The sequence below is a fragment of the Euprymna scolopes genome, chromosome 11 (genome assembly GCF_053919585.1).
Source record: "Euprymna scolopes isolate OS-2025 chromosome 11, ASM5391958v1, whole genome shotgun sequence".
Classification (NCBI taxonomy): Eukaryota; Metazoa; Mollusca; class Cephalopoda; order Sepiida; family Sepiolidae; genus Euprymna; species Euprymna scolopes.
In genome coordinates this window covers 76,997,756-77,069,844 of record NC_136492.1, presented here as the reverse complement: position 1 = coordinate 77,069,844, position 72,089 = coordinate 76,997,756, and the positions used below count along the sequence as shown (strand labels likewise).

The window sequence follows — 72,089 nt, the reverse complement described above, 5'->3', positions numbered from 1 at the left end:
TAACACTTTCTGTAAAAAAATGTCCGCTCATTATCGACAGTCTGTGTTCCACTTATCTTGCTTGCTAGGACCTATGGCGATGACGTCATTTTTCAGCTGACAGGCCATCTATGACGATGGTCACTGTTTTATTCAGTCACAATGATTTTTGATGGTCTAAGTCCCGTCATCGTTTCTCATCCTTAAAAGGATGGTGGGGTTGGGTCTCTATTTTGCTATCTCGTTGCCTCCACAAGAAATCTACCGATCCATATTCTCGGGGAATCAAAGATAGATTTTTTCTGATCTGCTCCCTCTGACTCCCCGAAACATACTCCCTTCTAACTCGTATCAATCTTGCCCCAAAGTGGCATTCCACGAATCGTTCTATGACGTGGCGATCCACATCACGCAACAATTGCCTGTTCAACTCCTCTTTCTATTTTTGTTATGACACTTTTTATAAACGAACAACTTGCCTGTGTTAATAACTTCTAATCTAAAAACAATGAGCTTCAATTTCTAATCTAATATATAAACGGCTCTATGTCTGTCTGTCTGTCTTCCTATCTGTCTTCATATTTTCAAACTCTATCTCCTCTAAAACTAAAAGCCGCAGGGTGGCGCTAGGGGCCACGAATGATTGGGCTTTTTACGGACCATTCTTTTATGGTTCTTTAGCCGGTTAAAATAGTTTTTAAGGGGTCAAAAGGGGTCAAAAAGGGGTCAAAATTGAAAAAATTGTTATACATTTAGTACATTAACCTTATATATATGATTGTTGAGCTAGATAAATACGAAATAAAATGGAGGTGAAAGGACCTGAATACTCAACGTTTCGCCCGATTTATGAGGGCTTTTTCATTGACGAGAGAGTCGGAAGATTTGGGGCTATATATAATGATGGGGGAGAGCAGCGTTTTTTCCTTATATAAATTAGATGTCTATATACATATATACATTTTATGAGAGAAAATAAATTAGAGTAAACTAGCGTAGTGGATTACGTCTAAAGGTTAAAATATCGTAGAGATTTAAAAGATTGCGTCTGGAAATATAACCGTGATAGATTAAGTAAATAAAATTAAACGAAAAGGTTTTTTCCACATTGCGCCCTATCTGTCGAAAATAATTATTAAAGAGAACAATTTAGACACAGGTTAAACTCGATATATATATATATATATATATATATATATATATATATATATATATATATATATATATATAGTCAAATAGTCAACCACCTCAGCAGGAATAACGTTCTTAGTGACACACAATATGGTTTCCGCTCTGCAAGATCTACCGCAGATATGCTGATGGTTATATCCCACAGGATTAGTGAATCTCTTGACAAAGGCTTCCTTTCTAGGGCAATTGACATATCAAAGGCCTTCGACAAGGTATAGCATAAGGGTCTACTTCACAAGATTTCCAGCTACGGTATAACTGGAAATGTTTTCTCAATCATTAAATCATTTCTCTCCGATAGGCTCATAAGAGTAGTGGTAGATGGACAAAAGTCGGAGGCCTGCAATATAAATGCTGGAGTCCCTCAGGGATCAATCCTGAGCCCAACTCTCTTCCTGATCTACATCAATGACCTCCCTAAACACATACTTAAATCATTCGTTGACATCTATGCTGATGACACGAACATCTACGGCAACACATCAAAGGTGACAAAGTTCTCTCTGATTCTCTCTCCTCTGATCTCGAGCGCGTGGTTCAGTGGGGGAAGATGTGGCTGGTTACCTTTAATGCATCCAAAACCAAACTCCTATCCGTACATCATCAACGCTCTGATCCTCATCTGGCATCAATTGTGATGGATGGCTCTCGTCTGGGTGAGGCCCCGTGTTTTGACAAGCTTCTGGGTTTGACCTTTACTCCTGATCTGAAATGGAACACGTACATCAAGTCTGTTGCCAGGGTCGCTGGAAAGATGGTGGGATCCTTCTACCGCTCCAGAAGATATCTCACTACTAATGCAATTCTCTATATAAAATCCAAGTACGTCCAAGGATGGAATACTGTTGCCATATCTGGGCAGGAGCTGCTAAAAACAGCCTATCATGCCTTGACAGAGTACAAAATAGACTTCGTGGCTTAGTGGGGGATGCACTTTTCTCTACCCTGCAACCTCTCTCCCACAGAAGAGACGTTGCGAGCATATCCTTGTTTTATCATTATTTCCATGGCAGGTGCTCATCTGAACTCCAATCTCTGGTCCCCCCTCGCCAATCTTTCACGAAAAACACCCATCTAGCTGAATCCACTGTGAAAAATTTCCCCCACTCTTTATCTGTGCCTAACTCAAAACGTGGATTCCATGAACAAAGCTTCTTTCTTAGAACTGCACGCCTGTGGAACTCTGTTCCGTCTGCCTGCTTCCCACCTGACTACAACTTGGATGTGTTCAAGTCCAACGTTAACAAATTCCTAATGAACCGCCCTCTTAAGTAAACACTTCATCAAATCTCCACACTAACGTAATGTACTTGCAATAACCCTTATCCCTGAGTGGCTTCCGGGCTTTGATAAGTGGTGACCACTGTGTAAAAAAAAATGTGAAATAGATAGAAACGTTATCAAAAGAAATAATGACAATGATCTATATATAATACGTGTGGGTTACGCTCACATCTGGGTCGTTTAATTGTTATGTACCTCCATTTCTTGTAATAAATAAGTTTACCAAGAATTTTTCATAAGTTTTGGATTCGGTTTCGATCATAGCTGATGCCACTTAAGTCATTTAATCTTTTTATAAATAATTTTACCAAGAATTCTTCATAAGTTATGGCTTCGATTTCGATTTCGATTATAGCTAATGGAACTCCAATAATCTATTTTTTTAAAAATAATTTTATCAAGAATTCTTCATAAGTCTTGGTTTCGGTTTCCATTTTAGCTGATAGCACCTTAGTAATCTATTTAAAAAAATAATTTTATCAAGAATTCTTCATAAGTTTTGGATTTCGGTTTCGTTTATAGTTGAAGGCACTAAAGTTTAAATTATCTATCTATCTATATATATATGTTGTTTTTTCAAGCGATACATACGGTTAATATTGGCTCCGCCTCGAAGCTCATTTTTTATTTACTTAGAAAGTCGCCCTTTTAATTTGTTTGGACGTATATAACATTTTTATTTATTTAGTATTTTTAAAACAGTAATCTACGTACACGCGTGTTTCGAGGTCATTACCTCTCGTCAGCGTAGTTCAACTGTTTCTAGGGATATATATATATATATATATATATATATATATATATATATATATAAGAAAGAAAATTAAAACTGTCAATCAAACTTTACAATCAAAATTTATTGTTCAACTGAATACTCCAAAAAAAAAACAAAAAAAACAAACAATTTACAAAGTCCTTATTCCGCAGAGTTTCAAAGAATGCTATTCTTCTTATTCTTCTCGTCAGAGGACATACAGAAATTAGCAAATTATATTTGTAGCAATGCTAGAATTCGCTAGTTATGGCATTAAGTGAAACCGCAATTTATTGTAGTAATAAATTGCCATGAAAAGGAGTGAAAAATGTTGGATATGTAAAAAATATATTTAAAACAAACCGCACATTATATTTCAGCTTGCATGAAAATTCTCTCAAGTTGATCCGAAATGCGAAAATAATTCTTTAGAGAGGATACAGTCCAAAATTAAGTCCAGCGTAACGATGCATATAATCCGATTGGAAAGCTTTCAAAACAGCTGAAATAATGAAAATTGTTTTTTTTTTCGGACATTGCAGTAGTCCAAAGAATAAGGGATAAAGACTTTGTAAATTGTTTTTAGGAGTATTCAGTCGAACAATAACTTTTGATTGTAAATTTGAACTTACAGTTTTAATTTTCTTTCTCTTATAATAAGCTCTACTCTCTATTGAGTATTGAGCTTTTTTATTCAGTTGGGATCAAATTATCTATATATAAATACTGTTATTTATATTAGTTTTAAGTTTACCATTGTGTATATCAGGTAAACACTACATCCCTTTGATTTCATTACTACTCTCTCTCTCTCTCTCTCTCTCTCTCTCTCTCTCTCTATATATATATATATATATATATATATATATATATATGTGTGTGTGTGTGTGTGTGTGTGTGTGTGTGTGTGTGTGTGTGTGTTTGTGTGTATTCTCAATTCGTCTGATATTTCCGATACTTTTATTATTCTGGCTGGTAGACAACTTTTTAATCAGAAAGGTTTGCTGTAGAGTCGGCGAGTTGATATACTGTGTTGGTTTTTCGAGTTGACTTGACGAATATGATATTGTCTTGACGTCAGTATATCGGAAATCCGAATCGTGTGGGGAATTATCGTTTTTTCAGATGTCTGTTCTTTAATGCACTCTTTTGGTTTTGCTGGGCTCGTTGTAAGAGAATAATTCAGATAAATTTCAGAGTTAAACTGTTTGTTCAAGCTTTATCGTAGGATATTTTTTTAAAAAAAAAAACCTTGTGATTGTGATTTGTTAGAATACGGTGGCTTTTCTAAAAATATTCTAATTCGTAACATTTGTTTAAATTTTCTTGTGATGAAATTAAGTGTATCTGTTATGTTCAGCGTTGTTCTTTTTTTTTTTCGCCTCCATGTTCACATAAATGATGTCATGCAATGTTTTCTTTCTTCTTTATGTCTATTTTCACCACGTGTGGAAAAAAATGGCGCTGCACTGAAATTTTTAGTTTTTATTCAATCGTCGACATGTTCACAAAGTAAAACATGTTTCCTTTTTCTTTTGTTTAGTTTTTTGTCAAGGAAAATGCCAATGTTTTTGTTATGTCCACGTGCGCTTTAAGAATGATATCATGTTGAACGTTTTGTTATTAGAATGGTGTCCGAAACTTATGCTGTTTTAAAGTTGGACTTTTGTCTTGAAAGCTGTATTTATTTACGTCCGAAAACGGCGTTTTGTCCAGCTGTTTGCTAAAAACGTTGAATGTTAGAAACGCCTGATTTGAAATCTTGTAGGAAAATGTGCACTTGGACTAAACGTGTGTTTGTGTGCAAACACAAACATTTTTCAGTTGGCTTTGGGTCATGTAGAATCGATTCATAGTTAGGGTGACTCAAACGGTTACCGCCTTAAAAAAAGGGCATCCTTACCACTAAACAGCGCCAACAGATCGAATCGTGGTCCGAGGATGAAAAAAAGTAGATATCAAATATATAAGCCCTGTCGCTTATATACCGGCTCACAAGCTCAGCACGGCCTATTTTTTTCTGATTTAACCAGAAAAACTAATCGTGTAATTCGTTTCTTAATTCCGGAAGTAAATGCACAGATCAAGGTTCATTATTATACCATGAACAATGATTGTCGCGGTGAGCACTTCTGGTTGGCTTATATGATATGAGTTCCATTAAAAAGGTCCACAGTTTATAAAATCGTTGGCGGAGTAGAAAATCTTTTGTAATTTTTTTCTGTTTTTCTTCGCCGTGGGTTTTACTGACTCATTAAGAGAATATAGCGGTAGTAAAACGGGTAAATGCATTTGTCGATGACACTAGAAAAATTTAAATTACGTTCAATTAAACTTGACGCAACCATATTAAGGTTGCGGCGATAGAAGAACGCGAGTGAAAAATCTGTTTAGGTGTTAAAAATAGCTTTATCTCGTTTTCTCGTTATACATTACTAAAGAAGGGATCGTTTCCATTACGAATCCAGTTATTATTATGCACCTAAAATTGAGAAAAGCAGTTTTCACTCGGTTTCGTTTTTAGATAAACACGACACAAAGTAAAAAAAAAAAATATATATATATAAAAATCGTTGGCCATTTTGATTGCTTTGGTTTATTCACATTATGTCAACATTTTTTAAACGTATTTTTCTCAATTTTAGATGCATAATACTAAATGGATTTTTAATGGAAATGATTCCTCATGTACTTATATATAATGAAAACAATAACATAAAAATATGTTAAATGCCTAAACAGATTTATTAGCGTTCTTCCATAGCTTTCACTACATTGACACTCATTTTTCTAGTCCTATCGAACTCGTAGCACCACTATTACTATGTATCCTCGCAGCCTTCACGTGCATCATCCGGCGTGCACCCGATTGCATTAAGTAAAATCAAATGCCAATGGAACAGAAACAAAGAAATAAAAATAAATTGTAATTGCCTTTTTTTATGGAATCATTTTGTAATTCTAATATCGTTTCCTGTTTAAACATGAAAATTATCTTTTTTTTTTTATTTAACGATTTTAAACTTGTTATTATTTTTTTGAAAATATAATTTATAGTCTACATTAAAAAAAAGAAAGAAAGAAAGGAATCGAAACCAATGTAATAACCGTACATGGGGAAATCGAATTTCTGTTTTAATTCTGTTTTTTTTTTCATCATCAAAAACCCAATCGATCATAAGTTTCGAATGAGATATTGTTCTCGGGGTTCATTGATTCTTCTTCCCAACCCAAATTTTACAGAGATCAAAAGCTCGAAGCACCATGGAACTAATTTCTTTCCTGTTTTTTTAAAATTTTGTTTCTCTAAAAGCAAATTCCTTGTGGAAAACCCCTGTTTACAATCTAATAATCGTCGTCCTGATTGTGTAATGATATCATTAAGACTTATAACCAAATTTCCCGGGGAAAATAACGAAAAAATATGAATATTTATTTATTTATTTATTTATTTATTTAGCAAGTGCCTGCCAACTCATCGTACAGTTTTCGGGTTCTGTTTTGTTAATTACATTATTTTTACTAATACCATAGGAGAATGTATGAGTTCAAATCATAGGGGATAAATAGTAGGTCTGACTAGAATCTGAAGCCTGACTAAAGGAATTGGACTAGAAGAGAGTATACTGCAAACGAAGTGCAATTAGGGATTGAGTATCTCTTTTAGAGCGTATCAATTGTCCTCTTGATATAAAATTAAAAAAAAAACAATTATATATATATAATCGCTTTCTCTATCTGTCTGTCTGTCTGTCTGTCTCCCTCTCTCTCTATCTTTCTCTCTCATTATATATATAGTGGGTAGCAAAAGTATTTGGGACATTGGTTTTTTTCATCTTTCTTAAAAAATATCAAGTTAATTTGTATGAAATTTACACCCAATCTTTGAACATATATTATCTATTCAAAAATAAAAAAGGGGAATAAAGATATACTTAGTTGACAAATATTTATCAAAGAAAAATCAAATTACCCACATACAAAATATTTGACACGTTTATTAATATTTAGCTGTATATCCTCTCTTTTGCAGCCTCGAAACGCTGTCCATGACTGCCTACTAGATTTTGTTTTTACAAGCATTTGCTGGTAGTTTCAACCATGCTTCTTCGCAAACTTTCTTCAATTCCTTGATATTTTTTGGATCTCTCGCATGCACCCTTAACTTCAAAGTTTTCCACAGATTTTCGATAGGATTTAAGGCTGGCTAGGCCACAGTAGGACACTAATCCCATTATCCTTAAGCCATTTTATAGTTATTTTAGTCTCCTGCTTGGGATCATTATCTTGCTGGAAGATAAATTCACGGCCCAATTCTAAATCTGCAGCACTCTTGTACAGATGTGTTGAAAAATTTTTAATGTATTTTACTGCATTCATTTCCCTTCTATGATTTACATTTCTCTAACTCTATTTGCAGAAAAGCAGCCCCAAATCATCAAACTTCCACCTCCAAATTTTACAGTGGGAATAGTTTAAATTCTGTGCCATTTTTCCTCCATGCTCGGATACACATGTTTCTTCTAAAAAGCCCAATTTTTGTTTCATCTAACAAAATAACTTTGTTCTAGAATTCATCCGATTCACATTGATATTTATCAGCAAATTTCAAACGATCTTTCACATGTCTAGGATTCAACAGTGAAATCTTTCTCAGTGATCTCGAACACAGGCCTGTATGATTCAATGATCGCTTGATTGTGTCCTTACTTCCTGCAAATCCTTCTGAATTTCTGAACGAGTCAGAAATGGTTCTTTCTTCACGTTACGAACAATGTAACGAGCAGTAACATTATTTTATTTACGTGGCCGACTATTCTTAGAAGATTTTTAGTTGTTTTCCACTCGTTGTTTTCCACTTTCCCACAAGAGCCCCAACTGTACTCACCACCAAATTTATATCTGAAGCTATTTTCCTGTGCCATTTTCCATTTGCCTTGCATATCATTAGTCAATTTTTTTTTGTTTAACCATTTTAAAACAGTAATGAAAGAGACAACCTGCGCAGTATCTAAAAGCGTTTATCAACTGACCTGTAAAGAGCCGGAACCATAGGGTGCCTTCGGATTCGTTGAAATATTGTATCAAGATTAAATGACTGTTTAAGAATAAAATTTCTAATTGGTTGAAATACTGTAGCAAGATTAAATGACTTATTAGAAATGAAATTTGACAGCGTGTTAAATATTTTTACATATGGGTAATTTGATTTTTCTTTGATAAATATTTGTCAACTAAATATATCTTCATTTCTGTTTTATTTTTAAATAGATAATATCTGTTCAAAGATTGAGTGTAGATTTCGTTGAAATTAACTTAATATTTCTTGAGAAATACGAAAAAAGAAACATGTACCAAATACTTTTTTGATATATACAGGGTGTTTCAAAAGTCTTGGGAACATTACAACATATTTAAAATCGTTATGTTCCCAAGACTTTTGAAACACCCTGTATATATATATATATATATATATATATATATATATATATATATATATATATATATATATATATATATATATATATATATACATTTCTGTGTCATATGGTTGACATGAAGTGTATAGTGTGTTGGCAAAGTGTCTGTGTGCTTGTCACCTCTTGCCTCATCCCTCACAGCTTGTTAGCACTGCGGTCTCACAACACCGCGAAAAGGAGTGCCTAGTGTGTAAATCTTTCCCTGCAAGTACATAAACTCTCTGGTAGCAAGCCCTATGTGGTGCTTCCATGTAGCGATACACGGAAACTGCGTCCCTCGCGGCCCCAGGCTGAAACACAAGGGATTCGGAGGTGGCTGGCCCCCGGTCTCACCGGCGTATGGATACACCCTGGTGCCCACGAACCAGCCCCCAGCTATGGGTTTACTAGAAAGAGTAGGTGAAACTCGTCAGCTATGGTCGGTCATTCATCTAAGAGAGGGAAAACTCCAACCCGAAACCCGTCAAGTTCGTGGATATATATATATATATATATATATATATATATATATGTGTGTGTGTGTGTGTGTGTGTGTGTGTGTGCATATGTATATATAAACCAATTAAACCATTAAGCGAGGTGCAGCCTCAGTCATTGTTAAGATATGCATCTGAGAAGAAAAACTCTGATGTAAAACCTGAGGTATATTTTTCACTGTATTTATGGCAAGCATACACCAATACTTTATCATTATTTTCAAAGTGTGGCTGATTGTACAAACGCCTTCCCTACTTAAAACAAATCATTGTGTGGTAGTCTCTCAATATTTTCGATTTCAGTCTTAGCCACATTTGATCAAGCCCACTATCGAGTGAGCAAAGGTGACAGGGACGGGCAAAGGATATTGTTGGAAGTCCCAAGCTGGAACTCTACACGGCGGCGATTACTTGGGTGATGGTCGTTCATGCACAAAACCTTAAGTACTTGTGCTGTTCGTATTCTCCATGAGTGTCAAAGTAGGCCTATTTAGGTACAACTCTGCTTTCCCTGGAAGGGGAAGGGCTGATAAAAGGAACCCTAAAAATTGTCTGAGTTGCAGCTACCTGATTATCCATTTTTTAAGGTACCAAAACGAAGAAACAAATAAAAATAAAACCTACCTCTTGGAATGTCCATACACTCCAAGATAGCAGCTCTGCATTAGAACGCAAGACCGCACTTTTGGCTATGGTTCTACAAAAACATAACATAAATGGTCGGTCATTCATCGAGGAGATGGAAAACTCCAACCTGAAACCCGTCAAGTACTTGAATATATATGTATATATGTGTATGTGTATATGCCTCTGTGTATATGCATGTGTAGGTGTATGTATATGTATATATAAACCATTTAAACCACTAGGACTGATGCAGCCTCAGTCGTTGTTAAGACATGCGCCTAAGGAGAAGAAAAATTTTGATGTAAAACCTGCTGCTCTTAAAGAAACTTGTTTGAAAGGCTCTCGAGAATTTGAAGAAATCACCAGAGGTTTATACATTTTTCCTTAATGATAGGAAGAAGAAGAAAGTCGTACTTCTGGTGTGTTTGTGTGTTCGTATGTCCGCTAAAAACTTTCGTCAGTCACATCAGACCGAGTCGATACTGATACCATTTGAAAGAGAAATCCCTTGGACGCGTAATTTGTAAAAATTAGAAAAAATGATTAACTCTGTGGTGGTCAACTGGAACATTACTTGCAAGAGGTTCACTTTTAGCGACGCCATTTCTGCAAGTCACACACGCGTAGCAAACTGAAAGTATGTTTAAAAACGTTATTTTGCAGGATCGTGATGTCATAAGTTGTCGTGTTCCGATGAGCAGACGCGTTTGCCAGTAACGTTTTCCCCTCTTCTGCGTTTCAGGTTCGAGCTTGCCTACCGCTGCTATTATTATTATTTTCTTTTTTGCAGTTGCACGGGCACTCCCTGCTATTTTGATTGAAAGAAAGGAAATTGTTTGTTCTCCGTATACTCTGATAGGGGTGGGGGTATCGACGTTGCCTACGATAAATTTGACATATAATAACGAAAAACTACTCAATATCCATAGTATAGCAGGTGTGTTGAAACCGAACTTTATGTCCTCCCGGGAAACGCCAGATATCCATGCTAATCTATTATATAAATCTCAAACATCGGTTTGTTTGTGCGTTTGTGTCCTTGTGTGCGCGCATGTTTGTGTGTCCGTATGTCCGCTAAAAACTTTCGTCAGCCGCATCGGACCTGGTCAAAACCGATACTATCTGAAAGAGCGATGTTTCAAACACATAATATCGGCATATTGAAAAAAAAAGATGAATGCAATGGAGGGTCACTTTTCGCGTCGCCATTTTCGCAAATCTCAAACGCGTATCAAACTGAAACTGTTTAAAAACATTATTTTGGAGAGTCGTGACGTCATCAGTCGTCGTTGTCCGATGAGCAAAAGTATTTGCCTGCGACATTTTCTTTTCGTTCGTGTTTCAGGTTCGAGCCTGCCTACCACGACATTTTTTTTTGCGGTCGCACGGGCACTCGCTACTATTTTGATTGAAAGAAAAGTTGTTTTGATTCATTTATTTTTTTTTTTGGCGGGGGAGTTCCAGTGCACGGGCTGCGAAATATCTGGTTGTCACCGAAATATCTGGTTGTCACTGGAGTTCCAGTGCACGGGCTGCCGAAATATCTTGTTGTCACCGAAATATCTGGTTGTCACTGGAGTTGTCACCGACTTCTTCCGTTCTTTTCTGGGGGTTGTTCAATATCCTTAGTATAGCAGCTGTGTCCAAACCGAGCTTCATGTCCACCCGAGCAACGCCGAGTATCTATGCTAGTATATATATATATATATATATATATATATATATATATATATATATATATATATATATATATATATATAAGTGAGAATGTGTGTGCGTGAGGACAATTCTCAACCTATATACTCAACGAATATTTGATTCAGACATGAAATTTGGTATATAGGGTATTCAGATGTGTGGAAAATTTTTAAACCGGTTTCCATCTGGTAAAAAAGTGGTGCTAAAGAGTCATAATTGAAAAATTGGTACGTGAAGGTCATCGGATTTTATCTGTTTTCCAACTGTTTCACGAATGTGCCACGTGAATCGTTCACATGACATATTCCTTATGTAAAGAATAAGTTTTGAAAACACTTGTTAAAGACCGTGTCAAGCTGGTTATCGTACTTGACTTACTATCTTTAGGTTTTGGTTTCGATCTCAGATCGGATATCTTTATTTTACTCATAACAAGTGTTTAAAAAACATAATACTCGCATGTATATGTCTCTTTATGAATTAAAATATAATATTTATGCGTATTTTACGACCAGGAAACGCTGAGCAGTCTGCTAGTATATATACAAAAATATAATTTTGTTTTTTCAATAAATATTACTATAATAATAGTGTTTCATACTTACGCAGTCGTCAGTGCAGGAAGTGATAATTAATGCTTATCACAGGACTCGAACTTAGTTAACAAAGCCAACCTTTGCTTTGCGGGCTAGCTAAACGAAAAAAAAAAAAAAACCCAAGGAGAACAGACGGAAAAATGTCAACGTTTTTGTTTCGATAATAAAAATGACCTCAGATGAAAGACAGAGAGTGTTTGCCTACAAATAGGGTACGCAGCTTATTTGCTGCACAGTATCGTCTTTCGAACAAACTGTCACTTTTTGAATTCTTAGGTGGTGAGACGTGCCCTAGTTCTTCATATTCTGTTGTCTGATTTCTTTATTTATTGATTTGTAACGCCATTTCTCCATATTTACTCCCCCACCGACGGCAGGATGACGTGAACCAAGGGTTTGAAATTGGATAGTAAATTTTGAATCGTGAATCTCTTAGAACTGCACAGGAAAAAATCCATATCTCAATCAAAAAGCGGACAGTCCATCTCAACATCTCAACAATGACCTAGATCTAATGGCTTTGAGGCCGAGTAAAAAAAAAAAAAGACAAAAAAACGAGAACTTGCATCTACATATCTATAAAAGTGAAATTGTCTGTTTGTGTATGTGTGTAAATTTCCCTACCAAACTACTCTTCCAATTTTCAGTCTACAGACTCGTGATTTGACATGAGGGATATTGAGAGTTGAGAAAATCGTTTTAATCAGTTTTCGAACAGAAATTTGGCTGTCACAGGGTCAAAGTTCAACGATTCCACATTTGAAAACTCTACCAAACTCCTCCGCCAATTTTGAGTCTAAACGCTTGAAATTTTAGATGTAGGTAACTTGGACATGAATCAAACTTTTAATGTGATTTGAGCCCAAAACAATAAATGTTAAGGGGTCAAAAAAGTTTTTAAAAAATTGATCTCTGCAGTCTCTACCAAATTACTTGGCTAATTTTTGGTTTAAACATTTGAAATTTTACATAAAGTATATTCAGACATAGGGCAAGCCCTTGTGGCCAAATATTTGGCTGTCAAGGGGTCAAAGTTCAAAAGGTCTCTAGCGAACTATTCAGCCAATTTTGGGTCTAAACATTTTAAATTTTACATAAAGGGTATTCAATTTTGAGTGAAAATTTGGCTGCCAAGAGGTCAAAGTTGAAAGAGTTGACCTTTGCAAATTCTACCAAACTCCTTCGCCAATTTTTGGGCTGCGCACTTGAAATTTTAGATGTTGGTTACCTGGACATGAGTTAAACTTTTTAATATTATACATATGCACATAAAAGTATGAACATTACATAGGGCCCGAGCAAAGACGGGCTGAACTACTAGTATAAAATATATTAGCTTTTCCGTCTCTAAATATTTCGACTAATTAATTATTTAAAGAAACTTATTTCGAATTTCGAAATATTAGTTTTTTATTGAGATTATAAAGGCCAAAAGCAACTATTTATAAAAATTGTTTGAATTCATGGCCGTTAGTTTAATAAACATTCCTTTTTAAACAAAGCGATCCACTTATAGCAAATACTATTTTTAATCGAAATTTATTATTACTACAAAGCAGTTGTCATTATTTGACTTTTAAATATATTTATTTCTTTATTCAATTTCACAAAAAAATGTATATTTACAATCTTCTCTGCTTATCTTAATATTGCTATCATCTTAAAATTTGACCTGATTGTTTTCGAAACACGCGTGATATTATGCCATAAGAGTCAGATGTGATTACGAGACATATTAAGAACATGTTTGTGGCGTTACAGGCGCTTAAGATGAGGCGGTCCCCCTTTTGGCGAACGCGATGCGTAAATTGTCGCTGGTAATGAATCAACCTCTGACCCTTGATACACGTCCGAGATTCATGGACTCAGTGTGCCTATCTCCTCTCGGGTGTAGTTCTTTCGGTGTTTTCTTATGAAGTCAATTTCTGACTTCAGACTTAGCAGCAAGGAACACGCAAACAAAATGGCGGATATTTTCAAGCATCGGATTCAATTATTAGCTTCTCTGCATAAAAGCGAGCCAATGTTTAGAAAAGTTTAAACTTTTTTGTCTTTAGTGATTTATCCATTTTTTATTTATTTTACTCTGTTCAATAAAGTAAAAGGATTTGATTTTATTACAAAACATGAAAGTAGCGAGCAGAAAAGACAATAAATGTCGCGAGTGAAAACGCTGCAGAAGAAAGATAAACTTCAAAGCTACAGTGAATTATTGCGTTGAGTCATAAAGATGGATTAAAGTTGCGTAACCATTAACGATTGTTTATTGATCTACACAGTAATATCAGAAATCCAGCACGAAAATCGATTGTTTGTGCGAGTAAGGGACATGGTTGAATAGAAAACATCACATTTTGATATTTGAATTGGGTCTAAGTCCCTTCTTCGAATATGTGGAGCAGGACGACCTGACCGTCGCTGGAAACATACCCAAGTGTTACATAATGAGTAGTGTATGTTGGATAGCAATTACGTCAGCTTGTGATAATATTTATAAGGTGGAACTAAGTACATATCAAAGTGACACGAAGTTTGGGAAATAAATCAGTTCCCATAAAAAGATAAAACGAAACGGCAAATGTCGTGTTAGGTTAGGTGAGGTAAAATAGGTCAAAGTAGAGTAAAAGAAAACAGAGACGTCAGTCAACATGACGCATTTATTTGACAAAGAAACGAAGTAACATATCGGCAATGATGCTGTAATAACTGAAAGGAAAACTTTGATAATCGCCAAGAGCGAAAATATACTCCAAGGTGTGTGTGTGTGTGTGTGTGTGTGTGTGTGTGTGTGTGTCCGTCCACCCATTAATACTTAATAAGATAATTAAGTAATTAGTTAAGAGAATACTAGTCTCTCGTTCATGTGTGTACTGATTCTTTCCAGAATAAACTTGAACCCAGAAATCCGAACGAACGCCCAAGTTTCCTTTTCTATATACGCTAACATAATTTATTTCTTTAAATTCAACGATGATGAATCCCGGCCGTACGAACGAGAAAGAAGAATAAATTAATGCGGCAATTAATAGACGAAATTGCGACGGCAGTAGTAAAAAAGAAAAAAGTGAAAAAAATAATTCACGCACTATAATTAGCAAAGTCATTTAAGCTAGTCGCTTGACGATTAAAAAAAGAGGTAGAGAAATAAGGAACTTATGAAGCCGCGAAAAACGCGAAAATACATTGATCAAAAACATGCTGTTAAGCAATAAAAACATTACACAAGAATCATCACAGTTTCATAAATATTGGTCTTCATAACGTTGGAGACTTTGTGCTGACTGTAAGTTGGTCATCTGCTGTTCTGCGCATTGTGCAACTGGTCTTCGTTAAAGTTCTTCTCATCTAAGAAAAAACTAGAGCATCTCGGGCTCGACTTGATGCCTGAGTTAGTTGAGTTAATTTCCTGGCTTTTGTAAGATGCTTTTCTTTGACATTAGCGGTGAATAGTTCACCCTTGCAACTTAAGTATAAGGAATAGCAAATAACCCTCAAGCTAGAGTTTTCTTAATAGTCGCCACCTCTCTCGCTAAGGTCCACGTTGCCTTACCTGAATCTTGTCGCATCTCTATTTGCATCATCTCAATTAATTTCACCTGCGATTAGTTTTTATGCTTCCGCAAGCCCATCACAAATTCTCTCGCCCATATCTCACAATTTTCAAGGTATTCAAAGAGCGCTGAAATTTAACTTTACTTTCCGAATGCGTAAATCATCACAATGCAGGCCACTCTCTCCCAATATTCCAGCGTTGTCCACATACTTGATTTCCAACTCTGAAATTTACAGCTATGGTTGCACTTTACTCCCATAAAAAAATTCAAAGGGTTCTTAAATCGATTATAATAAAGTCGTATTCCTATCTGTCTGTTTGCTCACAATTTCATATATATATATATATATATATATATATATATATATATATATATATATATATATATATATATATATATATAAAGAAATCATGCTGGAATAGCAATCTATATAATTCGTTTTCAGTATGAAAATTAATTTTGTATATATTATACAGATTGATACGAATTATATAGATTGCTATTCCAGCATGATTTCTTTATATATATATATATATATATATATATATATATATATATATATATATATATATATATATATATATATATATATATAAATGTATTAAAAAGAAATCTACATTCAATGAGTAACCACATTTGCATATTACATTAATGAAAAGCTACTTTAACAAGCTTTATCGGCAGCTCCCGCTACTCTCGCTTCTCTTTATTTGTCCCTCAGTCCTCATTTTTTAATGAGTGATTTTTCTGACAAAGGGAGAAGAAAAAGCTGTATTATCTGGGCTGACGTTATCCGCCTTATAGTCAGGGAACCGAACCTTGGATTAACCACTAAGGATGCTGTCCTATTAGTAGGTGCAAAGTACTGGGGCTGTTGTATTGCCATTTGGTGAATGGATTCTGGACCATGCGGTAGCTTCTTCTGGGGTCTCTCGATGCCATATTAGTGGGTAATTGTTACGGCTTTACCTTATCATGTTCTATAAAAAAATTCCTTTCTTCGTTTCATTTTCTCTCCTAGTTTTCCCTCTCTGTCCTGCTCTAAGCAAGTCTGACGACCTAGTCCACAAACTCCAAAATTCCATCATGACATGTTTCAAGAAAAAATACACGATTAAACCCGGATCTCCAACTTCCAACGTAGACACCCACTACCATGTCTCCTTCTCCAACATCAGAGATCTACGTTCTAACCTTCCAGAGGTTGAAGCCCAATTACAGGAGACTAAACCAGACCTTTTATTTTTAGACGAAACTGGCATTGGACAGGCTATTTCCCTAGATGAGTTCCCAATTAAAGGATACTCTAACTTAACTTCTAAATCTGACCCCCAAGATCGCCATGGGCATGGAATATGTGCCTATATAAAAGATGGCTTTCCATGTAGTATGGAATCTCCAGAGAAGATCCTAACTTATCTTATATGTGCTTCCGGGTTGCACTAGCTCACACTGCTGCATTTATATTTACCCTCTATCGCCCCCATAACAGCAAAGTTACTATCTTTAAGAGCATATCTGAGAAAATTGACCAAGTCCCATCTATTCAGCTAACATTCACGTATGTGGAGACTTCAATGTTCACAATGTGGAATAGTTGACCCACTCAAACAAGACCGATGATGAAGGGAGGTTCTGTCATGATTTCTTCATAGCTTATGACCTCAGTCAAGTTGTTTACGAACCCATCCGTGTGCCCGACAATGACGGCCAGTATGCGAGTCTACTAGAACTTTTTCTCACAACTTGCTCTGAACTATGTTCCGTTTCCATTCTGTCTCCTCTTGGATCTTCCGATCACTCTGTTGTATTAAGATAAAAATGAAATGTAATGTCCCCAGACGTACCTCTACCATCGTACAGTATATCGATACACTAATGATGTTTTAATATTACGATTTAATGTGTCTAAAATGTCGTTCTATAGTTAGATGGTAATGGCTAATAGTGTAAACATAATAAATTTGTATGTGGCATCTACTGTTGTAAACCTACAATATTTTGGTCCTGAGGGGAAAAACTGCGACGCTTTTTATTATATATATAGAGATAAAAAATCTGCATTAATTGAAATATAATATTTATGCGTATTTTACGACCGGGCAACACCGGGAGGCCTGCTAGTATTTATATTTGTGTATGTGTGTGTGTGTGTGTGTGTGTGTGTGTGCACTCCCCGATTTGCCGCTGACAATTACCGAAGAATAACCGTTCAACTAATTTGGATTTTATTGCCTTATTTAACCTCTTCGAAACATTACAAATAAAATAGGGTTCGTCTTAAAAGCAAATGTAAAATGTTCAACCATCATTATAAGTAGTTATGGTCACATTGTGGAGTCATGATTTCAGCCCTGGCGTAGACAAATACTTCAACCAGTAGAATGTAACATGTTTTAGTAATTACAAAATTAAGGCACCTATTTTCTCTTTTAAATAAAAACATGAAAAAAATTAAAAATAAATAAATAAATGAATAAAACTATTAAAGAGAAAAAAAGAATGGTTTGAGATTAGGATACGTTTTAAATATTTGCGGAGGTTCTGAGTTATAACCGAATATTTTGCAATCTGGTTCGAGGACTGTTTTCAGTTTCTGCAGTTGTTGTGGATCAATTTGCTGAAAAGCCTCGATCAAGGCGTCTTCTCGATTTTTCAGCCTCTTTTCTCGCGGACCCGAACGAGCATGCGCATCTATTAAAGACTGGCTGAAGTCGGCGAGCGACAAAAACGCACTAGCCGACTTTCTTTGTGAGTACGGAAAAGGGATGTCTCGACTGAGTATTCCTCTGATCTGCATCTTTTTCCATATCCGTAGCAGGGCCTCTTTGAAAGGCATGCATTTCACCACAGTGTGTCGCATGGCGTATATATTGTCCACTGCGTCGGTCAACGCATCTATCTCACTGTCTTTACTGAAATCCGTAAAACGAATTAACGATTTCAAACCAAGTTTATCAAGGATATAGAGAGTATCGTTTCTGAATGTTTCCAGTTTACCTATAATGTCGTATCTGATTTGGCACGGTCTGCAATGTTCGTAGCTTGGGGTGAAGTGATTGTTGCGATGACGATTGTAGCTCATCGAATCTACAAAATAATCAATAAACTCTGAGAACGTGACGTCGTGTCCGCATTTAACGCTGTGATTGGTCGGCTTCGCCCGAAAGTGTCTCACGATATAACCACCGACATATTTCCAATAAAGAGAATTGGGAGAAAAAAGTTTGTCGACGTACCCCGACAACAGACGGGCGTATGGCTCCCTGACAAAAATAAATTTGGTGGAATTTTCCAAAAGAACATGGATACGATCAAATGAGATTTTTTGTAGCGTCTTGACGTGTCCGTGGGCCTCGATTCCTCGAATGTCGAATGGGTTTTTCGTCTTCCGATAGCCGGACACGATCTGTATGATTCGTTTCCAGAAGGTGGAACCTATCTTTTCGATAGCGCAGTAGATGAACTGATGAGCTCGGTCGACAATGAGGCGCGTCTTTACGTCGGCCTCTGTGTTGTTGCCGATATAGGTGTTTTCGTTTCCCATGCAAGCTTCTAAAAGTTGGTCACGGCGCTTCTGATACACGAATTCTTTCTCAACATCTCTCGATTCACCCAAAATGGTACTGAAATATTTCTGACAAATAAGAAAATAAAAATATTAAAAGCAAGCAATGGTAATATATATATATATATATATATATATATATATATATATATATATATATATATATATATATGGCGATATGGCGAGGTTTTCTTAAATATAGTCACAACTGGTGGAAATGACGCGGTTATTATAACACGAAACACAACCTCTCTTATTTATCAATATAGATAAATACACAATAACAGTTTGGTAATTTCGATACAAATTTATTCATCTCTTACATGTGACCATAAAGAAACGAAATCAAAAAAGAAATCAAGTTGCCTTTTCAATAAGAATTTAGAAATAGATCGCAACTTGTAAAAAATCAAATCGGTCACTCCAAAGAAATAAACATTTGAACACAAATGCTAAAAATTTATCAATTAACTAAAACAATACTTCGAAAACAAAAACATTTGTTACATTAAAATAAGATAATCATTGAATTTTATCTCTGTATTTTATTTATATCATGTAGCATATTTTGATGTACTATTTCCTCTTTATGTAAATAGACATGATTTATGGCTGAGTAATTCGCCTATCGACAAATAGATTGCCTTCGTGTATAAATACAGCTTATTGAGCTAATTCTTTATCTCGTCAGTTAGAATGAGCCAACGGTTGGAATCGGCTGAGATGTACCTTTGCTAGGATATGGGACACTTCCTTTTTGTAAAGATTGTTATTATTATTATTATTATTATTATTATTATTATTATTATTATTATTAATAATAATAATATTAATAATATATGTTTTTAATTTTGCCAATAATACTGCTAAAATATGAATTAGGTGTAAAAGTTTTTAAAAAAATATGTTTTTGAAAATCAATATTCATAACGATAAGGACCTTTGCTCCTTATAACTAGAATCCATATGTCTACGAGCTTATAAATGCCTCGCTTGTAAAATTCTCTAGGTTTTCATGTGAAATACGAATCTAACTATTGTTCAATCACACCCCAAAGGTCATCTACATGGTTTTATAATCCTGGAAATGAGTGATAATCCGTGGGAAGTAGGCCAAGAGAATAGGCAGGATTGTTCAAGATTTTCCAATTAAATTTAAATCTTTAGTCACTAGTGCTGTACGAGAAAAAGCATGGTGAAAGATGGCTGCTTTTCTATTGACTAAATAAAGTCGTTTTCTAGTCAAAATGACTGGGAATATTACAGAAACATATAAATGATGATTTAATAACATGAAAGAAAAAAAGAAATTAATCATGATATGTTTAAATAATGACAACAGGAATAAAATAAATTACAATACTTTAATAGTTCTTTTACAAAACGGCAAAAACTTTTGCACTGACCTAGTAAGAGACATCTTCTCTTAATCAACACTAGTGTCATCCACTTTTTATCTGTGAATCGGATGGACATTCTATCTAAATGTTTCGAGCATGTAGCCAGAGGAACAGTCGACCTTAGCCAAAAGATATAATTATAATAGCGAATAACCTTTTATTTATTTATCCATTATAATACTCTTTCTTCAATCCTCTAATGAAGTTTATCCAATTGAAGGAGCAAAATTCCGTGCAGATTCCCGAGTTCGACAATATATACCTGTAGAAGTTTGAAGGTTTCATGAACTTAAATGTGAAAATAACACTTAAGATGAGAACAGTATTCTGAAGAATACAAATAATACAAATAATACAAATAATACAAATAATAATAATATCTACTGGCACATTTACCTCCACGCTTTATGTCTTGATTTTTACCATTTACTTCATTTTCCTATGAAACTTTATAATTTGTTTTATAGAAATCGTCTCGGACAAGACATGAAGACATGATGCCACTTAGTGTACGAAGCTAGCAATAACGAAAGATGATTAGTGCAAAGACAGGAGATGCCTATTGACTTTAGTCTTAAAAGACCGACTATAGGTAGGAGGAAAAGTGTCTGCAGAGAGAGAGAGAGAGAGAGAGAGAGAGAGAGAGAGAGAGAGAGAAAGAGAGAGAGAGAGAGAAAGAGAAAGATAGAGGGACGAGGAGAGAGAGTGATAGAGAGAGAGAGAGGGATGATGATGAGAGAGAGAGAGAGAGTGAGTGAGTGAGTGAGTGAGTGAGTGAGTGAGTGAGGGGGAGTTCTACAAGCTTGCACTTTTTGGAAAGAAGCTACTGAAATAGGAAGCTGTATTTTATAATGAGGTTTCAAAACAGTGAATTGAAGAGACCACTATACCGACAAGTCAAACGAGCTGGAATCCCGCCTTTTTTCAATTTTGTAAACTTCTTGCAGTTGAATGGGAAGCAGCAATACGACGGGGGGGATTTATGGTAAAGATCCAGATAATATTTTTCTAATGTCGATTGATTAATAAAACTATGTCTACTGCTATTTTGATGGGCGATTAATTTATAATCTTTAATAATACAGAAATTAAGGAATAACAATGTTTCAATTCTTCTATAAATTTTATAATAAAATTAACTTTTTAACATTTTAAGCGTTTGTAAAACTCATGCGCGACGACTTTTCGTTTGTTTTGATTGTGCGAAGCTGACACTTTTGGGGACCAATTAAGCTATTGTTTGAACAAACGAGACTTTCTTTTTTATTTAATTCAATATCTTAAGACATTACTCTAATAATTATATTTGTAATAGTCCCAGAAAACTAATATTTATCTTTCAAGGGATTTTTACAATGAATTTATTTAACTTCTATTTTTCACTTTTTGCCATTGCCGTGAAAACATTTTTCATCATATTTTTTTTTTTCAAAAGTAAAAATGTTTATTTGATTTTTAGAGAATTTCTTTAGGCTTTAATCTTTCAAACACAATGAAAAAGTAATCGGAAACCTATAAAAAAAAATTATGAAAAATTGGCTTTCAAAACCATGTCTCCTTATCAGTTTAAGCCATATTAGTGCACGTACCTAGTATAATATCACAGAAAGATGAACACCACTGCCTTGCACAGTTCCATATTATACCTAAGTAAGGCGTAGCAGCACTTGTTAGCCTAGTTCTGGTACACTGGAGTGTTACCATGTAGTGGATAAATGGAGTTCCACAACCGTGGTGAAAGCAATACATCTCGAAAACGGAGGCGGGGGGGGGGTCTCTGTTGAAAAACTAAACCTGATATAGGAAACCCGTTGACTCTGTACGCCAATCTTTTAGTGATGGTATCAAAAACAAAACACCCACTTCCAATTTATCATTAGCCAGCACCGAAGTAGTAAGGCCCAGACAACTGTCACGAGAATGGTCATGTCAGTACGCAATCTGGTCTAACCGGAGATAGCAAAGCACAATATACACGTTAGTTAACCTTGTGATTATCGCATATAGTGAAGTAGTATATAGAAAAATACTATAGAAAAGGATATTGTGAAAGGTTGGATTCAACTTATACGTCGTGCCAGCTAGCAAACGTCCTGGACAATAAACTCAATGACTTTATTGCTGCCGGTTTGAAGTAAGGTTCGCTTCACTCTAAGGAGGTCCACCTTCCCAAGCTTTGCCCTCTCTTTTAAAAGTGTTAGTTTATTTCCAATCGTCTCAGGAACCCCTTTCAGAGAATGCGAACAGGGCGTCTCAGGCATTTTTGTAGGCCAGACTGCACTAAGCCTAGTGCATTGGCCTTTTCATCTTCGGACCTGATCTTGTGTCTAACCTCCTCGATATGTAAATTCAGTATTAAAGTTGAATTAACTTGTACTTGTCATCGGGATATGTCTTCGACAATCAGTTCGACGGAGAGTGTGCCGTTTTAGTTTATTATTAATCGCTCGAGGCGCCTTTACTGAGGAACGTCGACAGGGCTTCTCATGCATTTTTTGTAGGTTAGAGTGCACCAATCCTAGTACACTGGCTTATAAAATCTATATCTTACCTTGTGTCTAACCTCACAGGAGATAAATAAAATTGAATTAATTAATTTATTTATTCATTTAAAAGTTGTAACTGGATATGTGTGTGCGTTCGACTAAAGTCAGAAACTACCGAAGATACACTTACAAACCTTACGCATTAAGATGCAATGTGACTCTGACCTGGTCAAAGAAAATAAAAGAGACTCTAATATTTATTACTTTGGGTCACAAGGGACCACATTAGTGCATGGGGAGGATCGGTTAAGAGAAGTCTTTTTTATTTTTGCTGGTAGTTTAAAAAAAACAACAACACTGAAATTAGGTTAAACAATCAATCAACTTTCTTTGATTTGCTTTCTATTATATTGAACCAGTTTGAACCAGTAATGGGAGAGAGAGAGAGAGAGAGAGAGAGAGAGAGAGAGAGAGAGAGAGAGAAAGAGATAAAGAGAGAAAGAGAAATAGAGCAAGAGAGAAAGAGTAAAAGACAGAGAGAGAGAGAGAGAGAGAGAGAGAGCAAGAAAATGAGAGAGAGAAAGTGAGAGAAAGGGAGAGATAATGTAAGTGTACATGTGTGAGAGAGAGAAAGAAGGGTTGTTGGAATGATAGAGAGTGAGAAGTTTAAAAAGAAAGACATTGCATACATATTTTAAACTATTTTATTAATCATGCTCCTATGAAAGCCACTTTGACAAGAGGGGCTACTATTTGGGACTAACCATGCAGGGATACTATTATGGAGTTGAGCAGCGAGATGTCTGTTCACATGATACTTAAACTTCTGCGTGTCAGCATAGTTAGGAAAGCAGGGATCAGAAACAGAATTCTAAAGTCTAGCAGTTTAAAGGAAGAAAAGCCAAGTACGTCCAAGGATGGAGTACTGCTGCCACATCTGGGCAGGAGCTGCTAAAAACAGCCTATCCTGCCTTGACAGAGTACAAAATAGACTTCGTGGTTTAGTGGGGGATGCCCTTTTCTCTTCCCTACAACCTCTCTCCCACAGAAGAGACGTTGCAAGCCTGTCTTTGTTTTATCGCTATTTCCATGGCAGGTGCTCATCTGAGCTCCAATCCCTCGTCCCCCCTCACCAATCTTTCACGAGAAACACTCGTCTGGCTGAAACTACTGTCTATAATTTTCCCCACTCTTTATCTGTGCCTAAATCCAAACGTAGATTCCATGAGCAAAGATTCTTTCTTAGAACTGCACGCCAGTGGAACTCTCTGCCGCTTGCCTGTTTCCCACCTGACTACAACTTGGACATCTTCAAGTCCAACATAAACAAACTCCTGACAAACCGCCCCTTTAAGTAAAACCCTATCAAAAACCCCCAATACTAATGATTATTACAATACTATCTTATTGATTACTGTACACGCAATAACCCTTATCCCTGAGTGGCCTTCGGGCCTTGATAAGTGGTGACCCCCATGTAAAAAAATATATATAAATAGAAGGTTTTCTGGCATCTAGAGATCTTTACAGTGTGAGGGTGGGGTTTTGCTGCTTATCGGATTAGTCGGCGGTATTTACGCCGGATGGCACAAATGTTTGTATGGAGTTCATCGGAGCACTTTCCATTAAAATACTTGTAAAACAGACACAACGATGCAATATTTCGTCGATGGGACAGAGTTTGGAGTTTGATTGATAGTGCAGGGCATATTAAGTTGGCGACTCTTTTTTGAACTGTGTGTTGAAGTGAGAGACCAGTGGCAGATGTACCAGTACAAATCTGGCAACAATGTTCCATGCATGGGTTAGTGATAGCTTTGTAGAGGTACAGGATGCTCTCAAACGCGAGTAATTTTCTAGCACGGAAAAGAGAGCTCACCTTCTTCGTCATCAGCCTTTGCAATGTATTTGTTCCATTTATGCTATCTGTGAATATTAGGCCGAAGAGTTTGAACGAAGAGCTCTCATCTGGTTACTATTTAATGTGTTTTTTTTTTCATTTAAAACTTCAAGGTTTTGATCACATTAGATCAGTTCAATCCCCCGTGGATAACTCTAACCTTGCGCAATGTTAAAAAAAAATAGAGTAAGAATTATATTATATTATAGCATCGTCATGTTATTAGAAAATATAAATCAATACAATAAATAAATAAATAAAATAAAATAAAATAAAATAAAATAAAAAATGAAAGCAGAAAAGAAAATGTCCCTATTTTACTTGTAACCTCAAAGCTAGACATGCGGTTTGGCTCTGTAATGTGGGAAAATCCAGCACCACCACAATAGGTCACTCTAGATTTATGTGTACGTGTGTAGTAGGAGAATAATTGTCGTAGTCTAGAAATATTGCTTTCTTTCTAACTTCCCCCTTTATTTACTGCTTATCCTCGCCCCTAACCCCAATTTAACGGAAACTAGATCGTTCCTGTAATGATCCGTTGATTTTGCGGTGGGAGTTTAGTTCTATGCAATTCTAGGAGATCCTTTGAGAAGGGGTTAGTTTATTGCTGATCGCCTGAGGCGCCTTTACTGGGAAATGCCGACAGGGTTGCCCAGGCACATTTTGCAGGTCAGAGTGCCCCTCCTCGTGGGCGCTGATTTCTCAATCCCACTTTCCGACATATTGTGTTTACCGCTTCGTCATATTCGAACAAAGTATGAATGATTTGTCTTTCATCTGATGTCGCTTACATACATATCTTCAGTTCACGGCGAGACGTAAATATGCAGCTGCGCCCGCCACATCGAATCCATTTTCTTTCTCATTTTCTTATGTTTTTCCCCCTTCTTTTGTCCTTTCATTTTCTTTTGTTTTAAAGTGAGTCCCCGCATTTCTCTGAAAGGCTTCGGTCACTATTCAAGTCTGAAACGGCATTTTCGCCACTCACCGTGCGGATCAAATTAGACGCTTTTTCTCGATTTTCGATACACGAATTGGCCAGTCGCTCTTGTTCGAAATGATTCTGGGATGATGATCTTCATTTTATTTACTTCTTCCCATCTACAATCGATAGCGTACTGCTTGATTTAGCGATATATACATCCACACACGCAAACGTTATCGGCGCTAGAGACATGTGCCCCCTCTCGAAATATATATGAAATCCATACGAAAAGATAACCCTTTCTAAACAAATGTGTCGATTTTATAATTACTAAAATATATAAAATAGTTATCTAATTTTTATGAGGAATTTACCTTTATAAATTTAACGAATTTCCATCCGTGAAACACAATGCCCAGGGGACTGCTTCCTTGTTGACTACAAAATGGTTCAATTTTAACATTGCATTTATCGTTTCCAACTCTCTCATAGTATTGTTCATCATTCAACTTACAATCTCATTAATCCTTATCTTTTAGCCTTTTACTCATTAATATATAAGCAAAAAACAATAACAAAAAATATCCGAGTAATTATTAAAATTGGAAAAGTCAGACGAAATTTAGGTCGGGGTTTGCTTAATGCAGAGCAATGTAATTTTTTTTTGATATATTGTGAGTGTTAAAAGCAATTGTATTTGATTATTTATGACAAATTCTAAATAAGAGTATAAAAATAAAATTAAAGTGACCTCAGAGCATGCTCGACGCACGCACGCACGCACGCACGCACGCACGCACGCACGCACGCACGCACGCACGCACGCACACACGCACGCATACTCATACACAAACACAGGCACACACACATACACACACAATATTTATATATAAAGAAAAGTCAATTTTTCTGCCTACATTAGTGATCGATATCTTTCGTATCACAAGGCTTGCCTGTGACTGTCTCTATATCGGTGCAAAAGTTTTTGCCGAATATGAAAAAACTGTGTTTTTGAAAAATCTTTATTCACAACAATAACGAACTTTGCACTTTATAACTTGTTCCCTTCTGTCAACAAGTTTATAAATGTTTCACTTGTAAAATTCTTTAGTTTTTCATGTGAAATATGAATCTACCTCATGTTCGATCCCATCTCGTGATGTTAACCTAAGGTCATTAAAATGGCTTTTTAATCCTCGAAATAAGTGATAATCCGAGCGAGGTAAACCAGGAGAATATGCAGAATGGGCAATATTTCCTAACCAATTTCTCATATAAGGTCTGGAGACTGTGTGAGGACGAGACTTATCATGATGGAAGATTACTCCTTTTCTGTTGACTAAAGAAGGTCGTTTTCGGGTTAGAATATTATATCAAAATATGAATGATGCTTTAATAATCTGAAAGAAAAGTTATAAATTAATAATAGTGATATGTTTATGCAACAATAATATTACAATGATTTAAAAATTGTCTTTCTACAAACCGGAAAAAAAAAACAGCTTTTAAACTGACCTGTTATTTCTGGTGCGTACTAGTGTATATTTTAAAGATAAAATATTACTTTCGCCCTGGTTTTATACAATTTAATATTTAGTTCTGGTTAATATTTCTTTTTAATAGTCATACATAATAGAATTCGGAGGGATTTTCATCCTCACACTTCGATTTATTACCACTATCACCCATGTCTACCGAGAAATTGTTTTGTAAGGCACACGCTTTCATAGCACTATTAATGATCAGGATTTAAATCGCATATAAACATTATTTATTTTACACTTCATAAGACCGGCGAAATTTGATTGACAAAATGACAAAACCTTAAAAAATGACAATGGCAGCAGTTTTCCTCCCAAAATGCCAAATTAAACATTAAAAATATAGAAAAAGAGTCAGTACAAATAAACATTGTACCTTGTTAAAATTTTGGTTAAATCATTAATCAAGTGAAATATAATGGTAAAAGTCTTACCTTTGACCTGAAATATTATGAAAAAGACACACACACACACGCACACACACACATACACACACACTCTCTCTCTATCTCTCTCTCTCACACACACATACACACACATATATATATATATACATATATATATATATATATATATATATATATATATATATATATATATATATATATATATATATATATATATATAAACTTAACACAGTTAAACAGACAACACCTAAAACAATTAACTTCCGGTATCTATGGACGGCCTAAAGTGACAAATTTTTCTTGTTGATTACAATTTCAATATCGTAATTTGTAGCCCGAAAAAAAGTAATATTTAACTTATTTCTGTTCAATTCTCTTTTATTTTAGAAAACATTATTTTTTAATTCCTAAAACTCAGCCTCATTTAAATTTTAACGAAATTCTTAAATTAACTTTATGGGAAACTTATTTTCAATTCCAAATTTTTTATGGAATTATAAACTAAAAGTCACTTTTTTATTTAATGTTAACATCGTAAAATTAGTCGTGCACAAAGAAATTTAATTAACTCTGAGCTCATCATTGTTTTAGTTTGATTTAGAAATGATATTTTTGTTCTAACAATGAAGAAACAATATAGATTACGCGACGACTTTTATTAGTAAGATATGAAGATGAACAAATTGGTCTTCCATAGAAAAAAACTGTTCACGTTCAATTTCTAAATATATATTTGTTATTTGCATATTTGACGAAAAACTTTACTTACTTGGAATTCAGAAAGTTTTGAAAATTTCGGAACTCTTTCAGGTTTCATCCGTTCTTTTTCAACTAAAATAAAGAAAAGAAAAGAAAAGAAAAGAAAAGAAAAGAAAGAAGAAATTAGCTTGAAATAGATTTGCTTTTCTAATACTAAAATGGTGCGAATATTTTATGAGTTAAATGTGAGAAAATTATGGACACGACGTATCTACGAATTCTTTTAGCTAACGTAACCGGAAACCTACAAGTTTCTCCTTCTTGTCGCCCATTGTGAGGCGATCCTTTACTTCCGTTTTCTTTAAAACATCTCGTGTGCGGCTCCATCTAGTAAGACACAATGTGTATTCAACTTAAAATATTCATTTTCTTACTAGAACTGATAATAAAATATAGATTAACATCACCTGATGAGACTGTACTACTACTACTACTACTACTACTACTACTACCGTTGCTGCTGCTGCTGCTACTATTATAATAATAGTGGAATAATCTAATATATAAACGGCTATATCTGGCTGTCTGTCTGTTTCCATATTTTCAAACTCTATCTCCTCCGAGGCTAAAAGTTGCAGAGCGGCACTTAGGGACCTCAAATGATTGGATTTTTGTATGGACCATTCTTTGATTGGGTCTTTAGCCGGTTAATATAGTTTTGAATGGATCAAAAAGGGGTCAAAATTGAAAAAAAAATCGTCATACATTTTGCATATTGACCTAAGTGTATTTTTAATTTTAATTTTTAATCAGTTCATGCACGTGTCAAGTTGGTACAGTGGTAACGTCACCAGCTTTGAATGCTACAGTTTCAGTTCCGATTCTAGCTGATACCACCTAAATGTTTTTTTTTATTTTTAAATCATGACTATAATAATGTATACGAAATCTGGACAAATTAAAATATCATATTTAAGCGTATTTTACGCCAGCCCGCTAATATTCTAATAATAAATCATTAATGGGGAAAAAGACAACCAAATTACAAAGTCTTCCTTTATGATTAAGATAGATGCGACCAAATGTCCCAGAATTTTTTTTGTTAATTATTTAGAATCATTTTTCATTCAATAAAAATGATACAGTTTCGCTCAGTTTCCTCAAATTTTCAAACTTGACTTTACGAAATGATGCCTTCAAAAGGACGGGACTCATTCCGATTTAATTTTTGTGTCCACCAGGTGACGCACAGCAACCAGATTTGACTTTAATACAATCGACAACGAAATCGGACGTATATTTTTTCTCTTCAAGAGGCTACCATCTCCGGACTTCGTGACACCAACAAAATGCTGAAAAAAAAAAAAAAAAAAAGAAAAAAAAAGAAAAAAATTACAAAGTCTTTGTCTATAACTAGGATGGACACAACTGGAAGTTTCAAAAATAGATAAAAATAAAAATAACAAAAATTAAAAATTATTTTTGATTTAATAAAAAATTATTTAGCATTACTCGGTTTTCTGAAATCTTCAAATTTTAAACTTTCGAAATAATGCTTTCGAGAGTTGTGACAAAAGCACTTTTCTTTCCAAATTTCTTTTAGATTACGTTTTTATGGTTTTTTTATAGAGTTTTATTTTTTGCAGAAACTAGATAGTTACCCTTTTCGTTTCTCTCTCTTTCTCCCTTTCTCTTATCTCTCTCTCTTTCTCTTATTTTAAAATATATTTTGTCGGGGGGGGCGACCAAAATATATTTTAAAATATATTCTTTTGCATTTTCACACGACCATCACGTGTTTGTGCGCTTGGTTGGCCAGAAATCGTAGAACAAGTGCAGAAACGACAAATGTGGATGGAAGCCCTGTTTACTCAACTGAGACAACAATTGCGTGACTGGCCCTTCTCAGTAGCGACGTCAAATTGACAAACTCAGATGAATGCACGACCTCACATTTGCGAAGAAGCGCTTTTTCCGTTCTGAGAATAGTATACATACTCTAGCATTTCGAGAAAAAGCATGTACAAGAAGGAAAAAAAATGGTAAAGAAAACCGAAACTCTTATACAGCAGAAAGCCAGCACTAAAAATAAATGCATTTAATGTAGGAAAAGTGTACTTCACCAGTTCATAAATACGTACATTCCATTTTAGTAATTAACACAATTGGTTATTCTTAAGATACGCCCGGTTAATCTATGCGTCTTACGATGCGCCCATTAAATCTGTGCGTCTTAAGATGTCTATTAATCTATGCGTCTTAAGATGCGTCCATTAAATCTGTGCGTCATATGATGCGCCATTATATCTGTACGTCGTATGATGCGTCCATTAAATCTGTGCGTCTTAAGATGCGCCCACTAAAAGATACGTGCATTAAATCTTTGCATCTTAAGATGCACCCATTAAATTTCTGCATCTTAAGATGCCTCAATTAACTGTGTGGATCTTAAAAGTATTCGAACCCATGCGAACCTTCATATTTGGGTTTTAGCTGGGGAAAATTGGTGCAAAAGTATTAAAATAAAAAAAAATGGAATTTGCCAGGTGAAGGTTGAACAAGGCATTACGAATATGCATGCGTAACGTAATAGCTATCGGTTCAGGTTTTAATTTTTAGCTCTGCAGTAAGCATGTCTTCATAGCTCAGACAAAGTTAAAAAAAAAAAATGATTCGTGCGCCATCACCGAGAATCGAAACCAAAGCGTTTAGTTTACAATTTATATTTTCCTTTGATGTTCTGTTTTGTGTATGACCACATTTTGCATATCGATGTGATATTAGTAGAGAACCTCCGCGTGTGAGAGACGCCGGTATGGCTCTTTAGGCTTGTTAGATTTTTTTTACTAACTATAGCACAGAAATGGCAAGTGTTATAGTGACCCGGGGGGATGTCATGATTGAAACCATCCTTGAATTTGACTCTGTAGCAGATGCATTCGTTGGTGATTATTAGGGCTATGACAAGAGAATAGAACGTAAGGTATCATACATGATAATACTCCCGTCGCTTTTGATGTATGACGTGCATCACAAGGCTTTGTGCAGATATAACCATATTTTTTGGTACAACTGCTAATCTCAGTCGGTTCAATGGCTGCTAAAGGACAGAAAAAATGATAGTGCTCAGGGTTTTTTTTCTCCTAGTGGATTAAACGCGCCCTCAGATACTAACCTGAGAATGTTCTACGTCCAGGTGCGTATTATAAATACTCGCTAGTATTTCCAAATCGTCATTTCTCCAATACTGGTCTAGTTCAAGGTCGCTTAACTTCGGTGATCGAACGAAACTCGTTGTATTTAACAATGGGGATAACTTTAAGGAAATTATACACAAGGAAATGAAAAAAATTAGGCCTAAAAGTAGACGTACTAACTAACATAAAAATAACAAACTTCCTGGACGTCAATTAAATTTAGATAAAAACACATATGAACCCTACTTAAAAGATAACGCTAATCCAATCACCCACCATCAATCTTAAACAGATTCCTAACTCGATCGTAAGTACACTCGGCAATAACTCAAGCGATGAAAATGTATTTAACAGGTGAATCAATATCTACGAAACATAAAAAATAGTGGATACAAAAATATTGATATCAAATATAAGCAACAAAACACCAATAACAATAAAATTAAAGATAGAAGAAAAAGAAATATAATCTGGTATACGGCGCCATACAATCAAACGTTAAAAACAAAACTAGGAAAGAAATTTCTAGATCTCATCGAAAAGCACTTCCCCGTAACCAATCATTTACACAAAATTTTCAATAAAAATAACCTAAAGTTATCATGCAGCTGCTGCGAAAATTTAGAGATGATAATTAAAGCAGATAACAAAATATTAAATAAAAGCAATGAAAACAACAACAAAATAAACAATAAAAAAGTGGACACCATGACCAAAATAAAACTAATACAAAGAACACATATGTAACTAGTAGAAATAATAATAATAATAATAATAATAATAATAATAATAATAATAATAATAATAATAATAATAAACCAACTCCGGACAACGACAACCATAGTAGAAATAAAAATACTAATAATGAACAAGATAAATGCAACTGTAGCTCCCGCACACTTTGCCCACTACAAAATAAATGTCTAACCAAAAGCACAGTTTACCAGGACGCAATATTTACGAAAGAAAACCCGATTAACAAGAAATACTACCTAGGTATGACTTCCTTAGATTTCAAAACCCGATATTATGACCACAAAAATACGTTAAAAACACCAAATATAAACAACACTAGCAAACAAATACTGGGAACTTCAAGAAAGCGGACGTCCGCCGGTAGTCCAATGGAAAATAGTAAGAAAAGCAAACACATGTAGAGACCTAGACGATCCATGTAGATTATGCTTTCATGAAAAATTTGCTATCCTATATTTTAAAGAACCCCCACATCTATTAAACTGTAGGAGAGAAATAAATTTTACTCTTGGATAGCGACACAAAATAATTTTAAAATTAACAATAGTTATAGAAAATAAATAAATAAAATAAATATACATATACAAAAATTATCATATATATATATATATATATATATATATATATATATATATATATATAAATTAACGTAATTTAAAAAACACTTTTAACTATACGTAGGTTCAAAATAGGTCAGATCACTAGATAACTACACTTGCCGCTAAAAAACAACATACAAAGGAAGGGTTGAACCTAAAGTCGACTAGACCTTTGTCCTATACGTGCTGATTAGGAAGGGAGCGGTGGAAACTAGGAAGCTGATTGGCTAACTAACAACTTAATAGAATGTGCGTATATAAAAATGCGAGAGAACCACAACTCTTAGCATAAGCCTGACGAATCCTAGCGTGGATGAAACGCGAAATATTCTGTGATGCTCAATTGCCATATATATTTTTATTACTTACTAATATATATATATATATATATATATATATATATATATATATATATATATATATTATGTTATGTATTTTCATAAAATCTTATAAGGGCCATATAATATTTTATGTACAGATTTTCAGTATTTACTTCAACATTGCTTTAATACGTTGATAAAGTTAGGTAGTTAGTTCTGAAAATATATTTTGCAATTAAGCTACATCATTGTAAGGATTCGTCAGGTCTATAATACGTCTGTCTATCTATCTATCTATCTATCTATCTATCTATATAATATAATATATATATTATATATATATGTGTGTATGTGTGTGTGTGTGTGAAGTGAAAGTATATAAACATTAGAAAACATTTTTGTTTCAGCGATGTTAATCGTCTCGCCAGGATTTCAACAATTAACAGCGTCGAAAACATAGATTAATCCGTGTAGGAGGTTTTCTAATGTTTATATAATTTTCCTTATAAAAGCTCTACATATGTATTTGAACACTTTTGAAAAAAATATTGTTGTTATAGTTCAATAGAGTGGAACTTATTTAATTAATAAATTATATATATATATATATACATATATATATATATATATATGCCAGTGAACAAAAGAAGCACACAGATAGAAATAAAAAAGAGAGTGAAAGATGCTGAAAGAGAGCGAAAGAGAAAGATAGAGATAGAGTAAGACATAAAGTTAAAAAGAGTAAATGAGAGAGTGAGTAATCAAATCAGTGGAATAACCATTGGGTAAACATTTCCCTTCATCCGATTCGACTTAACTCAATAAACGGCCATGTTTTTTTTTCGCTCTCTGATTTGCAAAATCGAATGTTGAACGTTTCCGATGATTTCATTATCGGCGTTTCACTTGCAGGTATGGTTCAATGGTTAGGGCGGCAATCGATATCCCAAAGTGATGATTGCTTGTCGAGCAACAAAAAAACGTGGCTTATTGTTCTTCTTCAAACTCAGTGGTTCCAAAGCGTTTTTAGCCGCTTTCCTGCTCCTTGGATCTTTAATTTTTATGTGCCCCTCTCACGCCATATTATTAGCCATAAATGGAGTATTATAAAAGCTTACATAAATTTTTACGTGTATATTAATTGCAAATATATTCTCTGTTATTCGACTCGACAAACATGAAAAATATTTTGTAGCTTCAATGAAAGAACAGTTTATAAGCACACACACTATTTTTCGAATATGAAATATGTTTCTTAGAGACGGCGAACTTTCAATCAAAAAATCTATTTTCTTTAATTGCACATTTGGCAAATATAGGTTATTTTGAATTCAGCTTAGTTTGGCAATTCATCACGAAGAGACTAAAACTCGAGTAGCGTTTGTAAATCGTGAAAACCATTTTTTTACTTTTGATAAACAAATAATTGCACGAAATGGACCTGTCAAATGGCCACCGCGTGTGTACGATTTAACTTCATTAGATTATTCTCCTTGGGAATATATAAAGGCCAACATCTACGCTGATAAACCAGACACAATAGATCACCTGGAAAATAACATTCGACGCATTATTGGCGAAATATAGCTTAATTTAATGCGTAGAGTTTGTGAAAACCGGACTTCTCGATTACGTCATATACATAGGAACCATACGCTATATGGCCGAAATTGTATTTAAATTATAAATGCCAAAAGTTACTCTTCATAATAAAGCATTTGTATAATATGAATATGTCCTGTGGTTTATTTTAATTTAAAGGTCGTCGCTTCTAAAAACGACTCTTTAGAAGCATGTTAACACTAAAATAATTTCCAGAATTTTTGAGGATTTATAATTTGTATTATTCAAATTACTATTCTCATGCTCATAGTTAGACATTTTCTTTGACCAATCTATGCCAATAATACAATAATTTTCACCGCTCTAAACAAACTAGAAATTCCATAATACAATCCACGTCACAAACTATAAAAAGAAAACATTCAAAACAACACATGGTATTTCTCTTTTGTGAACTGGCAAATTCAAAATATATTACTATTTTGTTTAACTTTCGAAATTCTCAGAAAATCAAGCGGCCTCTTCCTGGGGCTAACGCTTGAGATACATGAATTTTCCTATGTTCTATTAAATTTCTCATTTGTCTCACAAACACTGAGCTAGTAAAGAAGTTGAAAACATAATTTTCCTCTCCCCAATTGATCATTTAAATATGGTATAATTAATAACTATGACTACAGAATATTCGGTCGATGTAAGCTCCGTTCTTCTTCAATTGCATTTTTTCGAAATTAGAAACTTTCTCTAGTCGAGCTGATACGTCTTTATGCCAAACTCGGGAAGCTTTACTGCATTTAATATAAAATATGAGGATATTGTAATGTTTTCGAAGATTTCTGATATATTTAAATTCTTCAAGATATTCTGGACAAAAAATTCTGAATGCAAAGAACAAAGCCACACAAATATTTTCCAGAAACAATAAACAAAAGATCATATACACCAAACACTTCTTCCATAAACAGACATTTTATTTTACCAATCTACGCCAATAATACAATAATTTTCACCGCTCTAAACAAACTAGAACTTTAATAATAAAATCCATATCACAAGCTATAAAAAGAAAACATTAAAACCAACAAAATATTTCCCAAACAAACCTACATCTAATGCAGGTATATATGCTGCCCCATGCCATAATTGTCCTCAAATATACGTTGGTGAAACGCAATGTGACCTAGAAAAAAGATTTAATGATCATAAAAGATATAAAAAATAACAACTCTCTGAATTTCTCTCATTAATTACACATTTTACTTCAAACGAGCTGAACTCGTTGAATTCATTTTAGATGAATCTTGACGAAGACTTCTTATCGCAAACTGAAACACAATTAAACAGCGTGCAAGTTTCTACAATTCATATACTTTAATCAGTAAACTTATATGAAAATAACAGAACTTAAATTTAGGTACAGATTAAGTCATTTGCATCATAGAAAATAATGCCTAAAATAATTCATATATATAGTCAATCAATAAATAATGAAAACAAAGAAATACTAATTTCATTTCAATTACATATCCAACATTTGAATTATAACGGCAATATTAATTCCAAAAAGAACAGAAATTACACAACCGCTAGAACATTTTGATATATATATATATATATATATATATATATATATATATATATATATATATATATATATATATATAGGTTAAGACATTCCAACGAGAGAAAGATGTACATTTAAATAAGGGGGTGGTCACAAACAATGTGCATTTTTTAACATTATTTTATTATTCCGTGTCTTGGTTTTTCATTGAGAATTATGTCTAGATCATTGTAATGTTTTTAAATCATTGAAACCGTTTTTAACGCGTTTCATGCTTATAATATATTCAAAATATGTTGAAGATGTAAAAATAGCATTTTCGTAGTTCATTTGAAATGTTTCCAAGAGGTGGAACCGTGTAAGTGTTTACTATTCATTGGAATATTGTGGACATAAGTTGCGGGGATACTAAGTAGTTTAACAGCGAGATATCTGTCAAATTACATTTGAACTTCAGAATGTTAGTACAATAAGGAAAGCAGGAACTCGGATGTATAGGAGTTCTGGGGAAGAAACTATTAGAGTAGAAGGCTTTCTTACATCTAGGGATCTCTACTGTGTAGGGGTGGGATTTTGCTGCTTGTCGGGTTTGTCGGAGATATTTACGTCGATGGGGTACAAGGGCTTGTAGCTCATCGGAACATTCACCATTAGATTACTTGTAGAACAGGCAGAGGGATGCAACATTACGTCGATGGGACAGAGGTTAAAGCTTAGATGACAGTTCAGGACTATCAGATTGGCGACTCTCTTCTGAACCCTATCCAGGAGCGAGAGAGACTAGTAGCAGACGCAGCAGCCCAAATGTGACAACAATACTACATACATAGGCAGGTGGTGGCCTTGTAGAGGTGCAGGATACTTTCAGACCGTTTTCTTTCAGTTTACTTCGGTCGAAATTCTTAGAAAATCAAGCGGCGCCTTTTCTGGAGCCACCACTTGATCTCTATATGAGATATATGGATATTTCTATGTTCTATTAAATTTCTCTTTTGTCTCCCAAACACTGAGCTAGTAAAGAAGTTGAGAACATAATTTTCCTCTCCCCATCATTTGAATATGTTATAATTAATAACTATGACTACAGAATATTCTTATCGTTGTTTTGACTCTCGAGTACATTCATATCAGGTCTACCTCTGCGTTCCATGTTTAAAAAGGATGTGTCTTAGAACTGGCGGAATGGTTAATTGTAGGTACAGACCGATTCATACCCTCCAAAATATTCTAGCAAAACCCTAACAGCCAGCCATGGTTCTCTCCAGAATGTGTTGCTGCCATTGCGCACAGAAATCACTTTTTCCATAGGAACCAACGTAATAGATGTACTGAGACTAAAGTTGCTTTCAGGACTGCCAGCAACCACTGTAAAAGAGTAATTAAAAATGCACGAGAGTTATATGCTCAGTCCGTTAAATCCAGCAGCGGCTTGGTCCCCATCATTTTTGGTAAATAGCAAACAGGATCAGGAACAGAATCGTGTGTTCTATCCCAACCATCATCAATGGACCTGAGGTAATCTCGTCAGCATCGGACAAAGACAACCTATTTGCCAAGAACTTTGCAGCTAATTCTACCCTATGCCACCAATGCCATCAATCCCTCGTCTTTCCTCCTATTACAGACAACACGCTATGCGACATACAAATATCTATGTGTGATGTCGCCAAGCTAATCAAGAACTTTGATTCCAGTAAAGCAACTGGCGTTGACGGCATTCCAATTATAGTGTTGAAAAACCTTCAATCAGAACTTGCTCCAATACTCACAAAACTGTTTAAGCGTTGTCTTAAGGAGAATTGCTTCCCAACACCTTGGAAAACCTCATCAGTATTCCCTGTATTTAAGAATCCAGGTGATAGATTATATCCCTCTCAGTACAGACCAATAAATCTCCTGTGCGTAATGAGTAAGTTACTAGTCCATATTAAATAAGGAAGTAGTCAACCACCTCAGCAGAAATAACCTCCTTAGTGACATGCAATATGCTTTCCGTTCTGCTAGATCTACAACAGACGTGCTAACGGTTCTATCTCATAGGATTAGTGAATCTCTCGACAAAGGCTTACCAATAACATTTATCCTCGAGTGGCCTCAGGGCCTTGATAAGTGGTGATTACTATGTAAAAACAAATATCCGACACAGTAAGACAGAGTTAATCAACCGAGAACCACACCACTCTACATAAAAGCATTTAAGATACCAACGGACACACACTCGAGAGTGAAAACAAAGAAACGAATATTCTGTTGTCATAGCCCTAGTTATAATATATCTTTCTTGTGATCCCTTAATCTTTTTTCATTCCAGGACAAGAATTCATATTGTCTGGCGGAGTATCTAGCTTTGTTCAGTTACTTAAGGTAACAGAAGTGAAATTGAGGGTATATACATCGAAAGCATTATCATGTAAAATTTGGAATTGTGGACCATGATCAACGCATTCATAAATGATATGGTTAATCTTTTTTAATGAATCCACCGAGTGCTATTATTCAAATCTGTTGATTAAGAACAATCTTTAACCAATAACAATAACACTAAGAGTCACACATGGTTTGGTATATATACTCAAAAGAAGGCTTTCATGCTTTAAAGAATTTAATGAAATTGTTGTAAGAAACATCTGGACGTTAAGCACTTCAAACCTTTATAAAGTCTACCAGGAGATTTTCAGGACGACCCAAAAAATGACGCAATTTGACCAAGTTATTATAGACATCAAATCACTATCAGACCAATGCCGTCGATATCCTCAAAATTAAATTTTCCAGTACTTATGACGAATAATGGCCGTGCTATCGTCAGAATTTTCCAGGCAGTTTACGTAAAACGCTGGAAGGTGCCGAAACGCTGAGTCAATGATATCACAGCAGCAAACGTTATTAAAGAAAACATTTATTTGCTATCATTTGTTTATTATTTCAAAAATATTTATCTTGATTTGAACAAAGAAATAATAAAAACGAGAAAAAATCGTATAAAAATAATAAAAATGTTTTTGTTTGCTATGAATATTTGTTCATGAAACTTACCTTACAATGAGTGTTTTGTTTTTTTTATTTTCTTAATATCTTCTAAAAATTATCCAATTATTCATTGCATTTTCTTTGTAAATACAAGCATTTCTTTTCATTTTTTAGTTAAGTTTTCATTGAATTATCTTCGTAACAACAGATATAATATATTTTTCATTGAATAAATTAACCAGCGTTTGCACACACACACACACAAAAAAGATCACAAAACATTCCTTCGGTACTTTCTGGTGTTTTACTTAAAGTGTCTGGAGAATTCCGACGATAGCGCGACCCTTATTCTGCATAACTACCAAGACATCAAATCACTATCAGATTTCTACCTTGAAAATAACACGAATAAAATCGTTGGTATTCTCAAAATTAAATTTTCTGACAGAAATTGCTGCATTTTGAGTACGATCCTTGTATGAACATGGCACACGCGGTTCCTGGTCCTGCGAATAAGTTACGCCTCATAGTCAGTCGAGTGAATGAGTAACCTTCTTATGGTAACAGAAATTCTCCAAGATGCCGACTCCCCATTTTCAATATTTTGTTCTCGGTCTTCACCAAATTGTATATATTTTCGTAGGACACCACCTATTCTCTCACTCTATTCCAGCTTTCTTGTTTCTCCAACTTATATACCACTCCTATTTAGAAAATGACTCGTTTGTCTTCGGTTCTGAACAAAACCGTGGGCGGTCTATTATTTAGAATGTGTTGGAAGGGTCCTACTAACCAACATTTTTTTTATCTCTGTTCTTTCCCCACTTTCCGTTGTATACCAAATAAATTTTTGTATAAATGTATATTCATGAACAATAATTTTTTAAAAGTTATTTGCGGTTATATTAGGTAGGACGACTCCTAGAGTAATTGTGGTATAGTAGTGACTATAATGACTCTAGTTAAGAATAGGTCAGCCATTTCTATAATTTTAAACCAAGGATAACCAACTACACCCATTTTCCCCACACTTCTGATGTCTTTTTGCCTAATTTTTAAAAAAATGTATTTTTAAAACATCTTCTGCAACCAAATAATTCAAAATCTGTTCTGATACTACACTTCAACTTTCCTCGGTCAGTGAACGAGAAATCCTAGAGTAAATCAATATTAATTTTTGTCCGAATCCAGAGTGCCTTCTTTATGAGTGCTGGATTCTTTGCATTAAAAACTTAGTCTGTGTTATAATTCTGCTGTCATGGAAGAGACAAAGACATTGGAACACAAATATTGTGTGCCTGTGTAAGCGTGCGTGAATATGCAATTGTTTACTTTATAAATTGAGGTAATTTAAATAAAAGTATTAAATAAATAGGGACTGGAGATATTCTTATCTGCTTGGTCCCTCACGAGGGCAAAGTTAGACATAAGGTCGGTTTCTCATGTGGGAGAAAATCCAACTCCCCAAAAGTGACACTCTAGGTTGGAACAAAAAATAAAATTGCTTCAGTTTAAAAGGACTTCTTCACTGATTGAAGACAGACTAGCCAATGTTTAGTATCATAACAGATACTACACTTTTTTCCTAGCATGATTTTAATCAGGTTAGCAAATATGTAATGAGACAAAAAAATTAGCGGGTGCTATGACTTATCAAGGTTCAAAGGTCACTCGAGGATAAGGTTGGAGGAGTGTCAAATAGCCGGTGAAACAACGCCATGATTATCCGTAATGATGGAACTTGTAAACGTTATATTTGAAAAATAGTCATGTTATATTCAGCTGGAAAGCAGTCCAGCGGTACTGTGTTCCACGGACGGGCAGTTCTAGGAAGGAAACTTTAGTCATGGAATTTCCAGGTTGTCTGTTAGTACGTATGTATAAACCTTCGCTTACAGAAATATGTGTTTTCAAAAGGCCAAATGCTGCAATCCAAAAGCGAAAAACGCTCATAGCATTGTAAGGCTGCCCCCTGTTCTTATCAACCAATCTCTATTATTGTGTGCACTGCGATATAATTTATTAGTGAGTATTTTACTGTTTACAGGTCAGTAGACATTCGGGTAACTCGCTACAGCTATTTTTGACATCTGTAAATCAATAATTTCAGCTTCAGTTTTTGCATTTTCAAGTTAGGTTTACGAACCAGAATGGATGTATTTAAAATGTCTACCCCTCTCTTCCAAGAAAAAACAATCGCGTCAAATTTAGATTTTTAAATCTTTCGAATGATATAAAATCTTATAAAAAAAGTATATTAAAAATGGATTTTAGATGTTCTTGATGTAGTCAGTATTTTTTAACACCTTCGTTCGTCAGACGATTCTAAATCTAGCAGTGAAATATTCTTCCTCCCAACACTGCCATCTCACAACAGCCGTTTCATGCTGTCATCGCAATTTTAAAGTGATCATGGCCATCAGTAGTTTTATGACCTGGCTTTCATTAATAATAACAACTTCCGTTGAATTTTGTTATTATTCAATATTACTCAGCCATAAAATGAAGTAATGGCCATGATTTTAGTTGAAACCTGCGAAAAGACGCGAAACAACCGTTGTGAGGTAATAAAACTCGCACACACACAAACACACACACACACATCATATATATATAATCGGAATCGGTTAAATTTGGGCCTAATCCTTTAATTACTTTTTTGTACTTGATTTTGTTTAAAACAAATATTCCATAGCCGGCCGTAATAATAATATAAATCTTTATTGATTTTAAACTACCACTAAAACTAAAATCAATAGAATACCTCCTCTTACCATAAGTGGGTTTTTACGTAACATTTAACATGTATATTTTTTCGGTAATCAGGAAAAATAAATAAATTATAGTTAAAGATTTATATATATATATATATATATATATATATATATATATATATATATAGTAGCGTTCAAAAGTTAAGGAACGATCGATAATTTTTTTTAATGGCTTCTAACTTTATGAAAAAGGAAAAAAAAATTTGGTGACTTTTCCAATCTTTAATAATGATAGTTAAATAAAAAAAAAATCTGATCGCTTTAAAACTGCAGCTTCGATATCTCAGGATTTTACATCCGAAACTGGACAAAAAAAAATTCCCAACAAATGATCTCACGAAGATTAAACGAAGTTGAATTATTTTCAAGAAGTCAATGTCTGAAAAGGATTGCGGACCGGACAACGTCTGGTTGTCTTACATGTTGCGACAAGAAGCTATCAATTTTTTGGGTGGTCCTTTTGGCGCGAGTTCAGGGATTTCACATTGTTGGATGTAACAGTGATCATGATGATAGTGATGATGATAAACAGAATAAATCTGTTTTCTTAATAGATAATCAAAATGAACCCCCCCCCCGCAAGCTGGACCTCAGTTGGGATCATAAAATGAAGAAGATTGTGAATCTGTGGAATTTGCAACTTGAGTTATTTTTGAGGGGCCACCAGAAAATCAAGTCAAGTAGGTAAACTATCGAGTTGTTTTAATTATTGGATTGACCGTGAAATCACTTTGGAAAGAGGGTTAACTATGACGACCGATTCATTTATCCTACCTTATACATATGATCTTTGGGAAACTCCTTCCACGTGTGATGGTAAAGGGTACGGGTACAGAGAGAGAGAGAGAGAGAGAGAGAGAGAGAGAGTGAGAGAGAGAGAGAGAGAGAGAGAGACAGACAGACAGACAGACAGACAGACAGACAGACAGAGGCAGAGACAGAGACAGACAGACAAGGTCAGAGACGGAGAGAGAGAAAGAAAGATAAAGCCCCAAATAAAAGGGGGCATTAACTAGAAGTTATAGCGATAATAAAAAAGCGCGTTTTGTAGCCAGTTCGGGAGAATTCGTTGGTGAGGAGAGTCCGTTGACAACCCGGCCGTTGGACATCTCGTACAACGGCCTGGCTGAAAAACTTGATTTAAACTATTATAATCCTGCACCCAGAAGTCAGTCTGATTTACCAAGCTTATAAAGGCTCCTAGCTCATGCCCTTACTGAGACTATACCTGTAACAACATTGAATAATTAATGTTACTAAAAAGACAGCCTTTGTAATTTCTTTTGTTGTTTGCCTGTGGTTGTGAAATGAATTCTTCCCTGGACCGATGTTTCAAGATGCAGAAGAGGAGAGGGACACATCTGCCTGTGAAAGAGGACCTCCTCCTCAACGGCCAACATCAGAGGGCCCTTGTGGTAGGGTTACCGATCAGCCATCATGAGAGCAGAACTGCCACATGTAGTTAGGGCTATGCACGAATTGCGTGTTCAAGTAGAAAAGCGATGAGTTCTAGCAACCAGCGACCGTCTGGCATAGATATTAAGGCCCTAACCACTAGACGAAGAAAAGATGAAGACAAAGATAAAAACTAAACGATCAAGCCACGACAAAGAGTTATAAATGTCTTCGTCAGTTTAAAGACTTTTAATTCGCAAGGAGTTGGAGAGTTAAATGCTCTCAAAAGCTTTTGAAACGTTTTGAAGAAGATTAAAAGTCGTTGGAAACTTGAAGGGTCCAGAGGCAACGTTATTGAATTTTATTTGACAAGTTTATTGAATTTTATTTTATTTTATTTTTAAAAATGTAACCCCGAGCCGTCTATCAAGGAGCACAAACCCTAACGTGAATTCCGCGTGACCAACGCACCATCCCGACATTTGAAAAGACCACCGTAAAAACAACATTTTATATATATATATATATATATATATATATATATATATATATATATATATATATATATATATATATATATATATATATATATATATATATATATATACGCCCAGATCGTCATATAATAATAAGATCACTCTGACTGACGCTAAAAGCATTTAATGAGAATAAATGTTTAATTTCAACTGTATCTCTCACGGTTTATGGTAGCCTAGTGGTTCGGGTCCTTGCTAATGACTTCTGTTGCCGGAGTTCGAGTCTCTGGACTGGCGTTAATCGTGACACCCTGCACTGAGGATTCCTGAAAGGATGAAACACTGGTATCTGTAGGTATTTAATAATAATTATAGTAAATAATATATATATATATATATATATATATATATATATATATATATATATATATATATATATATATATATACACACAATATCAATATTTTCTACTATACAAAGTAATTTAATATTATAAATACACTTTTTTTAAAATACTATTAAAAACCCGCCGAATATATATATATATATATATATATATATATATATATATATATATATATATATATATAAGCTATGTCACGGTAACATATATTGAGTGAGTTTTTAACAGTATTTTATCCAGTTTTTTATTTATAACACCTTTTCCCAAACTTACCGTGTTAAAGAGGGAGTCAGACGCCATCTTGAATTTTCCAATAAATCGGTAAACACTGTATGGTTTTCGAGCTGAATAAACAGGTTCCATTGAATAAAAATACGAAAAATATATCCAGTTTGGTAGAAATGTAACTTATCTTGCCTTTGATAACATTTATTTGTTATATATTTGTTTTTGACAACTTTTTCGAATCTATGTGTACAGTAATACACACCCATTAAAAATATTCATTTTGATTAAAAAAATATTCATTTTGATTTAAAAAAAAATATTGTTCATTTCGATTAAAAAACATTCATTTTGATTTAAAAAAAATTCATTTTGATTAAAAAAATAGTTTAATTTTAATATTTGTTTATTGTCTTAACTCATATCAAATGTTTTGCTTGTGTTCTGCTTCAAATATTCATAATCTTACATGCATAATTTTTTCTTGGGGGGGGGGAGAAGCCTCCAGGCACCCTCCTCCCTGAAGGTGGGGTTGGGGATTATCTCTCCCTGAAGGGGGGGGGGAGGCCGGCACCAAGTATGTAAATCCAGAGGGGTGACTTTTTTTGTTACCCCTCGGAGTGGGAAGGGGGACGATCACCCAGGCAACGCCGGGTAACCCCTGCTAGTATTAGATAATAATTACATGCTTACGAAAATAACAAAGCTTACTGTTTCGGTCAATTAAAGACCTACATCGGGTAACCTACACTTTGGATTTCAAAGGGAATCAGTGATTGTATCAGAATTGGGGGAAATATTAGAATAGTATGCTACATATCAAATTTCGAGTTAGTAGACTGAAAGTTGACAGGGTTATTGTGTAGGGAAATGTACACAGACAGACAACAGGCACGTTTACTTTTATAGATATACTAGCATTTCATCCCGGCGTTGCCCGGGTGTTTGGAGGTGTATGTTGAGCAAAAAAAAAAAGTGGTAGTAGGAAGGCAAGCTCGAACCCGTACCGCGAAGGAGAAAAAGAACGGGGGGAAAACTGATGCCTTTGCTGTTACGACTACCACCAAACTGGAAGGGACGTAGGTTTAAATTAAGGCTAGACAATCGAAAGGAGAGTATGACTTTCAAATATATCGGCGAAAGAAGCGACTCTCCCCTGTAGAAAAGTGCCCAGTTGAAGGTGAAGATATTAATGTTTTTAGCCAATTTTTCGATATTTATCGTATGAAAGGTCGAACTTCAAAACGATACTGATCTTGATAAAATCAGTCGGCTCTGTCGAAAGTTTTAGGCAGATATGCAAACATACATACATACATTTATATATTGGTAACTAAATATTTTCGACCCAAACCGATTAAAAAGCTTGCCATATCTCTGAATACCATTTATGTAAAATTTCAAATGTTTAGACCAGAAATTGTCTGAGTAATTTGGTAGAGACCGCAGAGGTCAATTTTTTAAAAACTTTGACCCCTATTATGGCCCCTTTAAATTTATTGTTTTGGGCTCAAATGAAGTTATTAAGTTAGATCCATGTCCAAGGAACTATATCTAAAATTTCAAGTGTTTAGACACAAAATTGTCGGAGGAGTTTCGCAGAGTTCTCAAAAATAGAATTGTTGAACTTTGACCCCTTCACAGCTAATAGCAATGGCAAATGACTCTTTATCTGAAAGTACATCCTTTAAACTCCTCGGCCTAACGCTCTCAGGAAACATGAGTTGGAACAATTACATAGAGAGTACCGCCAGGATCGCTGCGAAGAAGGTAGATTCTCTCTACCGTGCTAGAAAGATACTAACGCCCAAAAGTATCCTATACCTCTATAAGGCCACCATTCGCCCATGTATGGAGTATTGTTGTCATATTTGGGCTGGTGCATCTACCACTAGTCTCTCGCTCCTAGACAAGGTTCAAAAGAGTGTCGCCAATCTGATAGGCCCTGAACTGTCATCTAAACTTCAGCCACTGCCCCATCGATGAAATGTTGCACCCTTCTGCCTTCTCTACAAGTACTTTAACGGTGAATGCTCTGACGAACTGCAAGCACTTGTGCCCTCTCGATGTAAATACCCCCGACAAGCCCGACAAGCAGCTAAACCCCACCCCTTCAGGGTAGAGATCCCTAGATGTAAGAGAGCTTTCCTCTCCAGTAGTTTCTTCCGCAAGACAGCTAGACTTTGGAATTCCCTGCCGGGTCCCTGCTTCCTCAACTGTACTAACATGCAGAAGTTTAAGTGCAACGTGAACCGACATCTTGCTGCCCAACCCCTTACACAGTACCCCTGATACTTGTGTCCCTGATAGTAGCCCCCTACAACAAAGTGGCAATATACCTTGTTTGGGGTGAAAATGTAAACAAAAAAAGAAAAAAAAATTCTGACCGAAAACCGATCACAAAGATTTTCCCAAATTTCAGTACCCTATATATCATATTTCGAGTCTGTAGACTTAAAATTGACAAAGTTATTGCGTAGGGAAACGTACACACACAGAGACACACCTACACACAGACACACAAATACACAGATAGACAGACACGTTCACTTTTATAGATATACTAGTATTTCAGTCCGGCGTTGCCCGGGTGTTTGGAGGTGTATGCTTAGCAAAAAAACAAAAAAACAAAAAAAAACAAAAAACAAACAGACAAAAAGAGGTAAATTTGTTTAACTTTGCCTTCTATCATAACCCCCTTAAAATTTATTGTTTGGGGTTCAAATCAAGTTATTAATTTAGAAACTTAGATTCATGTCCAAGGAACCTATATCTAACATTTCAAGTGTTAAGACCCAAAACTGTTGGAGGAGTTTAGTAGAGTTCTCAAAGGTCAAATCGTTGAACTTTGACCCCCTTAACAGCCAATTTTCTGGCCGAAAATGGATTACAAAGATTTTCTCAAATCTCAGTACCCTGTATATCAAATTTCGAGTCCGTAGACTGGAAATTTACTGAGTTATTGCGAAGGAAAATGTACACAGACACACAGACAGACAGACACACAGACACACAGATACACAGACACGTTCACTTTTATAGATATATAGATAGATAGATTATGCATATATATATATTATTTAATGCTTTATTTTTAAAACAGTAATCTATATATATGCATGTTTTTATACATCTTTTCAGCGTAGCTTGACTGTGTCTAGAAATCGCACTCCGACCCATTTAACCCTTACGCCATGAACTCCTATATGATTTTATTGTTTATTCTTATCGTTTCTAAACTTAGATTTCTTGTTTTTTTGTTTGTTTGTTTAAATACAGTCAGATAGTGGCTTCGCCTCGAAGCTTATTTTTCTTAGAAAATCAACCATGATTTATTAGGACGTATATACTATTTTTTAATTTAATGTTTTTATTATTTTTAAAACAGTAATCTATGTACATGCATGTTTCGAGGTAACTACCTCTCTTCAGCGTAGCTCGACTGTGTCTAGGAATCGAACTCTGTGTATCACAGTCCGACGCGTTTAACCGTTACGCCATTATCTAGATGATTCAACTGTTTATTTTTATCGTCTATAAACTTAGATTTATTGTTGATTTTTTAACGATAAATACGGTTAAATAACGGTTTCGCCTCGAAGCTCACTTTTCTTAGAAAATCGCCCATATTTTATTTGGACATATATAATATTCACTTTTTTATTTTTAAAAAAGTAATCTACGGACATGCATGTTTCCATGTAACTACATTTCTTTAAATAAATTATGGGCGATTTTCTAATTTTCTAAGTAAAATGAGCTTCGAGGCGAAGCCGCTATTTAACGATATTTATCGTTAAATAAAAATAAAAAATAAACAGTTAAAACATCTAGGAGATGATGGCGTAACAGTTAAACGCGTCGGCTTGTGATCATGGCGTAAGGGTGAAACACGCCGGACCGTGATACGTATGGTTTGGAGTTCGATTCCTAGACACAGTCAATCTACGCTGAAGAGAGTTGGTTACCTGGAAACATGCATTAAATTACTGTTTTAACAATAAAAATAAATAAATATTGTATACGTCCAAATAAATTATGGGCGATTTTCTAAGTAAAAACGAGCTTTTAAGACGCTATTTAACCGTATTTATTGTTATTTCTTGTTGATTTTTTGTGTATTGTGAACTAAGTCACTAAGGGGAGAAATGTGAACCTTTATATATGACCTTCAGAATGTGAGAGAATATATCATTATTTCCACAGCTCAGAGGAGCAATGACAGCCAACAAACCGGAAGCCGAATACTCTAGTTTCGCCCTCATTTGGAGTCATCAGTTGATTGGACTTGAGATTCGAAACCCGAGCCTCTTGCATGGAAAGCGAGCACTCTACCAACTGAGCAAACCGCCACGCAAGCAAGAAAGTCTATTAACTAACACACATCAAGCAAAGCGCGGCGAAAATCCAATAGTGGAATGAACGTACTTCTTCTCGAACAAGGGATATCTGAATTCGGATACGTCCAACTGATGAGTCCAAATGAGGGCGAAACTCGACTCTTAGGCTAATGGTTTCTTGGCTCTCATGGCTCTTATGAACTGCTGTGGAAATAATTATATATATATATATATATATATATATATAAAGAGAGAGAGAGAGAGAGAGAGAGAGAAAGAGAGAGAGAGAGAAATAAAAAGGAACAAACCGTATTATGTGTTCATCAACATTTCGTCTTTATTTCGAGACTTCCTCTGGATGAAATAAAGACGAAATGTTGATGAATACATAATACGGTTTGTTCCTTTTTATTTCTCTATTTTGTCGGAATACTATTTCCATTATTTTCATCATGTATATATATATATATATATATATATATATATATATATATATATATATATATATATATAAATATTATTTCAACCTCGGGGATTTTTACTTAAATCATTACAAGTTATTTCAATAGATAGAACAATAAATTATTCTGCCATCTCATCAGACGCTCTAAGCCAAAAGCAATTAGAAGGAAAAGATTCTTTTACATTACGTATGGGTATTAAAAAAAATACTGTTTTAAAAATAATTATAAAAAAATAAATATATAGTTAACAGTTACCAATTGTGTACATATGCAAATTAATGACATGCGTTCACCAATGAGCGATCTACAAAATTATGCTCGTCATTTCTGGCATTTTACAAGCTAAGCAAATACGAGATCCTATGTGCAGGCTCGGAATCTATATTCGTAACATCAAACTAAGTTTAATCTAGAATCACATGTGTAATTGACGCTCTAGATTAATGGTATATGTTAATCATATTTTCTCTACCGTTCTTTTTCAACACTGGACTGTGCCCTACTCGACCATGTCTGATAATATAAACAAAGCAGCGTTTTTAGATACGAGTGCCCAAATCCATGTATTTGGGGATTTTAATGCCTACTACAGAGATTGGCTTGGTTTCTCGAACTACTCAGACGTAGCTAGTACGAGAAAGGTTTGACATAAAACAGACAAATGAATAGCGTAGAAACAACGTTCCCACTTTGATTTGTGATTCATTATCTAACACTTTTTTTGCCACAATCTGAGCCAGAGACGACCAGAAGACAACAGACCCTGATGTCGACACCTCATAGATGTTCACCAGAGCCTTGATAACCAGATTGCAGCTCTAATACCACTTGGTGACACAATTGTCTGCCATGGGTTGACTTGCCTGAAATCGGAGTTACAGACGCCATGACTCTGACATTACCACGTTGACACCGCCTGTCTCTACCACGGTGAGGAACGGGTGGAGTTTAAAGGGGGTCTGGGAAGAGTGGGGTGTTTTGCAACTATTCTTTATTACAACTACACTGTCGCTATTTTCTTACGATTAAACTACTTTAACCCGTTGACAAACATAAGAACAATTGTAGTAAAGCCAAAACTATACTACTACTACTACTACTACTACTACTACTCTCTATCCATCACTTTTCCTTCCTTCCTTCTTTTTTTATTTTTTGTTTACATTTCTAGATACAAAATAGTTGTGTGAGAACGGTGAATTTGTTGACACATTTACTAATCTGTTTCAATATTAGTTTTATTTTATTTCATTTATTTAGGTTTTACTTTTTTGCTTCCGGTTTTATTAATTTTTTTTTTTTTTTTTTTAGATTTTAAGTTTTTTAACTTGGTTGAAGGATTCCAATATGGGTTTTTCATTTTTATATTTCTCATCGGTAGGTTCATGTGTGCTTTTGCTGCTAAATGACTTTCGTCGGCGTTCGATTCGTAGGAAAATCATGTTTAATTTTCGATTTTTGAGCGATTATTCGAAAAATAGGTAACTTTACACGAATAGGGAGGATTTTATTTTTCATGTTTGAGTGATCCGTCCGTGATTTTTCATTTTAATATACTTTCATAGAAATATTTCTGTTATGTAAAAAAAAAACTATTTTCTTTACGTCACAAGTGTCACGCTCATACACGAATTCCATAGCTAATATAACATACTGACTCAACGGGTCACGGGTAGTGTAGTCTAATTATAAAGCACGATAAACTTAAAGAAAATTAATTTATTTGAAAAGTTACACATCACTTCTGAAAACTGCCAGCTTTCTTTTAACTGTCGATAGCTTTCGTCTATTCTCAAAATGAGGTGTACAGAATTGAGTGTCGATTTTTAAACAAGGTATAGAAGGATCTGGTTGGATGTTTTTACGGCATATAATCTTCTCTTTTAAAGCCATTTGATACGGAAACAGAATACTTAATTATTATAAACATAAGTAGAACACACGCTTTTATTGTTATGTTTTCACTTAATAATGTCGTCGTCGAGAACACAGACTCTTGCTTGTTTGTGGATAGAATCACTTGGACGTCGTTGCTTAGTTTTTAATAAAGATTTATTGCAAAGAGAAGAACAGTCACTAAAATATTAAAGAAAGAGATTACTTTTATATGTGCGGGAGAAAGAGACAGAATCACTGAGAAAAAGATGGAGAGAAAGACAGATAGATTGATAGATGTATATCACGTCTGGATGCATGTAGTTACATTGTGTGCACTCGCTCCTCATTGGAGGACAGCGCCCTGGATCGAGGCTACCGAGAGTAAAGGCCAATGAATATGACAGCGTGACGTCATTACCAGATCAACATGTAGGTATATGGTGCCTAAAGTTTCTTGTGTTCAACCACGTGACCACGCTAATAGCTATAAAAATATTTTGCCCCTTGTGGTAATTTTATGAAGGTAATTACAAACCTGCATGATTTTTTTCTAAAGTGAAAGAACAATTTTCCATTTGGATAATTATGCACATTGGAATAATTTTAATCTAACAAATTATAACAGTAAGTGAACCTATTTTTGAAATTTTCTTAAATGTCTATTAAAGAAAATCGAATATTTTATTTTATTTATTTTTTTAAACTGTAAAATAAACAATTTTTATATGAGAATATTTTTCAGTCCGTTCTTTTAATGATAAATAAAACTTTTCATTGAGTATTTTCAAATATTTTAAAGTTAGAAGCATTTTTCACGACAGTTTTGTTTTAAATTTTATTTAACCAAAACGATCGATGAATTCAATATTTTAGCACCGGGCGTAATTTATTTCTTTGAAATATGTTTAAAACTTAAAGTTTTTGTTTGTTTTGTAACATTTCAACTGTAAATAATTTACATGATTGAAATAGGAAATGAAATAGGAAATTCTATGTTCTCTATCGTGACATACGAACACAAGTTCGTCTTAAAAATTCATTAACTAATCAGTTTTGATTAAAGTTTTGATATGAACTAAAAATAAAGAGTACATTAAATTTTAGTTAACACATTTTCTTGTCTTTTATCTTATAAATAAATGAGGAACGTAAACGGTGTTTTTATTTAATGATTTCTCCCTGAGAGCGTTTTCTTTCACTTCCTTCGTATATATCTCAGACTTTTTTTTAAAATCGTGCGCGTCTTTATTTATTTTTTTGAATGTTTTCGTTTTGTGGGGCTAAATTTGATTCATACTTTTATTTCGTGCTTGGTTTTATTTTATTTCATTTTAATTTGTTTATAATTTTCTCTACTAAAGATTTTTATTTTTTTGTTAAATTATCTTTTCATGTATATTTAAATAATGTTCCCTCCTTTTTTGGCCTGAAATAGTACCTTCAAAAAAGTTTTCGTGATTAAATAAACACAAAAATAAAAATTTTGCGCATGCGCTTACAGAGAGCAATCATTAAATAAAAACACCTTTTACGCAGGGTCCATGTTCCCCGTGAAGTACTAGTAAATGTTTTACGCACCCTGCTGAAATAATAACGGTATTATTTAGAAAGCCATTCTTAACAGGGGAAGAAGCTTTCTAACTGTTCCGCACTTTCACTTAACAATTTAATGATAAAAAAGATACAATAAAAATTTAATTTAACTTGGAAATACTATCTAAAATATAGCACGGTACGTACACTACACAAGCACCACTATTATTATTATTATTATTATTATTATTATTATTATTATTATTATTTAATAATAATAATAATAATAATAATAATGACAATGATAATAAACAAAAACTGGTGGAGATGAGGAAATGACATCGACTGGCGTTACATCAACTAGTTGTGAAACCTTAGGAAACACCAATAGCTGATTCCAACGAGAAATTAATGGCAAACGGCTGTTGCGATAACGTGCAATCATCTGCACGAGTGGTTAAGAGATGGAGAATACTTGAAATCTGGGGAGACTTCTTGCCATTCGGTCTCCAGGGAACACCACAGGTTACTGCCATTGAGCGATCACTGATGATGGCCTATGAGACAACTCCTAGTCAGTGAAATAATAATAATAATAATAATAATAATAATAATAATAATAATGATAATAATGTCCTCTCCCAAATTCACCACCACTTTGATTTAATATCGTAGATGTTTACTATATTTTCTTAGTTTTTAACCAATGTTCACATCATGGTAAGATTATTTCTTTAGTTATGTGAACTTCATTTTCGTATTCATGTATTCTGCACTTATATGAAAATGAAGACTATAGTGGAGTATAGGATTCCTAACCATGTAACTTATGACAATACGATACACATTTTGATGAAAAACATGGGAAAAATGGACATAGAAGAAAAGAAAACCAAAACTTTAAATATCATTTCTGTATTATTTTAACATATAATCTTGTGGGGGAAAATCCAGCTCCCCAATAAGGGACACTCTGGATATGAACAAAAATAAAAATTGCCCCAGTCATAAAGGATTTTATCCTCCACCGACCGAGATCAGAAAAGGTGAAGTGTAGCATCAGAACAGATACTACACTGTGATCTTGTCCTGACGGCCAATAATTGTTTGTGTTTAATGTTTCTTTAATTGTTTGTTCCCTAAATTCAGTTTTGTCAATATTAGATTGTATATTGCTTTCAAATTACGTAATTTTACATAGATAATATTTATATCTTATATTGAATAAAGTTCAGTTTGAGTATTAATCGAATTGAGTTCATTTCTTTTCTTTTTTAACATGTTTGAATGCATTTTTTAAATGCCCTCATATAGTATCAACAGTAACAGTTTGACAAATCTTACCTACATTGCCTGGAGGCATTTTTCAGTTAACAGGCCTTCTTCCTCTCGGCGGCCTCGCTTGGATGCCTCTTATTTGCGGCAAATATCGCCCATTAAGAGACAAAAATCTGTTTGAAAGTCACATGATTTCGTTGACTTCCGTCCTAGAGTCACCTTTGACTCTTAAGGGGTTTATTCCAGCAGCTGCTTTTTGTTACGTAACATACAGATTAAAAGGTACCGTCGAATGATGTAAAAGGTAGCGTTCAATTTTCAGTTAACGATTCGCGTATAAACCATTTTGCACCTGTTTTCATCGTTTATATTCTTGCTTGTCTGTGGATACAATCACTCGGACGCCGGTGTTTAATTTTCATTTCAGTTTATTACAAACAGAAGAATGATGAGGGAAAACACTGGAGAGACATATTACTTTCGTATACATTCAGGAGAAAAAAAGACAGAGAGATAAATAGATAAATAGATCGTCTTGCTACACCTGTTTACAATATGCCTTCCCTATCCCCGTCCCCATTGGTAAGAATGCCCTTGAACCATATTCTCTACTTGAAGTATCGCTTCACACACACACGCAAAAAAAATCTCCGCCCAGGAGTTACATAGTTTCATCGATTTCCGCTCTGGGGTCACCTCTGATCGTTAAGGTGTCATTCCAACTTTTCCATTTGAACAACGGGCCTCGTTATTTAATACTATTTTAGTTGTAGCTGGAGGTGGATTGTGAGTTTATACCTTACCTTATAGTATTATTGATTAAATGAACATAAGTGATCGAACAGGATTTGAACTCAGCATAGCTGATTTCATTATCTGCAATTGTGCCCAGTAGCCCCCCCCCATTATTAAAGAAGTCTCGTGGATCTATTATTATGAGTTAAATAAAAACTTCTTGAGCAGTTTTGCAACGGCGTCACTTTAGTTGGAGGTTGCAGGTATTAGAGCAAATTACTAGCCTGGGTACCCGGCGTTGCCCGGGTATTTGGATGCGTGTGTTGAGCGAATAATAATAATAATAATAATAATAAAAAAGTGGTAATAGGCAGGCTCGAACTCATACCGCCGAGGAAGAAAAGAACGTGAAAAAAAACATGACGTCTTTGTTGTTGCGCCCATCGCCAAACCGGATGTGGCGACGGTTTAAATTAAGGCTAGTCAATCGAAAATAAGGGATGACTTTCGAAAATATCGGCGAAAAACGCGACCTTCCCTGTAGAAAAGTGTCCAGTTGAGGGCGAAGGAATGAATGTTTTTGGCCAATTTTTCGATATTTGTCCTCCGAAGGGTCGAGCTTAAAACGATACCGACCTCGTGATACATACATACATACATACATACATACATACATACATACATACATACATACATTTAAACAAACAGGTGAGATTTATATTATAGATAATACAAGGTAAGCCCATAAATATAAATGATTTGCAACACAGCATATCTTTATGTCTTGCCTTTATTTCTATCCTTGATAACAATTTAAATGTTGCTTGTTCATCATCCATACGACATGGATCTTTACGAACAGGTCTTTTTTTTCTAACATTGATGGATAACTGCTGCCACGTCTGGGGTGCCGCCACACAGAACAATCTTTTTTTATATTGACTGGGTACAAAATCTACTTCACAATCTAGTGGCGGATCATATCTTCTCTTACCCAGAACCTCGTTTTCTCAGATATTGCTAGTATTTTTCTACTCCACTTATTCTCAAGTTGGGCGCTCAACTGAGTTCCGATCTGTGGTTTCCCATGTAAAATATCCACAGCAAGAACTCGTCTAACTACTCCCATTGTAAAGAACTTTTATTTCCAACAAAAAAAAATATATATATATATATCCGGTAATTTTACAAATTGTGGGACACATTACAACAGGACTACTTCCCTGCAGACTACAACATGTTATCTTTAAGTTCAATATAAACAAATACTTGTCGCTTCACTCTCTTAAGTAATCATACTTTGTCGATCTCGTTCATCGTTTTCAATCCTCTCATTGTTCATAATCCAACTGAGAATCTTATTAAGCTTTATTCTCGAGTGGTTTTGGGCCTCTGTAAATGATGACTTATTGTTATAAAAAGTATCTCAGAACATTGATATCTAGCTGTAGACAATCCTGATATAGATCTTTCAAGTGTTAATGTTCTGCTCTGGTCAGTTTTATTATCTTCCACACATTTTCATCCTGTTCGCTTGAAGTAATTCAGCAAACGAAATTCTATCTGGATATTGATACGGTTATCTTTAGGAGTTTTTATCTTTCACGGAGTCTGTTCGTTGCGTGTTGAAAAGCAATTAATCTATTAGTGACAGGAAGTAGACGATTACAACGTTGATACAGCCAATCTCTGATCACCAAATATCGCGAGAGTTCACCCAAGAAAACTTACACATTTCACGTGTTTTATTGTTGGGCCTGCCAACCTATGTTTTCTTCTTTTTTAAATTAAAAATGAGTCGCCATTTATCAAGGCATGAAGACCACTCAAGGATAAGTGTTAATGAGATTGTTAACTGGATGTAGAAGAATACTAATAAAAGATTAGCAACCATGGTTGGAATAGGGTAGAATTTTATTACTTCATAAAATGGCTAGACAAGCACTTGTTGGCATTAAACTTGAAGATGACTATGTTGTAGTCGGCAAGGAAGCAGTCCCATGGTGTGTGTGTTCCACCTGTAAAGTAGAAAATAAAAACTCAACATTATTTCACTTTTATGTTTCGGACTCATTTTCTCATCTTAGTTGTTATGATTTTCACTACGTTTCGACCGCTGTACTCTCCTGGAATATCGAGGTTTACCTAAGTTTCTATAGTAACATCGGAAATAGATGACCGTTTATCGTCTACAGTACGATTAGAAGGCGAGAGGTGCATCATTCAAACCCAATCGTTGTTTTTAGCAAAAGTTCGAGTTTAACTGTGAATCGAACACTAGATTTTATGTCGTAATCAGTAGTGATCTATAGTGATAAGTAATAATGTAACGTTACACACGCAGACCCAACACGTTGTAGACTCTGTCGCAAAGGAACATAAGACGCGTAATAACTCAACTCATATTTTTGTAACATTTATTTCCGAGTACTTTCCCGAATAAAACGTGATCGTATTCCTTCTTTATGACCCCTGTCCTCTCAGACATCCTCGTCAGTCTGTGCACACGTCCTTTTTATAGTCTTTTGCTTTTTCCCTACCATGATATCACTTCGCACATGGCTCGGCGTTTGCATACAGCCGCCATACTCTATTACAGTAATATTACACATCTGAAAACAACAATAGATTAAAGGTCCCCAAAATTCATACTAAAACTGTCCGTAATTGCCTATGACGTAACAGGAAATTCAGTTCTAGGTGATACTCTTCTGGAGGTTGAAGGTTCAATCCTTAGTGCGAACAATATTCAAAATACAATTATGAATTACTTTAAACGTCTACCCAGTCATGGCTGGTGGATCGAGAGAACGCTACCACGTAGATTAAATAAAGTGTTCCGTTTGAAATTCCGTACAGATTCCTGAGTTCGACAGAAAGATTTCTGAGTGCGACAAGATACACCTGAAGAAGGTCTGAGGTTACATTGACCGAAATGTTGTGAGAATAATATTCAAGATGAAAACAGTAGTTCAAATAATACAAATAATACAAATAATACAAATTATTAATCCTTAACTCAAAAATTCAGAAACTAACGTTTGTACTGGCAATCACTTGCATTGTATTTTTCTATCTGGTAAAGTCTCATTTACAAGATTAAATAAAGACTTGGTATTCGATTTTAGCATAGGGGCTGTCGGAATACTTCACCTGATTCGCTTGCTTTTATCCCATTTGGCATTATAGTTTGCGAGAAAACCTGGTTTCTATCCTCAGTCGAATCATTGAAAATCTTGCATTATGCCTCATTATTTACTGGCCTCAGTCGTTGCTGCGCAACAAAAACAGGAAAGAAACTAAACTAGACAGAACTAAAACAGGAAAGTTTTTTCTTTTGCTAACAATTTGTTGCAGTAGAATGGCGACATGTTTTTAACATTATCATTTTGACATACACAGTCAGTTCCCTAGCCGCTGCTGGAAGAAGTAAAAGACCAGATCGATTATCATCTCAAGTCTCGTTTTTTCGTTCCCCCCCCCGATCCTTTCGCAATTATGCAATTGTTTTTTTTGGGTTTTTTTTTATACATTCCTCCAGTCGGCATCCATTAAAAAAAATAAACAATACACTGTTTGTACTTCCATTTTCGTCTCACTCTGGAAATTATCAAAACAATCACAGCCACATTCCAAACGTAACCTCTGGCCTAAAAAAAACACATGTAGTACGTAATACGTTTTAAAAGTACACTTGTGTGGTGATCTATAGATTTTAGTTTTACTGTCAGCTTAAAATTAATATTGGTTTATTATTTTATCATTAGTACCAGCAATTTTATTTTAAACAAAAGCAAACAATTAAAGGAATATGTGTTCTTTTTTGTATTGGAAATTAGAGACAAATGTTTCTGAATCCGATACCGATTCCACTCCCACAAAATGTACCGATTTATCCGACTCCTGACACCGATTCCAATTAATAGTTTCAACACTACTAAGTTATAATTTTTATTTATCTTGATTTTCTGATCGCCTCGGAGTAAACTCGTTCCATAAAGACTAAAAAAAAATGGTACTTGATGTCTCCTTGTTGAACATTCAGTATTTTAAGGTAGGGATAAAGGGTAAATGGGACAATACGGGAAAAGGAGTAGCGCCTCTTCGTACATCACAGTGCTCTAGATAATGAGAAAGGAGCATTCAAGTCACAAACCGGAAGCATTACCGAAAAAACGAAAATCACAAAATTAAGTGAAGGTACAAACAGAAAAATCTCATCCAAGCAAAAGGATCGGACGTAATAATATTCAACAAGAGCAAAAAAGTTGCAAGAATCGTAGCTTTTGCCGCCTCGGCAGTCAACGTGGTGAAGGACAAGTAGATAGAAAACAGAGCAAATACTCGGAATTTGCCAGAGAACCGAAAGAGATATGGAACATGAAAAATGTCAATATAATGCCAGTAATCATAAGAGCACTAGGGACGGTTCTAAAAAAAAAAAAAGAAACAACAAAGAACAAAAAACAAACAAAGCACAAAAAGACACGGAAAAATTGGAATAAAAGAAAAGAGTAAGACAATATAATGGATGGCAACGATGAAAACAGCTGAATGCGGAAACCATCTACATAAACTACGAATGCTTACAATGAAAGTTACAATCGACAAACGCAAAATGAATAAATAAACAGAATGAAAATCACCACACTAATCCAAGGAAACTAAACCTGCAAAAAAAACAAACAAAAAAGCAAAACAACTTATAACATGTCCCCCTCCACAAAAATATGATGGCAGCAGTCTGGGCTAATCCTATGCAAAATAATCGTACATCCTATGAGTAAGAACACTCACCAGACCAATACTGAAAGGATACCTGTAGTACTGTGACCTTGTGGCACTATATCTCAGCGCCACAGTTGTTAACACACTTTTCAACATAGTCGAGTGGTGATTTGGCCATAAGCGCAGAGATACACAGAAATGCAACTCCAGAATTCCCTTTCCTTGATCGGCCTCTTTTTTGTCTGGACAGCATGGGGTAAGCACGCATATTTCTGTATCTCCGTAAACGAGAGGGAGACCCCCCTCCTCTCATCATTAGTTAGGTTAGTTAGTTTAATTTTGAAGATTATTAAGTGTAAATTGTTTTTGTTATATATATTGTATACATAATGTAAGATAAAATAGTTAATTATGTTTTTCATATATTACGATTGTGTCGTGCTGTGTGTTTTCTTGTGTCTGCCATTAAAATGTCTCCATTAAATAACGAAGCAGTCCGGAGGACGAAGAAAGAAGCTTCCAACCAGAATGCCACCAGGTGAAGATGTTATCTTGAGAGAATGAAGAAGCCACACACCCACATCCAACATCTCAGGTATGCTTTTCTTCTTGATACACATACCCTGGCCCATCTTCACATCTTCATGGGACCGTTTTAAGACATTTAGTGTAACACGTGAAGCCAGTCACACGCCAGTGACCAGCTGATAGTGTTATAACCTTATCGCAAGCCAAATCTTCGCAGAAAAAGACCCTAATAATTGTCGCCAGCCAGAAATCAATTGTAAACGACTGTTGCAATAAGGTAAAATCTTTTTCCATTGTTATCAAAAGAGGTAGAGATTACTTGAAACTAGAGAGAACTTACTGTCGCTTGGACTTCAGAAGACACCACCAGTTATTGTCAGGGAGCAATCATTGCTGATAGCCGGTATGAGAATTCGTAATATATAATAACGTAAAAAAGACAAAAAATAGTTAATTAATTACAATAATAACTAATATATAATATGCATATAAACAATAAAGAAATCTCAGCGAATCAGAATGAATTCGACTTGGAGGTTGTGGGTTCAATATCCGTTGAAGGAAACGAAAAAATAACTGATTCTAAATGCCTCGGGTACGTGGAACGTAGATGAGAGCAATTTACTCCAATTGATTATTAAATAAAACAAGTTCAGTCCGAAATTGTATAATTAATATTGCAAAGCATTCAAATTCCCTAGCCCCTTCAAGGAGACCCATTGGAACGATGTCTCTGATTCGCCGAAGAAGAATCAATCCAAGGCTGCTTAACAAAACCGGCTTTGTCGAAAAGTTTGCTTGGGTTGAAATTTTTTTTCTCTTTTGTCCTGGCGTTCACAAACAAGTCCGTTTAATATCACCTCGACTACTATAACAAGCGTCAACATACACGGGGAATTTGTCAGTCAGAAACAGCAAAAAAGAAAAATTGTTGACCCGAAGACACTTTCTTATCGCCTACTATATCATCAGAAAACAGAAATGAATCTCAAGAACTTTTATTTGGTCGAAATATCCACATTATAATACAAATATCATCTGTCTGTTTAAATGTATGTATGTATGTATGTATGTATGTATGTGAGCCTAAAACTTTCGACAAAGGCGATAGATTGTCATGAGATCGGTATCGTTTTAAGCTCGACCCTTCGGACGACAAATATCGAAAAATTGGCTAAAACATTAATTCCTTCACCCTCAACTGGGCACTTTTTTTTACAAAAAGGGGTCGCTTTTTTCGCCGATATTTTCGAAAGTCGTCCCCTATTTTCGATTTACTAGCCTTAATTTAAACTTTCGCCACTTCTGGGTTGGCGATGGACGCAACGGCAAAAAAAAACGTCACTTTTTTTACACGTTCTTTTCCTCCTTCGCGGAACGGGTTTGAACCTTCCTGCCTACTACCACTTTTTTTTTTGCTCAACACACACCTCCAAAACACCGGGCAACACCGGGCAACACCGGGCACCCAGGCTAGTATTATAAGATAAGTCTCGCAGATATCAATTATTTGCAATACAACATATACTCATATCTTTCCTTTTTTCCCTTCATATCAATTTTCAATTGCTTTTTGTGTTACTTTTTCTTTTATTATGTGTTTTTTTATTCCACACATTTTTAAAAACTAGATACATTATTGGGAAAATTTCATTACTTGACAAGAGTCACCGGAAGGTCAGGGAGTACATCATTAAAAATATCAAAAACTAAGATGATGAAAACCGCCCTAAAGAGATAAGTAACGTAAATAACAACAATACTTAATCGAAGAAGGCTGAAGGGTACAACGATTGAAACGTAATGAACATAGCAACAACTTTGATAAGAATAATACTCCGAAACATGCGAATATTTTAAATAACAATATGCCCATGCGGATACATAGACATGTAGCGCAACTGATAATGGTGTTAAGTTATAATCAGTTCTAAGCGAAAATCTTACGGGGGTTGAAGGTTTAATCTTGACTACAGACAAGACTAACTAAAAATAAAATAAGATTATTTTATATTTCTATTTGTTTATGGCTGACGTAACGAGAACAATCTATCTTTGTGAGTTAAATAAAGGATTCAGTTTGCATCAAAACCAAGCTTCTCTCTTCGCATCATCAACGCTCTGGCTCCCATCTGGCCCAAATTGAAATAAATGGCTCTCATCTGAGGGAAGCATGATGTTTTCATATTCTGGTTCTGACCTTCACTTCATCAAATCCGTTGCCAATGTTGCCGGAAAAATGGTTTGATCATTTTACCGCTCCAGAAGATATCTCACTGCCGATGCAATCTTTTACCTGTATAAGTGTCTAATACGTCCTAGGACGGAGTATTGTTGCCACATCTGGGCAAGAGCTGCTTGGAGCACCCTTCTCTGCATTGACAGAGTTCAAAACTGGCTTCGAAAGCTAGGGAGTGATGCCCTTTTCTCTTACATGCAACCTATTTTCCACACAAGAAATAATATGATAATTAAATTTATTGACTTACCGAGGGTGGCTCGGTGGGAAGGGAAAGACACTCATGGCTGTGAACGGCCCAGCCTGGTGTTGTTAATGAAGAAAATAGGATGTCTATTCCTTATAGCTTAAATAGACATTCCAGTCTCGTTTCAATCTTGCTGAACGAGAGATTGAGACTATAAAAAGAGTCACCTTTGTAGGTTGTTGTAGTTTGCTCTTGTCGTTGTTAGAGATCTATCAGACCGGTACGACAACTGTTAACAGCGCGTTATATTTACAAGAATACGTTTGCTTGTAAGCAACGAGGTAATTTTTCGTTGCAAGCTAAACGTCTTTTCTTCCCCCTCCACTCGTCGGTAGGAAATATCGACAATACTGCTAGCCCATCTCTCTCTCTCACACACACACGCACACACACACACACACACACACACACACACACACACACACACACACACACACACACACACACACACACACACACACACACACACACACACACCAAGAAAAAATACGCCTAGCTAAAACCACTATCAACAATTCTCCTCACTCTCTATCTGTGCCTAAATCTAAACGTATATTTAATGAACAATGCTTATTTCCTGGAACTGTTTTCCTGTGGAACTCTGTTCCACTCGCATACTTCCAAGCTGACTACAATATGGTCGTCTTAAAGTATATTGTAAACAAGTTCTTGTTGAGCCGTCCCCTTAAATAATCAAATCATACCAAAATCCTATTACTAACGATTACAACGCTAGTGTCTCGATGAATACAGTACACTTATTAATCCTTATCCTCGAGTGAACTTGGGGCCTTGAGAAGTAGTGACCCTCTTGTAAAAAAAACAAAAAAAAACATAAATATTCTCGATTTGGATAAGATATATCTGAGGTATATTGATCGATCGAAACGTTGTGAAAGCAACAGTCAAGATGACAACAACAGTTCGAATACTATAAATAATACAGATTATAGATCCTCATCTAAAAATGCCGAAACATAACCTAAGTTTACTTTAGATATATGGTTAAATTAAAAAGTAAAGTAATTAGTTTTAGAATGTTTTTTTTTTAATTGATAGCAGAGTTATTTTATGTTTGTCGTTGGGGGGTTTATATCAAATAAATTATGAGGAAAGATAAAAGCTTGCGCCGCAATTTAGCTAATAGCATGTTTTTTTTTGTTTTTCTTTAAATTTCGTCTGATATTTATTTATGACGTTTTTATACGAAAATATGGCCACAACAATGGCGGACATATATAGCTAAAAACATTATCGAATATTGTAAGTGAAACATATACGAAAACAACACTACATCTCATGGCAATTACAAACGTTAGTGTTCGACTCGCAGTTTTGTTAAAAACAATGATTGAGGCTGACATTTGGGACCCCCCACCCCGTCCTTCAGTGCTGTAAGCGATATAGGATCATAGATTTTTTTGTATTTTATTGATGAAACGTAAGTCTGTTACGCAGTCTCGGTCTGTAGACATGACTAAGCAAAGCTGATGCTTCTATTAGGAAAGGAAAAACAAAAACGTAAATAAAAAAATTCGCTGCAACAATTGTATTCATGCTCAATTATTTATGATTTTATAGACAAAATGATCTATTATTTCTCTGTGCCAATCATATGGGCTTGGTGCATTGTGTGTGTGTGTGCGTGTGTGTGTGCGTGTGTGTGTAGCTGTTATTAATTCAGAAACGGCGTTGTATTTTTTTCTAACTGCAGCTTACGAATAATATCAATATCTATGAAGCCTTTGTTTCTTATCGCTTTGATTTTTATTTAAAGATATGAGAAAGTGTATTCGCCATGACGATAAGGTACGACTATAAGACATAATGGCGGCAAAGTGTGTGGCAGCCGATTTCTTTCTTTGCAAATAGTTTCTTTTTCTTTTCTTCAGTTCTCTAGTTGATAAATCGACTGGAACATATATATATATATATATATATATATATATATATATATATATATATAAACAACATGAAAACTTTCACGATTGATATTTCCATTGGCTTTTTGTTTCACTCAGCTGCATTTGTTTTTAACAATTCCTATTGTGCGTTTTCTCATTCGTAAGCGTAATTTTTTCTTTCGTGTGCAATCTATTGCAAAGGTCGCTGGAAAAAAATATCGTTGGATCATTCAACCGCTCCAGAAAACGCTTAATTCTGAATGCAACCGTTGAGATGTTCTCTCAATACTACTACTACTACTACTACTACTACTACTACTACTTATTTCAGTCGTCATCACATAAATCCCGCCCGCACATCTATACCAAACTATTCTGCACCAAAGTCTGCGTGCACGGGTGAGGAGTCCACATCTCTTTGACAATCCCTCTAGAGTCTTACGTTCGTCTTTTTGTACACTTTCTATTTTGCCATATTTGCACATCTCACGTGATCTATTCTGTGGCCATTATGCATATTTTCATGATCTGTTCGTTGCCATGTTTCTTTTTCGCAACCCTGTCGATAAGTCTGCTTTCCAAATCTCTGACTTCTTTTCTTTTTTCACTCTTTTACAACTCTCCATTTATATAAGGATTAGATGCACCCAAAGATAAAATACTGTTATCAAATCTGGGTAGGTGGCGCATAGAGTACAAATCGACCTCGGACTCTGGTGGGGGTGATCTCTTCATTGCCCACAGCCCTTTTTTAACAGGAGAGATATTGTCAGTCTCCATCTACTCTATCATTATTTTTTTTGGAAAGTTTTCTACGGAACTCCATCCTTTGATTCCTCCTTGAAAGACATTCACAGCGAGAACTCGTCTTATTCCCACAACGAATTTTATTTTACGTTCTCTCTCCATGTGTCTAGCATCAGCCTCAGTTTCTATGGACGGAACTTCGTTTCAAGGGCTCCATGTCTGTGGGACACATTACGATGGGATTGCTACCTACTGAATAAAACTTCATCGTTTTCAACTCCAATTTTAATTATCCCATAAGTAATCAACCACAGTTCATATCATTAGTCTATATAAGTATTTCTAGTGTTCCTCAGGTTGGCAATTATCTTTGCCTCATTAACCTTTACTCTTTACCTCAATAAATAGGTACATAATAATAATAATAATAATAATAATAATAATAATAATAATAATAATTGTCGAAGCACTATAAACAGTCCGAATAAATAAGCCTGAAAGAAATTGGAATCAAAGAGAAGATTAAGATTGAAGAGTAATGATGAAAACAGTCGAAATATCAAGGAAAATCCTTGAATGCGGAAATTAACCTAGATAACCAATAAACCCTTACTAGTCACGAATAAAGGGAAAAATGTTTGATAGCACACAAAATTGTTGCAAAAAGTCAAGGAAGTTGGGAAAAAGCTAGTAGATAGAGCATCTATCAGACCTCAACTGAAAAGGTGTGACGATATTGCAGCCTCGAGAGGTTTCTTGTAACCCAAATTTCACAAAAGGCAAACGAGTGAGAAATCAATTGCTAATGGCTGTTGCGATAATGCAAAATCATTTGAAATTATTATCGAAAGGAGGCGGAGAGTACTGGAAATATGGGGTGTGTTAAGTGTTGAGACATTATGTTGAACAAAGATGGCGGTGAAGAAGCAGTGCAGTTCCAATACTGAGTGTTAAGTAATTGCCAGCAACAAAGATGGCGGCGAAGAATCAAATGCAGCTTCGTGACGTAAACAACGCCGAACTGATTGAATCCAAAATTCGACGATTTTTATAGTAACTTTGGAAGCTTTTCATTGGTTGGTTATTATAACTTGTGCTTATAAAAAGGATCGTCGAAATCATTGGTGTCATACCCCCCATTAGGAGTCAAAAAACATTTAACAGGGAGATTGTTGTCATTCAGACTTCAGGGAACATAACCGGTTTTTGTTAGTGAATAATCTCTGATGATATGTGCAAACTCCTAGTGAGTAGGTAATAAACTTACGATATCGTTATAGCAGTTACCATTTTTATTAGTAATGCTCATTTTTTCTGTTATTATCCACTTCATGTCACATGCCATATTCTGAGAGACAGAAACATCCCTTTCGGAACCAAGGTGAAACTAGTAAATGTGCAAGCCATCTCAATCATGCTTTACGCGTGCGAGGCATAGACACTGACCGCAGACTTACAAAGTAAGATTCAAACAGGAGAAATGATATGCCTCAAAGGACTCATTGGCATCTCATACCAGAACCATGTAACTAAAAATGACGTCTGCAGAAAGGTCACTCAACGAGTGTGACACTGTGAATACCTACTGACCCCGGTGAAAAAGAGGAAACTGGTGATATGGGCACGTAACATGCTTGGAAAGATCATTCTGTAATGAATTTCCCTCACTCTTTATCTGTGCCTAAACCTAAACGTAGATTCCATGAACAAAACCTCTTTCTTAGAACTGCACACCAGAGAAAAAGAAGACAAGGCAGAAAGAAGTTGGCCAACAACATCCTTAAAAGTTTGAATGTTACCCAGCAACTCATCAGCAACTGCACCATATGGAGCCAGTTGGTTCACAGTTCATCCGCCATGCAGTGCAGCACTTCTACGACACTGGCGAATTATGTGACCAATAAGAGTAGTCACATGCCATGGGTGTGTGTAAATGATTTAACTTGCAGAACCACTCGAGATTTCAGTCTAAAAACAAATTACAAAGTTATTCCCATAAATTATTGATGTAGAGAAACTAAGAATTGCATACTGGTTGATCGATTGCTATATATATATATATATATATATATATATATATATATATATATATATATATATATATATATATATATATATATATATGTGTGTGTGTGTGTGTATATGTTTCGTCTATTCGTTCGTTCACGCCTTACACTTCAGTTAGTTTCCCTAGCATCGCAACAAAGTTCAGTAACGGAAAACACCAGGCATATTAAAACATAGAGAGAAAGTAGCTGATGGAGGTGAAGAGGAATGGTTAACATAGATAGGGGCGGAAAAACACACACGTGTTGATAAAAAAGAGTAAAGGGTGTGAATTAGCGTCTTATATCAGTTGGAAAAAGGGAAGGAAAGAATGCCGCATTAGTTAACATTAAGAGAAAGAAAACAATGGGAGGCGGAGAAAAAAGATTGATAGACAGGCAGGAAGATAGTTAAATAGATAGAAAGATAGACAATAAGAGAGAGAGATAGAGAAAGAAAGGGAGAGAGAGAGAGAGAGAGAGAGAGAGAGAGAGAGAGAGAGAGAGGGAGGATGCGTTCCGGTACGTTATGCATTAGTCAATAACGGTTCAGTAGCAGAGAACATACAAAAGATGGGAGAACGAGACGAAGGGTTGAAAAACAAAAGTTGAAGTGTGTGTGTGTGTGTGTGTGAGAGAGAGAGAGAGAGAGAGAGAGAGGGGGGGGAGAAAGAGGGAGAGAAAGAGACAGACAGACAGACAGACGGACGGACGGAAGAGGCAAGGGAGAATGGGAAAGTGTTTTGCAAGAGTAGATAGATGCTATAAAAGTTCACAGACAAAAAGATGGTGGGAGAGAGAGAGAGAAAGAGAGAGAGAGAGAAAGAAAGAGAGAGAGATAGAGAGAGATAGAGAGAGAAGCAAATGAATTTATATTGATAAGAAAGAAAAATCGCATCCAATACTTTAGATTTATGTTATATTTGCTTTTATCTCGAAGCAGATAAAATCAAAACCTGTTTTCTTTCATTAAAATTTTAATCATTACGTGCCTTGTTTGCTCAAAGTAATATAGAACACATTATTGTGTATGTGTGTGTGTGTGTGTGTGTTTGTATTTATATGTGCACACATACCTACCTATACTATACATAGGGTACTGGAAGAGTATACCGCCCAGCACGGGTAAAATTAATTCCCCGGGCAGGACATTTTTCATCACTTCTCTGTCTCCTTACAAAGACTGAAATCAAGATATGATGATGCTAAACCTTATGTCTAAAATTCTTCTTCCAATTTTGACCAAAATCCATTACATGACTTTGATTCTAGAAAATGTCTAAAACATTAAGGCTTAAGAGTCTTAAAAAGAATTTGAAGTGCAGAAAATCTTACTTAATTGGTATCTAACGGTTGAAATATTTGAATTCTTTTATATTGAAGGTTAAAGTAAGAATAGAATAGTCGAAGGAAGACTATATCACATTTTGATGACCTTGTGCCTAATTTGTAAATTTGTTTGACTCTTGCAACATTTTAAAAGTGTAGTATCTGTTCTTATCTAAGTGAGGCGAGAAGAAATCTAAAAATTTTTTTTTATTGCATTTTCACCCCAAACAAGGCACATTGCCACTTTGTTGTAGGGGGCTACTATCAGGGACATAAGCGTCAGGGGTACTGTGAAGGGAGTTGGGCAGCAAGATGTCGGTTCACGTTACACTTGAACTTCTGCATGTCAGTACAGTCGGGGAAGCAGGGACTCGGAAGGAAATTCCAAAGTCTAGCTGTTCTGGGGAAGAAAATACTGGTATAGAAGGCTCTCTTGCATCTTGGGATCTCTACTGTGAAGGGGTGGGATTTAGCTGCTTGTCGGGTTTGTCGGCGGTATTTACGTCGAGGAGGCAGAAGTGCTTGCAGTTCGTCAGAGCATTCACTGTTAAAGTACTTGTAGAACAGGCAGAGGGATGCAACATCTCGTCGATATGACAGAGGCTGAAGTTCAGCTAACAGTTCAGGACCTATCAGATTGGCGACTCTCTTTTGAACCTTGTCTAGAAGCGAGAGACTAGTGGCAGATTCACCAGCCCAAATATGACAACAATGCTCCATACATGGGCGAATGGTGCCTTATAGACGTATAGGATACTTTCAGGCGTTAATAGCTTTCGAGCACGGTAGAGAGAAACCACCTTCTTCGCAGCGGTCCTGACAATGTTCTCAATGTAATTGTTCCAACTCATGTTTCCTGTGAACGTTAGGCCGAGGAGTTTAAAAGATGTACTTTCAGATAAAGAGTCATTGGCCATTGCTCTTGGCGGTAGGTAAGGTTTCATGTAATTATTGAAGGAAACAAGTTTAGTCTTGGCAGCATTGAAGGTGACCATCCATTTTTGTCCCCCATTCCACTACGGATCGGAGGTCTTCTCTAGTGTTTCTGCCATCTCTTTAGATATTTGTTCATTTGATTTCCTGTCGTGTCTGTTATAGAGCGTGGTGTCGTCAGCATACATACCCATCTCACAGACAATTTTGTCAGGGAGGTCATTTATGAATATTAGGAATAACAGAAGTCCAAGGATAGACCACTGAGGCTCTCCCGCATTTATATCATATTGTTTAAATGTACAACCGTCAAGGACAACCTGGATTTTCTCTTATCTAAGAAGGATCTAATTATGTTATGTATTCTTCCAATGATGCCGTATGATCTGATTTTCTTGAGAAGACCCTCATGCTATACCCTGTCAAAAGCCTTAGATATATCTACACCTACCGCTCTACCCTCCCCGCTTTGTCCAGTGACTGGTATATACGTTTAGAGATTACAGTTAGGATATATTCTGTGGAACGGGCTTGCCTAAATCAATATTGTTGGTCAGTCAGAAGTTCAGCATCTGTAAGTGATGGACTAGAGCATGGTCAATTATGGTCAAAAATATTTTGGGAGGAGGCTAATGGGACGATAATTTACTGGGTCAGTTCTTTCGCCAGATTTCTTGAAAACTGGCACTACTGAAGCAGTTTTCCAGCAGGCAGGAAAGCAAGATTCATTAAGGCATTTGTTGTAAAGTTTAGAGAGAACTGGAGCTACTTCAGCGGCGCACTTTTTTAATAGCCCAGCCGGGATGAGATCAGGTACACATGCTTTTGAAGTGTCAAGCTTCCTTATGATAGCATGCACCTGAGCAGGGGTGATTTTCAGATCATCTAGTGTGGTGTCTGTCCGCAAAGGAAAGTAAGGGAGGGGGTGGTTAGCAAAGTCCAGTGTAGAGTTGGAGGCAAACAGTCTGGCAAGCATGTTAGCCTTCTCAGTTGCAGAGAAAACAACCTCGTGATTGTTGGATAGTGGGGGAATTGTTGATTGGCCGTTATTTACTACACTGTCGTAGATTTTCCAGAAGTTTCGGGCTCCTAATTTCTGTGCTTCGATGCGTTTTTGGGTGGTTTCAGTAAATTATCTCTTAGCTGTCGCCATTTCTTTCTTACAGTTACTTCCGGCTTCTATGTACATCTGTCTGTTTGAACTGGAATAATATCGGTTGAATTTACGGTACGCATGCTGCCTTTGCGCTATGGAATCTGCACAAGTTGAAGTGAACCATTGGGGAGAGTGGGGTTTGCTATAGAATTTGCGTGTGGGAACATTTGCTTCAATTGCCGCTTTGAACCATTCAGTGGTCTCATTTGCGCAATGTTCAGCAGGAAGTGAAAACATATTTTGCCATGGAGCGTCTCTGATGGCTTCCCAGTCAGCCTTTTTATAATATCTCGTTGTTTTGAGCAGTGGCTCTTTAGTTTTGGCTCTAGAGTTTAGGGCGATTTCAACCATTACCACTGCATGATCGGCGTTCCCAAGAGGGCTGTGGTCATTCGTTACACAGTCATCGGGAACTGTGGTCAGAAACAGATTTAGAAGTGATACATGTTGTTCTTCCTGGTCTGGGAAACGGGTTGGAAACGTAACCATCTGTGATAGGGAATGAGATATAGAAGTTACGTGCTGTGGTACCAGCTGCGTCTGTGTAAGTAGAAAATCCAAGCCAGTTGCTGTGGTGGACATTGAAGTCACGAAATACATGCACTTGTGCGTTAGTGTCGAGGGAAAGTGCTGTATCTACGCTGTCAGAGACTTTGTCTATTAGGGTACAGTCCTGGGTTGAGGGAGAGCGTTAGAGAAAATAAAAGTAGCTAATGTTATGTTGCATGTTAAGTCTACAGCACATAAAGGTTTGATCATCCGATTCTAGTTTAGTTTCTCTAGTCAAGGGGAGGGTGTTTCAAATGTAGACTCCAAGCCCATGCATATGTCTGTCAGAGTCCTTACGGCATTACGGATTGAAGCAATCGTCCCCCCTCCCTCAACCAAGCGTGTTGTTTTTGGGAATTAGATTTTCCCACATTAAAAATCAACTTTTGTTCTTAACTTTTCTCCCGTAAAGAGGATGACCATTTGTAACATTAAACTGTTGCTCTCATCTTGGTTGGCGCTATGTTCATAACGTGTTCACCGCTGTACTCTCCAGCCTTCTTCAGATGCCTCTTGTCATAGGCGGTAACGTTCTGCGAAATTCGAGCTGGTCCCTTTATTTAATTCGCTAGGGAAGATAGATATTATTCTGTCTTCCGTAACGTTTTAGATATCTCGTATTACTTAATTGTATTTAAGTTTCCTC

At 35.4% G+C, this 72,089-nt stretch overlaps 1 protein-coding gene across 1 annotated transcript; it reads right to left on the bottom strand.

Moving 5' to 3' along the window:
• Window positions 1-17,987: 17,987 nt before the first annotated feature.
• Window positions 17,988-59,922, bottom strand: LOC145288154 (carbohydrate sulfotransferase 11-like). The gene is made up of 4 exons (XM_080136213.1): window positions 59,836-59,922; window positions 29,890-29,920; window positions 28,639-28,700; window positions 17,988-19,276 (listed from the first exon to the last, which is right to left on the bottom strand). The coding sequence occupies exons 1-4, from the start codon at window positions 59,920-59,922 to the stop codon at window positions 18,125-18,127; spliced, it is 1,332 nt and encodes a 443-aa protein (XP_079992339.1). The 3' UTR covers window positions 17,988-18,124.
• Window positions 59,923-72,089: the final 12,167 nt, after the last annotated feature.

Bases quoted from the DNA above. Each gene is read 5' to 3' on its own strand.
- LOC145288154 (XM_080136213.1), bottom strand. From the start codon at position 59,922: ATGTTGAAAAGTGTGTTAACAACTGTGGCGCTGAGATATAGTGCCACA. The intron at 28,701-29,889 runs GTAGCCTCTTGA...TCTTTATTTTAG, and splicing joins TGTCACGAAGTCCGGAGATG to TTGAAAAAGAACGGATGAAA. The intron at 19,277-28,638 runs GTAAGTAAAGTT...CTTATTTGTCAG, and splicing joins CAAAACTTTCTGAATTCCAA to AAATATTTCAGTACCATTTT.